The sequence below is a fragment of the Gopherus evgoodei genome, chromosome 1, assembly GCF_007399415.2.
Source record: "Gopherus evgoodei ecotype Sinaloan lineage chromosome 1, rGopEvg1_v1.p, whole genome shotgun sequence".
In the NCBI taxonomy this organism is placed as follows: domain Eukaryota; kingdom Metazoa; phylum Chordata; order Testudines; family Testudinidae; genus Gopherus; species Gopherus evgoodei.
This window is the reverse complement of record NC_044322.1, coordinates 262727122-262799210: the sequence shown is the minus strand read 5'-3', so window position 1 is coordinate 262799210 and position 72089 is coordinate 262727122. Positions and strand designations below refer to the sequence as shown.

Here is a 72089-nt window from a genome sequence, read left to right as displayed (position 1 = left end):
AAGGAGCTGCAAGGGGGGGCGCTGAGTTGGGAAAAGACCCAGAGGCTGGAGCAAGGGCTGATGGGCTGGGGGATGTAGGCAAGCCTCGGGGTTGGGGGCGCACAGAGGGGGGGAGGTCTTTCTGGGACCAGTCCCAAAGCCAAGCAGAAGGGGGGGGGGGCAGGCAGCTCGGGGAGCTCTCACCCAGCCCCGACAAGGTGCCCAAGCTGTGAGCTTGCACAGAGGCTTGTTCTGGCGAAGCAGGAGACGATTTGCCGTGCTTAAGCTCAGGGTTAAAGCGGTCGCTGCAGAATAAAGTAGGGCAGGAAAATGCATGGCAGATCTAGCAGCATCGGGGACCCATAAATAGAGACGTTTGGGGAGGGAGAGATGGGCGCGCTTTTGGATGGCACTGAACTATACTAGACTTTTGGGGAGAGGGGAGTTTGGAGAGGGAGGCGTGGGGGAAAGAAGAAAGGCAGGTGGAAAGTCCGATCCTGAGAGATGCTGAGTACCCATCTCTTTCCTGGAGCGCAGTGAAAGTCCAAGGTCGCTGAGCACCTCGGGGAGTGTGGAAACTTATCAATGTTTTGCTAAAGAAATAAGGAGAAACTGTTGGCGTGGATGTGTCCGTTGCTCTGCACAGAGATGCTGATAGTGTCCCTGCAGAAAAAAAGGATCTTGCAAGCAATATTAGAGAATTGCGGGGGGGATGGAAGAAGACCCCGGGGTGGGAGTGGGGGTGAATAGACACAAAGAGAGCTAACATTTCCCAGCCTGCTGGATTGGGAGGTGGTTGGCTCGTTTAAGTCTTCGGGTAAAGTCAAGGTGCCTGATCATATTTCCGTGATTTACTGGGTTGTGAGGCTTAAGTCAGTAAAGTTTGTCGAACACTTTGTTTATTTATTATTATCTGCATTACAGTAGCACTCTGACGCCCCAAACAAGATCTGGGTTCCGTGGTGTTATGTGCTGTACACATTGTCAGAGTGCCTGCCCTGAAGAACTTACAGTTTAAGACCCCTTTCAGAAAAGCATCACTGTTCAGGACAACATTTAATCCCATTCATAAATCCCATTAAAGTCCATGGGAGTTAAGCATGTGCTTAAAGTTAAACACATGCTTAAGTGCTTTCCTGAATTGGGGCATAAATAGACAAGAGAGACAAAGGACTGATGATAAAACTTTTTATTGGCTCTAATTTACAAATGAGGAACTGAAGCACAGAGAAATTAAATGGCTTGCAGAGAACCTGCCTATGCCAGAACCAGGGACTGCACCAGATCTCCTGTGTGCTAGTCCATGTGGTATGTACAAGACCATCCTTTCCCTCTGTTTTGAGATGGTTGGGTGGAAGGTGCTATAAGTGCTAAGTATTAATTCTTATTTTATGATGATAGTACAGAACCTACATATTTTTTTTTCATGTGCAACAATAAGATTTTCAGGTTCAAAAGTAGTTATCCCGTCTGAAGCAGAGTGTTTGCAGGTGGGAACCAGCCAGTGAAGGAGCATTAGCTCTGTCCAGCAAGGAGAGCACCTGAAAAATCACTCCCCAATAGTTACAGTATTGAAACTCCCATTGAAGTCAATGGGAGTTTTGATACTGACTTCACTGATAGCTAGAACACTGTTAATCATAGAAATATGACATGGAAAAAAATAATTAAATAATCCAGTCCATCTTCCCTTCCAGTGCAGGATTGTTCTCTACCATGGATTATCTATTGTTTTGTCCAGCCTAGTTTTAAAAGTGCAGGCATTAACAAATAGTACTGTGTTGATGATGGGGCTTTCCCATATAAGATTTATTTAAAAAAAATCAGTTTATGAATCAGACTAATCAGTTTGTGCAAATGAATGCTAAAGAGATTTCCTCATTCTGCTGGCAATGTTTGGTTAAATAATAAATAAAAGTAGCAATACTATGCTTTTCACTCATATAGTGTCTTTCCTATGCAGATCTCAAAATTGCTTTGCAAGATTCCATTAAGCTTCATAATACTCCTGTGAAGTTGGTATGACATTACCAGTTTGAGAAGGAGATAAGGAGACTTATCCAGACAGAATCAGTGTCCAGAAAGAAAATCCCAGGCCTGTCCTACACAGGGAAAATGTCCCTCAACATTGTAATTGGTTTTTAAAATGGTTCAGCTAAACCTATTCTAAAACCAGTTGGACACGTATCATTACCTGCTTTAAGCAGCCTGAATTGGTCTTAGTTGATCAAATACCATTTCAAAACTACATGGTTCAGATTACCTGGAGCCTGGTCTACTCTGTGGCTCCAATTGGATTTTAAATTGCTTAAAGCTGATGGAGATAGTTCAACTGACATTTCCTCAGTGTAGACCAGGTTCCTGTATCTTATCTGCTTGTTCCCTGCCCTCAACCATTGAAGCACACTCTGACTGGGTTGGATTCAGGAGAGTATAACCCCGGGCTAATGGTTTTCTGGTAGGACACTGCTACTGCGCTGGAGACTGGTTTGCTTTTGATCCAGGCTCAGACTCCAAATAAAAAGTGTTGCCTGCAGTTTTGACCTTTCACTGGAAGCACGGCTATGTTTATGAAGACATGGCCTGCCACTGATTTAACTGAAAATACCCAGCTAAACAGAAATCACTATGGATATTATTGAAAAAGCCATGTCTTTAATGGTCTTGAATTCTGATCCACTTTTGACTCTTACCACCTGTCCCGAGCAACATGAGGATAGTGGTTTTGTGGCTTTTATTGGACAAATTAGTTAGTGCCTTTGTGCCTACTACATGTTTACATGAAAGTATTGGTTTAGTTTCCTCCAGGTTTAAGGTTTTTATCTATGCTCTCTCAAAATAATGTTCTTTCTGTGTTATGTCTTCACCTCTCTTTGTAAATAGTCTATCTATTTAATTTGTGAAACCCTGATTGTACATCTGCTGCAAAAGCAAGCACTGGATATAGATGAAGGGCCTTTTTCTCCAGTCCCTTACACTGGTTTACCTCAGTGTGACTCCGCTAAAGTAAATGAGTGAAATTCTGGCTCCATTGAAGTCAGTAGCAAAACTCCCATTGACTTCAGTGGAGTCAGGGTATCAACCAATACACCCACACTAAAGCCAGTTAGCTGAATGCAGGAAATGGTTCAAAAAATTGAATTGGAAATAAATATTGTTCTGTTGTTTGAAAGACTCTGCTACACTCTGGCAGGCTTTTTATTAAAAACAAAACAAAACAAAAACTAAAAATTCAGCTCAGCTTCATGTACTTTTTAGTTATACTTTCCCATTGTTGCTGTTGAACAATGTATGGGTAAACACAGGAATTTTTACAGTGGGTTAGACTAGTCCAGTATCCTGCCTCAAACAGAGGTAAGCATCACATACTTCAGAGAAAGGTACAAGAAGTCCTATAATGGGACTATTATGTAAAAATCTGCCCATGAGGAAAGTTCTTCTGAACTCCCTGGTTAGCTTATGCAACAAAGCAGGAGGATTGATATCCCTTATATTTTTTTATCATTATGTGCTTGTTCATATTGTCCATACAAATCAATGGTTTTCAAAAATTGTTAATTTGTGGACCCCTAAAAAATTTTGAATGGAGGTGAAGACCCCTTTGGAAATGACTCCATGGGATCAGTGTGTAAGCTCTTCATGTCTTCCCGAAATGGGGCTGTTAGGCATTACCATGGTTACATCAATAAATTAATAATAGTAATAAATAATGAATACTGTCTCGTGGCAGTAAATTCCACATGTTAATTATGTATAGTGTAATAATCCTTTGATCAGTTTTGAATTTGTTGCCTTAAATTTAATTGTATGTCCCTTTGCCCTTATGAGAAAGATAAAAAGGTCTGCCCAAAAGATCTCCTGTATGTCATATTAATTATTTTATGTATCTTGGTCATGTATACTCTTATTTGTCTTTTCTCTGATTAGTCTTAATCTTTCATCCTCTCTAGATATGGAAGATGAAATAGGGTAACCAGACTTGGACCCTTTGTTCAAGCAGAGGATCTGCAAATGACCTATACAATGGCATTATATTCTTTTGGTTTTAATTTTTGTAGTTTTTGTCCTGCTTTAGATTTGTACTGACTGAGAGGGTGAAGTGGAGTTTAAATGCATATTGTCAGTGTATTTTATATCGATACAGATGTAGGCAGCTAGAAATCCTAGTGGTTGAACTACTGAGGCAATATAGGTGAATAAATAGGTGTGCAACAGTAGACTCTGGGAACTGGAGTTCCATTTCTGACATACTCTGTTAACATAGGGGAAACACGGTTTTTTGGTGTTACCAATATCGCTTCCCCAGGCTGCATATTTACAGTGCCAGGTTAACTAACTACCTGTTTTCTAAATAAAAACAAACAAAGAAATGATACAAAGTAATCTTGAAGGATCAGAGGGGAGAAAAAAAAACCATGAGTCCAGTGTTTATGGTTTTGAAAGGAGAGCTAGTGGGCCTTACACAAGTCTTTCTTCACTTTTAATTTTGCCTGTGAAAGGATTGCAGGAGTCTTAATATGGAACAGACTGTTGCAGCACAATGACATATATTAGCATGTTTCCCAGTATCATTTCCAGTTCACCTAGTTATATTAGGCCAAGGGCCCTATTGATGTCTCCTTGCTTTTCAGAGAGATGAAGGAATGTGCGAATTGCCCACAGTATCTCCAGGTAGTGAAAAAAAAAAATCCTCAAAAAGCTGTCCTAAATTCGTGCCAGGGCTGAGTCCCAATACCTCTAGATTGGGCAGTTCATAGCCCCGCCCCCCGGGATTGCTGCATCAGTTCTGAATGTAAAAACATTTCTTGAGCCCTGGCACCTTCTGTAATTGCTTGAGCCCTTGCACCTCTTTCTGTACAAATTAAGCACTGTCAAAAAACTTGTTGAAATATTGCAATCTAGCCCCCGGCTATCCAACTAACCTGATTTTAAAATAATAATAATAATAATAATAAGGCGCAGCCTCTTCTGTAAACCTCAGAATTAGTCCTAGCAGTCAGTTTTATAAGGATGGGAAAGTACCTGGAAAAGATGAGTAGTTTTTTGAAGAGCTACAATAGAAACCCCACTATTTCCATCTTGAAAAGGGTTCTGGACATAGTTAATAGCACACCTGACCCACAAGACAAACTTGCGCTTGCCATGGGAGAGTGGAAAAACCTCTTTACCAGAACACATCTCGTGACTACACCAGTCCCGGACTATCTCTGTGTTAAAAAAACCAAACCAAACCCGACTTTTAAAATACTATTTCAAACATTGGGCCGTATAGTAGTCTATTGTCTACTTTCCAATCAAGTCACTTAACAGCGTAAGTTATCTATTGATGTTAGATGTACAGATAATAAATATTTGTTCCAAGTTTTTTCCACCGTTATGCAGTCGCCCCGCACCTGCAGTTAAGAGTTCTTAATTCTAACATAATGATAAATATCCCTTTCCCTGTTCACTGTTTTTTTTAAAATCTTGAACTGTCATTATTTTGTTTCGCCTTTTTTTTGTGTGTAAATTGCAGCTACACTTAGGAGTTCTTTTGAAACCCCCTCCCTCTTTACTTTTCTAAGCTCTTCTTTTTTTTAAAAAAAAAAGGCCCATTTACTTTATGATTAAATACCGTCTTGGATAAGCATAACGAAAGTCGTTAATCTATATAGATCTTCAAAGAATCAATATATTCTGAACTTTTGTAGGATTTGTTACACTCCATTTTGTTACAGTAGGCGAGCTCGTCTGGGTCTGGGCACATGTGTTTCTCCCCCTCCCCCTAAGAGTGAAAATAAAGTAAAAGGTCTTTCATGGTAAACAAAACCAGCTTATTCTCCACATAGAACACATGAATAGCTGGAAAAAAACTTACAATAAATGGTGCATTTTTTTCTCTGCTGGGTATAGCATTCAAGATCAGTCCAGTATTCAAGAAGCAGTCCATTTTTTGCTCAGCAAGAGAGTTTAGAAAAGAAGCGTGGGGTCTATTCAAGGATCTTTTCCCCCTTCACAATTGCTGGGCTTTATGAAACCTATCTTCCATGCCTTGTCAGAGTATTTCTGGGGACCAATTAGTGCTTTGTTGCAAGGCTTCTTTGCTGAATCTTTGAGCAGCAAGAAAAAGCTCTCGAGTCTCCCCTTATTTTGACTATTTCAGTCATTACTCAGTGTAATAATTAATATGACAACTGGACGCTGAAGTTTGTATAGAAACACCTCGGCTGCGGGAGAGAGCGTGCGGTGGGTGGTAACAAGCTACACAGATCAAACCCAGAAGCCACACACACAAAAAAGAGAAAGGAATGAATGAAAAGAAAGAAAGAGAAGGAATAAAGATAAATAAATAGTTGGCACAACCCGAAGAAACATAAAACAGACTGGAAAGAAAAAACACAATCAGGAGGGAGGGGGGACAGAAAGAAGTTAACTTATTTTGAAACTGTTTTCTGGATCAGACACTATGTGCATCCAATTTCCAAATGTTGTTAGTCTCATAACACAGAAAAGAGAGATTTTTTATGATCGGTCATGTTTAAGGAGTATTTCAATACACGTTGGAGGTGTAGTTTAAGATTCCTTTTAGTAACAGTTTAACCCTATGGGAGGAGGTTTGCTGGCTTTGAGTTTTAAAGAACTGGCCATTCCCAACCGCGTTAGAGGCTAATGCCCCATACTGCGGGTTTGAATAGTCCTCTCCTGTAAAATCTGCCAGAAGAGGACTAAAGTGTATGCACTCTGCTCTTTTAAAGTACAGAACGACAAGGTTGTTTGAGTCTAGGGCCGTTACTGGGATCTTCGAGGAATATTTACTGGAATGGACCCTTCTCGACTTTAGAGACATTTCTTGGGCTGCCAATTCAAAAAAGTCTTCGTGTTTCTCGAACCATTAGGACATAATAAATAATTAGAGGTTTTAAAGCATATTAGATACAGCTCATGCTAACGAGCTACATCAGATATCATGCTAACCTGAAGTGACAGTTTGCATATAAGGCCTGAGGGGAGGGGCACGCTACAACTTTTTTCGAGTTTTCTCTGCTATGAAACCTCAAGCACTGTGGATGTCCGCACTGCAGTTTTTCAACAACCCTCCCTTTTATTTTATTTTTTTAATTTTTGCAGATTTTGGCGTGTTTTTAGTTCACAAAACCGTGTTATTACATCATAAACATCTAGCTCCCCACCACAATCACCATTTTTGGAATATAAGGATCTGAAGTGCAAGCTTGCTCACTGAAGGCGCCGAGGTGAGGATGAGACGTGCCATTAGATATTATTGCCTGTGCGTTTTCCTTTCCCCGGCTTGAAAATATTGCAACTTCTTCTTGATCCGTCAGTTTCCGGTCATGCTTGAAGTCACTGGCACAAAACAACTGTGGGTGGGGGGCTATATTCAGCCCCTGATTTCGTTGCCCTCCCACTACACACACACACTCACTTTCTCTCGCGATCCACATTTCTGAGGACATGGAAAAGGGTAGGGGCAGTTTGCCGAATTAGCTGAGGTCAGTCGTGTGTCTCCATTGTGTGGCCACGTGTCCCGTGTCCATCAGGAGCTCCCGAAGTCCAAAGCAGCCCGACTCCTTGCAGCACAGAACGGGAGCAGAAATAAATCCCCCAAGTTCTTCCTGTTATTCCCCAGATGTCAGCGGCTGATGCGGAAATATTTACTTTCCCTGCAGGTTGGAAGCAACTGTGCACACACTAACTCTTAACCTCTGTACCTTGGGCTTAGTTCAGTCCAGCTGAGAGCTCTTTAACCCTTCCCTTTGTGAAGGTCACGGTATACTCCCTTTCAGCACGATGTAGGTGAACAATGGGTGGAAGGGGTTTATTTCAGGATACAGGATTCTATTGGGTCTCGACCTGTACTCAGGTAAAACTGTTCTTGAAGTCAGTGGGAGGAGTTTTGTCTGGCCCCACTGTATGTATGTGTGCAAAATGGTTTGTGATGATGGCCTATTATACATTCATATAGAATAGGAGTTATATTGCTACGCTTAAACTTAGATATACCAGGCCAGCTCCATGCCCATCTATGGCACCGTCCCAGCAATCAGTAACGGGGTTAATGAGGAATAAATAATACATTTGCCCCTTGAGTGGGTCCGCTGACGCCAGTGGAATTGCACAATGAGTGACTTTGGCTCACTGGTGCTAATTCACTTTGAAAAGACTGATACTTTAGTTACGATGAAGCCCTATGCAAGCTCGAAGGAGGAAGGCAGGCAGGTTCCTGTAGCTCCTAGGGTACTGTGGTTGTCCAGGAGAGGGCATCTTCTCAGCATTTCAGATGCGCCGAAAGAGCATGTGTTTTATAACTTCCTCTATAGCTAATGATCTTTGCCTGCTCTGGGCATTGCATTGATTCGTCTTCTTAGTCGGGTTGTTTAAAACGATTACATCTCTTTAAAAGAGAGTCATCAGTAAGTGGTAAAGACAGAATAATGTGTGTATTGACCAAATGCCTGGAGAGAGACAGCGCTAAGGCGTTGCTACGCAGCAACTTCTCCTTTTATTGACTCAATAAACTGGAGTGGAGAGAGGGGCAGGTGCTGATCCAGGTGCTGAGGAACTGAAATTCCCTGTAGTAACTGCTAACCTTCCATTGATTAATTGAGTTGCTGGAGTTTGAGAGCCCCCGCCCTTTCTCTCCATGATTTTTAAATCTTGAATAAAAAATACAAATATGCAAAGTTAGTGATCTTATGAGGACAGAGCGCCACCTACCGACCAGCTGTAGAATTGTGAGAGGCAAAAGGGTACGTTGACAGAGAGCTACTCAGGCACTGCTTTTGCAGAGGGCTTATCTTGGGACTGAAACTTGATTCAGCTACATGATAGGTATTTCTTCAGGGTTTACTTAGTTTAAAGACTTGGTTTGGCTTGTTCCATCACGTAGTTACTGTAACAGAGGATGGGACATGCATGATGTAACAGTCTTAAGCTACACTAAATCGGCAAGTTTTCAAGTAAAGGCAGACCTATGATTTATGGTGGGAAATTAGGAGAGTTTGAACATTTTGGAGAGGAGTCAGCTAAGGAAAGGGGTGAAGTAGTTCTGTGAAGGGTGTCAGAAATTCAGCTGAGGGCCCTTCTCAGAGAACAGCAGAAAGATAGTGGTGTTACATCTCCAAGAAAGGGACTTAGTTTTCTTGGAAGATATTTTGATTTATCTTAATGGAAATTTCCAGAATTTTTTTTTTGCCACTCGGGGAATCTTTTTCTCCTTCACACTGATTATTCAAACTGTCTGGTATGTATTGAATAGGCATAGAAAGTGGTAGACTCTTGGAGAATATTATGGAACAGTCCAGATTTTGACAGGTATATCCCATGCCCTGCAAGTTGGAGTGATTCCTGGGTAAATTCCTGCCTCCACAAAGGCACTAGGAGGGATCTTTATCCCAAGATAAGGGGGGAATCTGAAATCAACTGCTGGCAAGGGGACCTCCCACGTGATAACTATTACCTGTTTTCTCCTATAAATTGTTTTTTGTGACCATACCACCTTTGAAGGTCCCAGCTGACTTAGCAGATAGATCCAGAAGGCTGGTGGCAACAGGCTGATGATACTAATATTATGACTTATATTATGGTAGGTACTAAAGGCCCCAAAGGACACAAAGGCCACTTTATACTAGGCAATAATGATAATTATTATTAATTATTAATCAATAAGTAATAAATAATATCTAGTTTTTATACAGTACTTTTCATCAGTTAATCTCAAAGGGTTTTACAAGGGAGGTCAGTATAATTTTCACCACATGGTATATATACATCTACAGCATCTCTGTTTCAAAGAGCTTAGGGTATACATATATAACATAGACAAAGAGTGAGAGGGAATACAAAAGTAATTACAAAGATTCTGAATGAATGATTTTTAGCCTTGTCAGTGCTGTATGGGTAGAATAAGAGGAAGGCCTAAGAAAGAAGAAAAGATAAGAGAATAGAATAGAAGTAGGACAAGACTGAAGCATACGGGAACACAAAAGAGAAGAAAAGGGACAGGACAAAAGAAGGCAAAGAATCATAGGGTCATAGGTGGCTGGTGAAATTATTCTATTTTGGGGCTGAATCTGCCCCTCACTCATCCTACACTGGTGGATTGTGTCCCACAGGCGAGGACTGACTCCCTGCTTGGGCCTGTTGGTTCTCAAGGCCTCAGAATATGCATGCATCCATTCACAGTCAGAGACTTCCCTCCTTGACACCCTCCCTTCCTGCTTCTGACACCACTGGAGGTGGTTCCTCAGGATACCCCCTTCTCAGGGACCCCTTCTTCTCCCAAACCCCTCAGGATCTCCCCTTTCCCCAGGATTCCCCATCTTCTCCCCACAATCCCCCCAAGATCTTTCCCCTTCCAGGGGACTCCCTTCCCCTAATCCCCTCAGGATCCTTCCTCCCTTGGGACCCTCCTTCTCCCCAATCTCTTTAGGATACTCTCTCCCCTAGGACTCTCCTTTCTCCAAATCACCTCAGGATTTCTCCCGACCCCCAGGATTCCCCTTTTCTTCCCTAACAGTCCCTTAAGCATTCCCCCTTCAGTGGGATTCTCCTACCCCAACCCAATCCCCTTGGAATCTTCTCCCTTCCATGGGAATCCCCTTCATCACAATCTCCTCAGGATCCATTCTCCTCTGGGACTCCCTTTCACTCTCCCACAATCCCCTTAGGATACCTGCTCTGCCAGGATTGCTCCTTTCCCTCCAAAATCACCTCAGGATCCCTCCTCCCCATGGCTTCCTCTTCTCCCTCAACAATCTCCTCAGGATCCCCCAGGATACATCTTTCCTCCCATCATCTCAGGATTTCCCCTGTGCCTGTGCTGACCACAGCTGTGGTGGTATCATATGGTGAGAGAGACACTCTATTCAATCCTGATCCTGCAGGTTGCTGCGCATTGGTGGAGTCCCACGGTCTTCCTTGAGGCTCTTTTTCAGGGCAGGGGCATGTAACAAATTGCAGGATCAGGGCCTCAGATCATGTAGGTATATAGGTCAAAATCAGCATAATCAAAATGCACCTGAATATTGCACCTGTTTTCTTGTATAGGGCCCTGGCTCTGCAGCATTCCCTCATCTCCCATTCTCGTTCTTTCCCAGCTTGGTTCTGTGCTGTTCTATGCAGATCCCATTACCAATCACAGCCCTCCTCCATGATTCTATGTCATATTGACCCATAGTCCCTTCTCAGTACTGCAACACCCTAGCACTCTGATACTCCTGTGCCCTTCACGTCAGCTTTCACAGTTCTCTTCGTATCTCCTCTCTTTGTGGCCTTTCTCTATGTTCAGGGTATCTCCCTAGACACACTTGCTTACTAATGTAGATCCATCTGTAAACAGAAAAGGCTGTAAATCCCGTATAATGTCAAACAGTGTCTAACGCTCACACAAGCCAGGGAACATCAATGTATGGATCAGAAACTGCTTAACAAAAGATGAAGCCCTTTGCACAACTAAAATGAACATAGCATGCAATATTAACCGAAAGGAAGGGATCTTAATTCAAACCATGCCATCTGTCCATGTTGGTCACAGATAGATACCATATGCTAGAGTGACTTAAAGGACACTCCTGGAGAGGCTTGAATTCTGCTGCTCTCGCTGCACACGTGAATTGTTTGAGATTCTGGTGCCAGAATTTGGCAGGGGGTGGAGAGGGGTGTGTAGGGAAGACGCCCCCTCTAACCACACACAGCTGGAGAAGAAGAGGGAGGAGGGAAGTGTTGGTGGGTGGGGTTGGACCTGCCTTTCATGCTGAACTTTAAATACCTTTGCACTGCACAGATCTGTCAAGCCTAGTAAGGTCAGAAGGGTTTCTCTACAGAGAGAAGAGTGTATTACAGCCTGAGTATTCCTAGCTTTGAAGCCTGAACACAGAGGTTTGCAAAATGAATGGAGACCCTTTTCAGGTAGGTAGTGTGGTATAAGCAGGTGTATCTGGTATGGCAGGTGAAATGATACTGGTCTTTGGGGAGGATGGATGGCTTTTGCTCCTCTGATCTTGTACTGTGTTTGTGAGACATGGCATGTTATTATTCACTTATGGTATATGAGGATACAAGGCTACTGTATCAATAGTTGTGGTGCCCAGTCTATTCCCTTTTGGACAGTTAATGCACTTTTCTGCTGTAAATTATATTTCTATGTGTGCAGCAGTGACAAAAATCAAACAGTAAAACAGAGATGGAGAACCATTATAGCAACATCATAAGACCACTGACAAAGTATTTATGTATATATGGCAAAATAGAATAAGGAAAGAAGTGACCAGAAAGAAATTGGAGATCTCAAAATGTGTGTTAGAAAATGACAGTGCCTATTATGATAGCCAATTTCTTTACTGGCTTTGAGGGATTATTTTGTTAAATTCTGGGTTTTTATTGTCTCTTGCTACTTTTTTTTAAAGTTCTGATTGTTGTAGCTATTTTGAATCTGTTGCTTCTGAAAGTAGATGACAATCTGCTGAAGCACATGCCATTAAGCTGTGGGCAATATTTTTACTGTAGGAACAAGTGAGAGAAGCAGTCCATGATCAGTGGTGTAGGTAAATTATTTGGGCTGAATTCTGTACTCATTTGCCCTAGTGCAACTGCATCAAGGTCAGAGTGGAACTGCAAAGAAAATGAAAAGGTACAGCAATTTAAAAATGGAAATTCACAGAAGATCAAGGCAGGGTACAATTTTCAATAGTACCCAAGTGACTTAGAAGTCTAACTCCTATTTTTCTTCAAAAGTGCTTGAGGAGCACAAGTGTGGGTCTACACTTCAATTAAACACTCCTGGCCACCCTGTGCCAACTGACTTGGGGTGGCAGGGTTGTAAAATTGCAGTGTAGACATTTGGGCTCTGCTGGAGCCTAGGCTCTGGAAACCTCTCCCTTTGTGGGATCTCAGAGCTCAGGCTGCAGCCTGAACTCAAATATCTACACTGCAACTTTTGCAGCCCCACGAGCCTAAGTCATCTGAGTTGGGCCAGCCATGGGTGTTTAGTTGCACTGTTGACAAACCTAAGTCTCCTTGAAAGTCAATGGGATTTAGGCTCATAAGTGCCTGAGTCACTTTTGAAAATGAAACTTAGACTCCTAAGTCACTTAGGTGTGTTTGAAAAATTGATCTTGTGTCATGTTTTGAAGTAGGAATATATTTCCATTTATAAATATTCCAACTCTGGAGTTTAGTAATGTTGGGTGAAATCCTGGCCCCTTTGAAGTCAAAGGCAAAACTTCAATTGTTTTCTCTAGGGCTGGGATTTTGCTCTTCATTCTTAATTTAATGAACTCTGCCATTCATTATCAGACACTTTAGATTTTGAAATGAGTCATATTTTTCCTCAGAGATGTGTTCCAAATTCTGGAACATCATGTATGCCTGAAAGTCCAACAGCAGCCTCTATGCAAAACATTCAACCTACTGATATTACACTTACTTGCAAAATACTTGGGTCCAAACAACCACCTGCTGTCTGCATTAGGGATGATGGCTTGTTCCAAAATGGTATTTAAACCAACTATCTTGTTTTTATTTTACTGTCTTAAAAGGACAGGCAGAATGAGGAGAAAAATGCTGAACTTAATTTATTCTAGAGCTCTTTTGGATTTTCCTTAGTCTCCACAGACACAAATTAATTAGGACTGGTTATCTGTGGGTTGTGTGTGTGGGTTTTTATTTTGTTTTTTTTACACAGCTAACAATAATTTAAGGCTCCAAATGCAAAATCTTCTCCCCAGGACCATCCTGTGCATTTGTGGCATGATCTTAGGGACTTGATCTCATAAGCCCATGAGGAATATAGGCAATATAGTCATTTGTGACAGGTTTAATATAATTCAACTATTATTCATATTAATTAAAGGAAAACAAAGTTGCTGTGCTTAGCTATCTGAGAATTAAAAAGATAGGAAATATTCTTTATCATGAATAAACTGTGCAAAATATAAGAAAACAAAGTGCTCATACTTACATTAATACATTTTTAGGAGCATCTTTCCTAATAGGACCCAGTGTTGAGAGAGCAATATGGAACATAATTGTTTCACACTTACACCTAGAATGAGGAAAAGCTTTCTAGTTTTCAATCTTTCAGACACTTAGGAATAAGCTTAACTTTATGTATGTGAGTGATTCCACTGAGGTCAGTGAGATGACTCGTGCATAGAGTTAAGCATGTATCAAACTGGGCAACAAAATGGCAGGTGAAAATCAGTGTTGATAAACAAAAATCAATAAACATTGGAAAACACAATCCCAACCATACATACAAAATGATGAGTCTAAATTAGCTGTTATCACTCAAGAAAGACATGTTGGAATCATTGTGGATACTTCTCTGAAAACATCCACTCAATGTGCAGCGGCTGTCAAAAAAAGCTAACAGAATGTTAGGAACCATGAGGAAAGGGATCGATAATAAGACAGGAAATATCATATTGCTGCTCTATAAATTCATGGTATGCCCACATCTTGAATACTGTGTACAAATCTGGTCTCCCCATATCAAAATAGATGTATCAGAATCGGAAAAGGTACAGAGAAGGGCCCCAAAAATCATTAAGGGTATGGAACAGCTTCCCTATGAGGAGAGATTAAGAAGACTGGAACATTCTGGGTTGGGTGGGTCTCCCTCTCTTTTTGATTTTAAAAACAAACCAAAACTTCAAAGGGTCTCCTCTTTCTTCTGAGAGCACAACGGGAAAACTTTTGAAATCACTAAAGGTTCCATGAAACAGGAAAACAGTTTCTCACCCAACTGTAATGAGGTTAGACTAAGGGCAGAGGAATAAGGACCAACTTTCCCCAACACCAATGGGTGCTCACACCCCCTGGCCCTGCCCCAACTCCACCCTTGCCCTGCCCCCATTCCAACCCCTTCTGCAAAGTCCCTGCCCCAATTCTTCCCCCTCCCTGCCCCCGTTGGACCCCTTCTCCAAATCCCCACCCTGGCCCTGCCTCTTCCCCAAGTGCGCTGCTTTCCCCTCCTGCCCCATCCCTTCCAGGGCTTGCCATGCAAATCAGCTGTTTCGTGGCACACATGCTGGGAGCCAGGGGGGAACATCGGGCACATGGTGCACCCAGGGGAGGAAGCAGAGGCAGAGGTGAGCTGGGATGGGGAGCTGCTGGTGGGTGCTTAGCAATTTTTCCCAGTGGGTGCTCCAGTCCCAGAGCACCCATGGAGTTGGCACCTATGGGTGGGGGTTTTGGCTGGGGTGCAGGTGTGTGTGTGTGAGAGAGATGTAAAAGAGTAGAGAAGGCTCAGAAAGGAGGAGAGAAGCCTTGACTACAAGTAGAGCACTCGGCAACTTCAGCTGAGCACCCAGCACCTTCAGCTCCAATTTACTCTTGTTCCAAGGCTTCAGTTTTCTGGTTCCCCACCACTTCTCTCTGAGCCAGGGAGCTCTGCCAATCTCTGACCTCACTAGTGAGGTCTTACCCACAGGTCTCCTCCTGGCCTGGTCTCTAGACTCACAACTTGTTCCTCTGGATTAAGGGAGTCCACAGCTGACCTGGGGCTGAGTTGTGATTTAAGCAGGTTTTTCCAACCCACCAGAATCCAGGACCTGAAAACAGCTACTACACCAGAATTTGCTAACAGCAGCAGCTTCTGATTCTATGCTCAGTTTTTGCTCCCCTATCAGTATGAGTGACCTTCAAGCTTTCTCCCATAGGTACCTCCTTCTAACAGATGGGGACCTCATCTGTCAGACTGAGCTACTCTTCTCTCCCCTCCCCCACACTTAACTTTAGCTAGACTCCATGCACACATTTTGTGCCATGGGTAGTTCATTCTGATGGATGGGGTATCTGAAATATGGATATATGTAACAGGATTTTTAAAAAGATAAGATATGGAATATATGCACAAGTATATTACTTCATATGTCAGCATTAAATATAAACAAGCATACTTTTCTATAAACAAGGGAACATAAGTTCATAGTTTGGGGATAACTGCACTTCTGACTCTTCCTCAATAATCTCCTTAAGGGCATCCTTTTTCATTTTTGGCCTCTTACTATTACCTCTCTGTGGGTGGAGCCCTCTTCCTTCTTTCTCTAGGCCGGATGTGTAGGCTTGCAGACCCCTGCAATTCATTGTGATTATCTCAGCAGGTCAGATCACTGGCCAACATTTGCACTCGGCCCTTCTCTGCACCTATTCCAGTCTGAATTCTTCTCACTTGAGCTTGGTTGACTAGAATTGTATATATTATTCCAGATGAGGTCTCACCAGTGCCTTCTACAACAGCATTTTTTTGAGTCTTTTCACATATGAACACTAAAATACAACTTCTGTACATAGAGTATCATTCCTATTTTTAAGTGTGCAATTTCTTCAGAACTGACATATTTACCTTTACAAAATCTGGCTTCATTAGGTATGTCTAACAAAGTAACTACCTGATTATTTCATTAAATGAGTCACTGTTTTTCTTCCATACTGCTAAGGTGTCTTCTGTGATTTCAACATTGCTACTATCGCCATCTTCCAAATACACTTCTAAAAACTAATAGTTTAACTTGCATTTGAAATATTAATTATACATAATTAAGAATGAACAATCAAAATTTGGCATTGCATACTTTGAGAATGAGTGGCCCCCAGTTATGTCCATCCTGCTGTCTCTTGTGTAGAGGAACTTTTGTTGTCCAGACTTCCAGTTTCTTTATAGAAGGATCTGAAATTCATAATGCACATTAACTATCCAACCTCTTATATTGGTTTCATTACTAAGATAACTCGCAAAGAATTCAAAGCCTTGCCCCTTTTCTTAAATGAAGGGTTGTCCAAGAAATAACAAAATATTTAATGTTAAACTTTATTACTTTTTTTGTTCTGCTAAAAATCAAACTTTCCAGAATGGAAAACCACAACTGAAATGGATCATATTAGAATTTTCTGGCAATTTTTTTAAAAATTCCTGGTGTTAATAACTGGTAAAAATTACAGTAGATGTTTGCCTCTAAGAGGGCAAGATAGATACAGTAGTGTCCTTAGTGAATATGTGGAAGTAAGATCTATGCATAAGTGATGAAATTAAAAAAATATAGACCAAAAGAACAGCTGAGAAAGGAACTTCTCATTGGAAAATCAAAGGAAACTGAAGACAGTGAATTTATCATATGGGGGAAAATTAAAACTTTAGAAATAAAAATTGAAAATTACAGAGTGCTATGCTAACGCTATGAGGTGTGATAATTTGAGAGAAATTCAATTTGGGCACACAGAACAAAGAGAACAAATTTGAGGAATATATAAAGCTATTTACAGACGTTGCACTTATGAAAACTGACAAGGAATTCTTTGAAACATTAAAAACATGTATGAAAATGATGAAAGTTGTGGGATGCGTGTGTGTAAGTAAACTATTCCACTGAATCAGTCTCCTAGAGCTCAAATCCTCAAGAGTCTGAGGGTCTGGGCTCCAGGCTACACCACGCCTTTAACACCATGGGGAGGGAGTGCTGATATTAGGGTGACCAGACAGCAAGTATGAAAAATCAGGACAGGGGTGGGGGGTAATAGGACCCTATATAAGAAAAAGCCCCAAATATCAGGACTATCCCTATAAAATTGGGACATCTGGTCACCCTAGCTCATATGGACCATCCAGAAAGCAACACAAGCCCCTCTGCCACTCACACCCTACTTTGCAACCACTGCAGGTGACTCACTCTATCTCCAGCAACCTTTAACCCCTCCCCCCATCACTCTCCCCGAGTTTTCCCTTCCCTGCCACTGTTTGGCAACGCAACTCCTCCTGCTTAAACATTGGCTCATTCATCCTGTCCCCAGTGTTGCCTCTTCCTCCACTCCCTCCATCCCCTTTACCCTCCTCTGTTTGTTTGGCTGCTGCACAAATTAAACCCATCCTTTCCCATCCAATTTGCCTCCTTCCCCTCCCTCCTGCTTCCACCCCAGTACCCTCGTTTTCAACAAGTAGCAAATTCTGAGGGCAGTTAAGGGCAAAATGAGTGCAAGGGATTCAGGAGATGTCACTGAGATGCTCAAACTGCTTGAGCAGTGACGTGCTCAGGAACATAAAGGTAGCTAATTCTGCTGGGTTAGCCAATGTAGTTAATTTTGACACAGTAGCTCCCTTGTAATTCTCTTCTCCAGGCAATCTCCCCTCTCTCTCTTGGAGTCACTTAACAGCTCAGTTTGATTAAGTTAAGACAGTAGCTACTCAATGACTGAGACTCCTCTGGCTAATTTAATGCTCCCTTGAATACCTGTTTCCTTAAAGGAGCCTGTCCAGTCTTCACTACCCCTAAAAGGGCACAGCCTACCCTGTTCACAGTATACTCCTTCCCACAAGCTCATGTACCACCAGTGTTACAGAAGCCACAGTTTGAGAACCCCTGGTCTATTGTAACATGTCTGAGGTATAAAGACCTGCACACTGCAAAACAATTTTACCAATTTCCAAGCATAGAAAAGCCTCTGCTCCTGGCTTAAAAAAAAAAAGACTTGATTCAACACATTAAAGTTAAGGTCAAAGGGAATTTATTAGGGTCTGAGTACACGGTTGAAGTCACATGATCTAAAAAGATCAGTTTTTATAGCTACTGTGCAGGTTTTGCACCTCTGATTATATGCCATGCCAACTCACAACATCCTCCTTTGTCAGCAGGGCTGCCCGAGGGCGGAGGGCGGCAAGTGGGGCAATTTGCCCTAGGCCCTGGGCCCTCCAGGGGCCCCGCGAGCCCTGATCCGGCAGCAGTCTGGGTCTTCGGTGGCATTTCGGTGGTGGGGGGCCCTTCAGTGCTGCTGAAGACGCGAAGCAACTGACGGGGCTCCCCCACCGCCAAAATGAGTGAGTATGAGCACCGCAGCTCCCCTGCTTTGCCCCAGGCCCCCTGAATCCCTCTGGGTGGCCCTGTTTGTCAGACATATTAATCTGAGCCTATTATGGAGATCTGTACAGGGTTCTAAATATTATTTTAATTGCACTGTTGTCTGGATTTGAAAATACTTTAGAACACAGCCTTTTAAAGTTAAATGCCCTCTCCACTTGCCTGACATTTGTGTAATGGATTTCGTTTTTCCCAAGAAAAACTGACTTGCATATGGAACATCAAACTCATCTGGTGCTAATATTTTAGAATTGTTTTCTCATTGTTAACATTTTTCCTCATTAAATCGCACAGAATATTGACCTTTTTCTTATACAAGTGCTTTTTGTGTGAATGGCTTTCATTAGGCTGCTGCCATACTGTCTACTACTGCTGTTTCCCTCAGGCTTCACAAGCTAAGTAGAGTTGAAAGGGGTCAGTATTTGTATGAGAAGCCTCCAGAAAAAACACATGTTGTGGGAAGTGGTGTTGATGATTCAATAGATGGCAATCTTTCCTTTACGCTGTAGTCTTTTACACATGGTTTTTACCCACCCCTCCCCAAACCATCCAGACCCAGACCCCTCAATCACATGCTTATTTGTGCTTTGATCCCATGCTCATTTGCGCAACTGGGGGGAAGAATTAAAGCTGGAACAGTTTCCCCCAGTACTGGTATTTTTCACATCCCATCCTAAACTATTACCTAATGTTGTTTGTGTGCTATGAAACAGCTGTTGGTTTACCCCCTAATGGCATGGTGAAGTGACCTCTCTACGACACTATTGCATGGTAAGTAAGGGATATAATCTAAAGTTAATGATTGCAAGGTGTTTTGAAATCCTCATCTGAAAGGTGCTAGATTATTTGTATTACTGTAGCACCTAGCAGCCCCAGTCCTGGACCAGGACCCCACTGTGCTGGGCGCTGTAGAAACACAGAACAAAAAGACGGTGCCTCCTCCAAATAGCTTACAATCTATACCAGCCCTTCGCTCTCTGGAGATTCCTCTTACTGAGAGAATCCTTTTTGTGCCATTTGAGCATCCCAAAGGGAGCGGCACCTGGCAGAAAATGTTCCCTCAGCCTCTGGTGATCAGTGCACAGTCTAACACAAGTACAAAAGCTGATCTGGAGAAGTAACAATTTTATTGTTAAAATGAATATTGTTCTGTGTATCACTGCACCAGAAAATATTGTCCCTCATGAGTCCTTCCCTTTTGACTTCAGGGGCAGCGTTGGAGGCACAAGGAAAGCCAGATTCCCTTGCTGAACCAAAGGTTGCAGACTCTCTACCTTGGCTATTAGCAAGGCCTCTATCCTGACATTGTTTTTCTCTTACACTGAACTCTCATTGATTTTAGAAGTTCTGCATGAGGAATAATCTCTGAAGATGACCCTGAAAATACAGTTCTGAAGACTATATTAGAGAAATGGAAGGGATGGTCTAGTGAATCAGGTGCTAGTCTGAGACTCCTGGGTTTATTTCCCTGCTCAGTCACAGGCTTCTTGTGTGTGCCCTTGGGCACATAACTTAGCGTCAGATTTTTCCAAAGGCATTTAGGCACCTAAATATACAGATAGGCACTTGGTTAGGTGCTTTCAAAAATCTCGCTGAGTTAAGTGCTGAACTCCTATTTGATTTAAATACCTGTGAGGATCTGGGCCTCTGTTTCAATTTCCCCTTCTGTAAAACCAGGATAATATTACTTTCCTACCTCAGGTCATTTTGTGAGGACAAATACATTAAAGATTGTGAGGTGCAATCTCCCCATGGTAATGGGGGCCTGGCACACCTTAGCTAGTGCATGGCAGAAATTGTGCTTAATTGTTTGAGGAAGAAAACTTAATATGTTATGAATGAATATAAATGAAAGCATATCTTATCATCCATCACTATTCATTCAGCCTTTCATTGACTTTTTACATTTGCTGCACCATGTCTTTAATTTCGGTACCCACCCTGGGTGAAAGTCATCTCTGAAGTGCTATTTTGAGGGTGTAAGTGGTGCCTAGTCCTTGTGATGGTTCTATGTATTGCATGTGCATGTGTGTATGTAGTTCTGCTGAGTCTTAAGGGGATGATTTAATGAAAGGAAAATCTAAAACAGTCTTCTTGCAATATATAAGAAAAAAAACGTTAAATCCTCAAGTGTGCATGAAGCGAGCTTTGTGTGTCTGAAAGGTGAAGTGGGACATTGTCGGAGGCTTAATGACACCAATCATGGTACTTCCTTGAAGGGGTGGCTCATCCCAGCTTATATCAGAGTGGCCATAATGCTGTTCTAATTTACACTAGCAGAAGCAGCTCCCTATGCTAACCCAGGATGGGAAGAGTGCACTTTTTTTGGCTCTGCCTTGGCACATCCCCTATGCTGGGGCAATGCTCAGATGTCTGCTTAAGGCAGCAGTAAATCCACTATGAGTCGCTGGAGGAGGGCAAAGGGGACTGACTGCAGAGCAGAATAGGGCCCTACCTGTATAGTTGAATTTAAAAGAGTTTGTTTTATCTTTCAGGAGACTATGTACATTGAAGAAAACACACATAAAAATGATATGATCTCTTTGATTTTCTCTCTGAAAGAAAAGGTTGGGGCGTTGGCTAAAGTTCTGCGCATATTTGAGGTAAATATTTTGCTTTTCTCTGTCTTTAAAATGTCAGGACTTTCAGTGCTACCCCTGTTTCACATGATCCTGACTTAAGGGCTGGGGGATGTTTCTTTTCTGGGCTCTAATTTTCCTTGTTTAGTTTCAGCCGAGAGATGACTTTTTAAAAAAAGACCCTCAAAACCAAATTTTCAATAGTTTTTTAACTTGTGCAAGGGTTAAAAAAATCTGATTTCCCCCCCCCCATTCTTAGAAAGTGATTTAGCAAATAAAATATACCCTAGAAGTGGTTGCATTTGACTAATTTGTGGACTGTGCCTGTGGATGTCGCCCTATATTTCATATCTATGAATATATACAGATTATAATAGGGCCTGATTCTTCCATTCTTCCTTGCACCTGTGTAGTCACTGACACTTGTACAAAGTGAGTGCAGACTCTATGTGTAAAGTGCTATCAGATCAGAATGGCAGCACTTTACACTCACTTTGCACAGGTGTTTCGAGCTACACAAGATGTGAGGTAGTTGAGAATTGGGCCCAGTATATGTAAAAGCACTTTGGGATCCTGCAGGAAGAAAGAAGCTGCATTGCTCTTAAAACGTCATCCACACACATTTCCCCAAATGTCGTGGATAATGTTTAAAAAAAGTCCATGGAATTCGTGACACCTTTGACAGGCTTAGTTGTGACACATAGGGCTGTGTACATAATCTCAAGCAAATCCACTGGTTTCTTTGGGTTTTAGAACTTTAATATTAAAACAATTGTTTAGGCAGATTACTGTAATGAACTGCAGGCTACATATTATTGATTAGAAAATTGAATTGACTGGTAAATGAAAGGATGCTGTAGTGGCATAATACAAATGGAAACAAAAATGTCCCAGGGTGTCTTCAATTCATTAAATGGAAGGGGAGCACATAGCTATCAGAGCTAGTGTCAGTCTGTGGATTGCAGTATGGCCCTTTGACAGTATTTCCACTTCTTAGCAACATGTATGTCTGAGGGGTTGTTTACACATAGTTAACTCCGTGTGGACATTTGCACAGAGATACAGTGACTCTGCGCTGCTCCCAGGTGCCCATCTCAGCACATTTTGCCATGCTCCTATTGATCCCTTCCATATCCCCATCCTGTGGTAAGAATGGGAACAAGAGAATGATCGGCATGATCTTAGGAAGAAAGACTTGTGAGTCTGGAAGGGGGTGAGGCTATAATCAGCACTCTTCCCTGTGACCCTCTTCCCACCAAGGCCATGATCGCAGAATACCAGAGAGACAGAGTCTGGACAGAGGGAATTTGACAATGTCCAAGATGGGGGACATGATGACATTTACACTCAGCCCACCCAGCCCCCGCTTTCAATAGAAGTTCAGCCAAAGGAGCAGGTTTCCCATTCTTTTCACCCCTTCCACCACATGAAGCAGAGGGGATGAAAATGGCTTTGGTATTCAGGTTAGAAATGGCTTTGTTGGTCACATTTGTTTGACTCAATTGAGGGTATACAGGGGACATATTTTCATACTGGGTAGCCTGTCTGCAGGCACCATGTCTGGCCTGGTGGTGGTCCCTGAGCCCTTCTCAAAGGAGACTGCACATGGAAGAAATCTATGGATTTCTGGTTGTCTATGGGCATGTTTAAGCCTCATTAATCTGTTCAAAACTACGCCACATTTGTGCATGAAATAGGGCGGGGGGGAAGCCACCACAAAGACTACAAAATGTGGTTCAAATGAAATTGTTCCATGGAATGGAGTCTGCATTCTGTGAGTCTGTTGCCTACTAAAGCCAAGCCCAGCCCCCCACAGAGTTCTTCATATTGTGGTTCGAGGACCAGTGTGACGCATTTGGAGCAGCTCTGTAATAATTTGACTACTGTGTGTTGACCTGGCTGTTGGCATGTTTTCTGTGTGGCTATAGTGGGTTAAATCAATAGGAGAGAATGTATGTGCGGAGGGAACAAACAGGAAAGAAAAGAATAGCTCCTGATAACTCCCAAGAGTTTGTGGAGAGTGATAGCTTTGACATTGACCCTTATCTATTAACTGTGGTGGGGGGTTTTTTGGTTTTTTTTTTTTTGGTCTCCTCTTCAGCCAACCTATAAAACCAGTTTGGAACAGGACAGGAGAAGGCCAGCTGTCACAGGCTGACTAGCCCATTTGAGAGGGAGCAGGGTTCAGTGCATCTCTGATTACCTGCTGCTCAGCTGGGCTTAAGGGAAGGCACTTGGGGGGCTGTAATACTTTGGTCTAATTTTGGTTGCTGTGGTTAGTGCGTGGGTGCTGGTGGCCTGTGATATACAGAAAGTCAGGCTAGATGATGTGGTCGTCCCTTCTGGCCTTAAATTTTGTTTCACCTGGGCCTTATAAAGGGAAAGACACCAGCAAGAAAAGGGCTGCCTGCTGACCCCTTCAGGCATAACATTAAAGAGACTGATTGGAGAGAAAAGGAAGAGAGTGAACATGGCAAGAGGTAGCCAGACTTCTGAGCTAGAGAAGCTTGTCTCCAGGTGAGTCCTGAAAAGGCAGCACCTGGGGACAGGCAGCAGGATGTATAATATTAAGAAATGTGTTTTTTAATCATAAAAAGTCATAGAACTGTAGGGCTAGAAGGGGCCTGGAGAGAGCATCTAGTCCCTTTCCCCTGCACTGAGACAGGATGAAATAAACCTAGACCATTCCTGACAGGTGTTTCTTCTAACCTGTTCTTAACTTCCAATAGTGGGGATTGCACAACCTCCCTTGGTAATCTGTTCCAGTGCTTATCTAGCCTTCTACAGTTTTTCTTAATAGCTAATCTAAGTCATCTTCTTGCTGCAGATTAAGCAAATTATTTCTTGGCCTGCTTTCATTGGACATGGAGAACTGATCACCATCCTCATTATAATAGCCCATAGCATGTTGGAAGACTTATCAGATCCCCCGCTCAAGACAAATAAAACTGGGCACATTGAAACCTTTCCTCATAGGTCAGGTTTTCTCAACCTTCTATCATTTCTGTTGCTTTCCTCTGGATTCTCACCAATTTGTTCACATTTCATAAACTGTGATGCCCAGAGCTGGACACAGTAGTCTAGCTGAGGCCTCACCAGTGTTGCCTCCTGTGGTCTACCCACGACATACCTGTTGATATACACCAGAATATTAACCAATGTTGCAATTGCTTCACATTGTTGGCTCATATTCCATGTGTGATCCATTATGACCACCAGATCCTTTTCTGCAGTACAACTATCTAGGCAGTTATTTCCCACTTTGTAGTTTGTGCATTTGATTTTTTTTCCACCTCCTAAGTGCAGTAATTTACACTTGTCTTTAGTGAATGTCATCTTGTTTATTTCTCCAGGTTACTTTGGAGTCTAATTCTGTCCTCTGAAATGCTTGCAAACCCTCCTAGTTGATGTCATCCACAAATTGTATGAGTATACTCTCTACTCCATTATCCAAGTCTTTAATGAAAATATTGACTAGTACTGGACAGAGGACAGATTCCTATAGGATCCAACTAGATATATCCTCCCAGTTTGACAGCAAACCATTAATAACTACATTGATTATGGTTTTTCAACCACTTGAGCATCCACTTGACCATAATTTCATCCAGACCACATGTCTCTCATTTAGAGAAGAAGCTTGTTCTAGGAAGAGGGAGCACTCAGCAGATACCATCTGGGGAAAGGTGGCAGGGAACATAATATGCTGAGACAAGTCACTTGTCTCCAGAAGGAGAATCTGAAGAGAGTTCACCTGGCCACAAAGATGGTGGGGGAAGTGGGATGTTTAAGCATTGAGCAATATGGCTTAAAACATTTTAAGGAAGAAGAGCTCAGAAATGGGTGGACTGGAAGCATTTTAAGGAGAGAGAGCTATTGTTGCTGGACATAAAAGTTTAGAATAGGGTAAATCTTTCTGTTTGGGGGGGAATGATAATATGTCATTGTATTAATAAACAAGGCTGGCTTGGGCACAAACACAGGTAAGCCTGTTGTAATTCTTATATGGAGTCTTTAGTGCCATGGCTGCCACCTGCCTCTACTTCCCCTTCATCAGGGCCTTTAAGAATTCACAAAGTTGCTAGTCATCTTCTCAGCCCCAAATTATTTAATTCACTCTCCACCAAGTTGGCAACAAACCTTGTCTAAAACAGAACAAAGTTCCAAAACAGTCATCCATTCCAGAGCCACACATCGCCTCTCTTGGGCTTCTGTAGCTTACCTGGCAGGCCTCCTACCTCTGGTAGTCTCAGATACTTCTCTTCCACTCTTCCCTTGTAGCTTCCTGCTGCCTTACAGTTTAACAACCTGATTTCTCTCAAGGTCATTGATCTTGTAATCAGGGCTGGTTTGGCCCCAGGCTTTCTAGCCCACAGGGCAAGCCACTGTGTTACAGAGTCCCTAATGGGGGGCAGGGAGAGGAAGGGACACTGCAGAGCCACACTTTGTCAGAAGGATGAATGTCACGGCAGGCATGTCCTATTGTAGCCACGAACACAGGATATAAAAAGATTTTTGGCATGTTTAAAAAGGAACATTGCCTCAAGAGACTGGAAAGTTGTTTGGGGGAACCAGACTGCAACCCAGGCACCTGCGGGAGGTGTCAGAGGAATTAGGCTTGACTAGGTTACTGGCAAGGGGTGGTAAGCCATTAGGTAACAAGCATTAGTGTAGATGTTTGTTTTAAAATCTGTTTTCTCAAAAAGCTTTGTTCCTACAGTTAAACAAATGAGACTTTGGTTTTAAGAAGGTGGCTTAGTCATTGTAAACTCCGCTGGTCAGACTCCTGAAGAGAAGAGCTGCAGAGGCGGTTCCTATTTGAACCTGCTCAGTAAGCATGGTTGATACACAGGGTACTGACGCCCATGGCCCAGTCTAGGAATGGGAATATTGCAGAATTTCACCCCAAGGAAGGTAAGGGGCATGAAGCCTGACAGCTGAGGGGATGTACTCGGAACAACCCAAAAGGGGCTAGAGGTGCATCTAGCCCTGCAACTGTGACACCAAGTTTAAGGGAATCTCAATGTGCTTTGAGGTGCACTGTATTTATTGTATACAAGAGCCATCAAGATCATGTCTGTGGCTGAGGGACTGTCCATAGGTGCTGTTGTGTAATTTGTGCTTTGAAACTGAGCTCTTGTTTTAGTACAATTTCTACTTGTATCCAGAAGTGCACTGCACCCATCCTATTGATAGGAATTGGTGTTTTATCTGCTAGAATGTTACCACCAGAGTTGAATCACTTCTTTGTAATTGCTTCTATGCGTCTGACTGCTTTAAATTCAAACCACGTTTGGGTAGATCTGTTTTTGTCTTATGTTTATTCCTGATTTATATTCTTTCAATCGGTTTTCAGAGTCGGGTCTGTGACTCTGAAGTGCAATCAGCTGATGTGGATAACCATTCTGGCCCACAACAAAGGATGGGATGCATGGGCAGGGTGACCATGTATCCCTTTAAACTAGGAATCTCTTGGTTTTCAGCAACAGGGGTAGAACCATGTTTTTAGAAGTGCTAAGCATGCACAACTGGGACCAGATTTTCCAAGAGTTTGCTCCCATTTAGGCAGCAAAATAAATGGCCACATTTTCAGAAGACCTCAGGAGATGGACTGCAAGTGGGATGCCGAACTTTCTTGAATATCTAGCCCTAGTGTTTTGTCCCATGCTTCGTAAGTTCTGGGACAAAACATCAGAGTCAGATGGAACACTAGAATAGTGACCTGAAGGAGTCATCGACCAGCTGAGCTGATGAACCAAGTAACAGGCTGGCTGAGTGCATGTGTTCCTCAAGCATCATTTAGTACCCAGCCCTGCCACCATTGCTACCCCGGCTCTACTTCCATCCCCAGAAGGTTTCCCAGTGAGCCCCCCACCCATCCTCCCCTGCAGGGTGAGCAAATCCTCATGGAGTCAGACACTCATTCTTAAACTGAGCTGTGAATCTAGCTCCATCGTTATAAGCAAGTGGTTACAAACCTAACCTGAGCCAGATTCGATGTATCCACCATCCCTATGCCAGAGGTGAGTACCAGGCCATGGTAGTCCATTTGAGGGATGAAAGGAAGCCTGTTTCCCAGCCCTTATTTACTACAGTCCAAATCTAGTCCCCATTAAAGTAAAAGGGAGTATTTCCCTTAACTTCAGTAAGCAGTAGATTGGTGATGACATTATGTCTGTAAGAACTGTTATTCACCAGAATGTTTGTGGAAAGAGAAGTGTTGCAAATATATATCTGTGTACAAATATGCATGCAAATCTTCTTAAGGAACTTTATATGGCTTTCATTAGTGTAACATCAGAGCAGCTCACAATCTTTAATGTCCTCACAACACCCCTGTCAGTTAGGGAAGTACTATATCCTTATTTTCCAGAAAGGGAAAGGAACTGACGCACAGAAAGAGAGACTAAGTGACTTGTCCAAGATCACACAGGAAGTCTCTGGCAGAGAACAGAATCCAGACTTCCTGTGTCCTAGGCTAACATCCTAACCACCGCACCATTCTTCTTCTGTGACACCCATGTGTCTGTTCTCAAGTACTCTCTCTCTCAGAAGTTGGGATCTGAAAGCTCTTTGTGGTTTGAGTCAATCAGTCACATAGCAGAAGTAGTACCTTGTGACCAATCACATACCATCAATAGCAGCTGATTCTGCCAGCCTTAGTCAAGGTGAATAGTATTCATCCTATCTTATTGATCTTAATGGGATTATGTGCAAAGCAGGTACTGCCCACTATAAGTAAGGGTGGCAGAAACGCTTTTATGCTGTAAAGAAACACGTAGGACGTCACTAGTGGCTTTGACCACAGGAATGATTTTACAGTATGGTACACACAAAAAACAAAACAAAACCCCCCTGTGCAGAAACCAGGGATGGATTAAACACTGCCATGTTGAGGTAAGGAAAATCCTGCTCAGAGCCAGATGGATTAAATGTTTACTAGTGTGTGTGTGTTTGGTTTTTTTGGGGAGTGGGGGAGGGAGGGGAAAAGAATAATATTGTTATGCTGACAGATCTGGTCGTCGGCAGGTTTGAACCTGGTGTTTCTGGACCTTAGTGCATGAGTCGCACTGCATGAGCTAAAAGCCACATGCCTGTTAACTAAGACTGGAAAGCAGACTCATTAATCTTTCTTTCTCTCTCTCGGTGGTCTTGGTGCCATTAGCTGAGACAGAACACCACACGCAGGAGATGTGTGGGTTACAATATGATGCAAATTGTTGCCTTGCTTTCAAATAGGAATCACTTTGCTTTTGTTGAGTAACGTTCTTTTCGAATAATAGAACTTTGCCCTAAGGCCAGGCTCTGATGCTTGCGCAGTGCAGCACTTCTTGATTTGCATGGCTGTTCTCCTGCAGTAATTTGTTATATCATGTGATTAAAGATACTTGAAACCTGCCCAGAAGTAAATGGTAACATTGAGTCAGACCCTTTGCCTTCTGAGCCACAAAGATGACACTGGTAATTTTTTTTTTTTCTGTTTAGGGAGCTAACTTTGTGTTCAGCAGATAATGACCACTTTGAAGTTTATCTCTTTGACCACTGGGCTTCTGTTGAATTTTGGATTGTTTGCTTTTCCTCTTGTTTTCATACAGGTTACGCAGGCACGGGCATGTTTGCAAAGCAATTCGTCCCTAGAATTTAACTCAGTACATTAGTGGGATAAATAAGACCTCTCCCCCTTCAGCGCTCACACAACTCCCTATGTATACCTAGTTCCACTACAAACATGTGCCACTATAACCCTTCCTTTGCTGCCCTGAGTTGGACACAAGCGGAGGGGGTCATTTAATAGCTTTTACTTCAGACAGAAAGCACGGTAATGTACTGGGATAGCACTAACGAGAGCTGTGGAAATTATTGAGGTTTTTTTCCCCCAATTTTTTTTTTTAAAAGGAGAGGGCATGTTTCTCGGTGATACAAAAGGGAAAAAAAAATTATTTCTTGTAAGATGAATGTTTCATTGTTGGGCATTTTAATTGCTTTTTTGTTTTATTAAAAGCAAAGGACATTTAGAAATACCATTCACAAAACGAGGAGGTAGGCTCAGTTGGGACCTTGCCCTAGGTCCTGAGCAAGTAGCAGTGGATAGTTTCTTTTTTCTCAGGAGCAGGCAAGGAACCAGACTGTGACTCAAAGTACTATCTGGTTCCTGAGTCTGCCTTGCTCCAGGGGGAGAGAAATCTGCACTGGCCTTACACAGAAGGCAGATTACTTCCTAGGGCATGCCGGCTCAGTTTAGCTGTCTGCTACATGAAGGGGCCGGGCAGTAGGGAGAAGGGGCAGAGCCCTGTGTGCTTTGTACAAGCTACTTTCATGGTCTTTTAATTTGTATTTATACATTCAGCAAACGATCTCATGGGCTTTGCCACTTAGACACTGCTAAGTGGCCTGAGAAGTGAGGGTCTCAAGATGGTTGTCACAATTCCAAGTGGTGTCAGAAGGTGGTGACCACACTGCCCTTCCCCAGTACTATGGAAAGGGGTCCTAGCTAGATCTCACTAGACAAGAGGAGTGTCATGGACAGGGAAAGAGGGGTTCATTATAGAGACAAGCGAGAATCCATGCCTAAACAAACAGAGCCTAAAAAAAAATCTCCCCAACCAAAAAGGAAGTCTCTCCATTGACTTTGAGGAAGATATTCAAAGACACTAGGCTCCTAACTCCCATTGACTTTCAGTGGGAATCACTGCTTAACTGTCATGTGTATTTTTTGAAAACCTTCCTTTTATGGGACTCAAATCTTGCTCACAGCTAGCCAGGGTGAAAACTGCAGACATAATGTATATAAAGTTGGTAAGAAAGAGCATGGAAATGTTCACTCTGGGAGTTTTTAACTCAGTGTTTGACTGAAAATTCAAGTTATGCAGCCACATTGTAGGGATGTCATGATGGTCTGAGGTTGCTTAGTGACAAAGGCCATGGAAACAAGCTACAGATGGATTTTTTTGTTTAATAACTGTTCTTGTTTTTAAGAATTGAGTACAAGGGTGTGTGATAGCTCACAGAGGGAAGAAACAATCGCACTGTTGAAACAGTAGCTTAGAACCCCATCCCCTCTGCTGTTTGTCCAGATCTGCCAGCTTTCCTTGGGCAGGTTTCACCAGGAAACATCTCTTTTGCCTTCTGGCAACTAGGTAACCCTAGACAAGGGCAGGGGAAACAAAGGAGGTAACTGACACAAACAACCTCAACGCAGAGGTGTTTTGGAGGAATGTAGTACTGAGTTCATGCAGGCACACTCCTTCTGGCTGCACACCCAGCAAGGGGGAGGGGAGGAGTGTTCAAGGTGGGAGAGTCCATCTATCCTTTTTAGCCTCTTAATATTATATATTCCCTGTTGTACTCAAGTCCCTGCTGCTGCTAGGGGTGCCGGTGGGTCCACGGGATGCTGAGGATCTCCCAGACATTCTCACAAAAGCATGGACGTTTGTCCCTGACCCAGAAATTCCATCCCCCTAATGCCACACAGCTGTGCCTGGCTCTGTGCCCTCCCCGCTGAGGTGGTAAGTGAAGTGATTGCTCTGTGAGAACTGTCACTAGGGAAGGTTTTGTATCCATAGCATCTGCCACATGGAGAGACGCTATTGAATTAATGGTGGGGTCATTTACAGGGTCTCAAAATAAAAAAAAATTAAGGGGGAGGGTATAGCTCAGTGGTTTGAGCATTGGCCTGCTAAACCCAGGTTGTGAGTTCAATCCTTGAGGGGGCCATTTAGGGAACTGGGTAAAATCTGGGGATTGATCCTGCTTGAGGCAGGGGGCTGCACTAGATGAGGTCCCTTTCAACCCTGATATTCTATGAACTATCACTCCTCCTTAAGGCTTCCTAATATATTTGTGAAAAAACATGTGAAAATATAAGTCTCCAATGATCTTTTGTTAAGACTTGTTAATGATGGGCCAACATCTGCCAGTGACACCTGCAGTATTGCCAATTCCAATCATTCAAAACTAATGAGACTGATTCCCCCCACCCCACCCCAAAATCATGAGTTTGTCTTAAAAATCATGAGACTTTTAAAAATCAATGTTGGGTTCTTTTCTTTGATGGTTTTGAACTCTTAGGCTACACCTGGGTCATGTTTCAGGCTTTTTCTGCTACTGTGAAGCTAGATGCTTACTATTTTTTTTTCCTCTGTAAGGAAGTTAAATTTAAGCTCCAGGAGTGAGGCCTATAAGCAAAACAATAACTGGTGAGACTTATGCTAAAATTATGGGAACTGGCAACCCCACTGAAGACTGGAGGGTTACATAGCATAAACTGAGAGCGATCATTGACCTTGATGGTGAAATCTGTGATAATTGGTTACCTCGTGATAATGATGAACTTATAATGGCAAGTGTAGTGCCTTTAAATAAATGCAAGGCAGATAGCTATATGCTTACAAGCATCTCTGCAACTGAGCAATTCTGACAGGGGAACTCACTCATGCTGAAGCTCTTTCAGTTGGTCAAATAGTCACAAAAGTGCTGCAAAAGAGCCATAAATCCCTCATAAGGAAGGCCCCCATGCAGCAGGTTTTCCACAGCAGGCTGAAGGCAGGAGTAGGGCCTGCTGAGGTAGGTGGGGGACTGGCCAGGATGTGCCCAGCCCCTGTGGATTCTGCACAGATGCAATAGGTGAGAGGACCAATTGCAGTAAGGGCACAAGTTAAAGAAATAAAACACATGAGGAGGTGTGGGTGTTTGGTTTTTTGCCTTCTAGTTTCTGAGCTTTTAGAGGATACTCATGTCAAGTTGACAAGCTTTCATCTGCAAGCAGGAGGGCTAAAAACATACTTAAAAAACAAACAAACCCTAAACCCCAAGTTCTCCTTTTGGCTCCAGGAGCTGGAGCTTTAAGTAAAACATCAAATATCATGAGACTAACAATAAAATTGCAAGAACTAGCAACACAGATTACATCATACTGAGTTCTGAATCATATAAAATATAATTACAGTACCACCAGTAGACACCAGGTGGAGAAGTTGTACCAAATGAAATTGGGTGCTGACTAGAAACTCAAGTAACAGAGGGGCTGTAAATATCTTGAAGTGAAGGTGTTTGTTTACCAATACAAAACATCTGAAAAACATAATTATGCAAAACTATCAATTGGGAGGGGGTCCAATTTCTGTGACTGAATTTCTGTTTCTAAAACAGTGATTGTAACTTACATTTATATGGCTCCAAAAGGATCCAAAGCCCTCTTTACAAATGACAACAATATATATTTATATAATACATGATTTTTTTTGCTCATTGCTGAGATGCAGGCATCTCTTGAATGAAAGGCAAAATTGTCTGAGAGCACATAAAACTACATCCTAGAGTCTGTTGTTTGCATTATACAAGATTTAGGACAGGAAGTGAAGAATGCCCTCCACAGAGCTCTTCAGACCTGAAGGAAGCTTGTCTCTTTCACTAACAGAAGTTGGTCCAATAAAAGATATTACCTCACCCAGCTCTTCTTACTCAAAATTAGGGCCAACATGGCTACAACAACTATGCAGGCAACTGTCTTGTAAGGACAATTTTTCTGTGTTGTGTTCCTCTGAGCAAACTACTGATTGTAAACAAAATGGATCTGTTATTGTAGTTAAGAGTATTGTTTTTAATGGAAATGAAAATAAAATCTTGTGTGTTTGTGTATATATTGCTAAGGATAGGTAAAGTTACATAATTTGTGATGGGATATATACAGTTCAAAAGCTACACGTTCAGTCATTGTTTTTTTTTTTTTCCAGATGATAGTTTGAAATAAAGGCATTGCTTTCTGCCATCAGTTTGTAATTCAGGGTGAATTTTGATCCTGATTAATTTAAGCACCATGTGCCTTTAATGCATCAGAATTTCAGATTGCTTGGACCGCATTCTGTCCCAGATTCTCTGCTATGCACAGTATCTGCTGGCCATGGAGCAGATCGGTGAGAGGGCTGCCAGACAGCTGGCTGCCCCTTTGTGTTTCTGAGGTTGGTTCATGGCTGGTCCTGTACAGTTTAGGGCATTGTAGAGCCTGATTACACTCTGCCAGGTAGCATAATTACTGTTTTCCCCCCTTCCATCACCTCTGTACAGATTGTATGTCAGGAACAGATGGGGAGTGGAGTAGGAGCTGGCTGTTCCAGATTTTCACAAGCTAAGGACTGAAGAATTATCAGATGGCCAAATATGACCAATTTCTGGCCTCTACTCCTGGATCAGTGGAGAAGGGGGAGAGAACCTGGTTTTGCTTATACAGATGCAAATTTAGAATAGCTTCTCTGATTTCAGTGGAGTTATTCCAGAATTACATTGGTGTAAAGGAGGTGGTCATTTGACGTAGTGAGTATACATCCTCTTTTAGTCTGATCAAAAGAAACCAGCATGAGTCTCTTCTGCCCCCCCTGGTAAACTAGAAACAATCTGCTGTACAACATGATAGCAAATCAGTAGATATTTCCTCTATTTGTGCATGAGTTGTGCAGTTGGATGAGTAGAACTTGAGAGGACAAGAAACTATAATAAGCAAAATAACTCCTTTGCTTTTACATCAGGCCAGCTTGCACCGGGACCAGTGTGGGTAGATAAAATAGGGAGAAGGTACAAAACAGCCCTCCCCCAAGTCCTGCATGTTGGCACCACGTCCCTTTGCATTTCAAGACCCTGCACTCCAGGCCCAAGACTTTCCAAAGAGAGTGAAGCAAGCATAGCAGAGCTGACCTGTCACAAGAATACAACACAGGCTGGCTGTCTGCCTGCTCCGTTGTTCGTTCTCCAAGGGCTCCTGGACAAATCATTGCTATATGGCCCCTGTTGTATTCATTTAGATTGGGGTTCTCAAACTGGGGGTCAGGACCCCTGAGGGGGTCAGAAGGTCATTACATGGAGGGGTCACGAGCTGTCAACCTCCACCCCAAACCCCGCTTGCCTCCAACATTTATATGGTATTAAATATATTAACATATGTTTAACTTATTGGCGGGGGGGGAGGGGGGTTGCACTCAGAGGCTTGCAATGTGAAAGGGATCATCAGAAAAAAGCTTGAGACCCACTGATTTAGATGAAACATACAGGCCAAAGGTGTTAATGCAACCCAGTCACTGTCTAACATTAAACAAGGTTCAGGGTTTGCTATGTAAAGACCTCAGTCTGCTTAGCACCATGGCAAACCCACCATTAAACATCCTTTTATTAATGATACAGAAAGGAAGGGGAAAACTGTTAAAGCATTTGAAATGTAAGGCTTTCATTTTAACAGCATCCCTTGTTGTTCCCTTCCTCTTTTTAGAAGGAACCCCCCCTGCGTTTGACAGTCTCTTAAATGATATCAAAGATGGTAATGACTATCCTCTTGGGGGGCGGAGGGGGGCATGGGAGAGAAGAAGCTAGTTAGCAGCAGCAGCTTTAGCTCATGTCAAAGTCTGATCCCATTTCATCTCAGGTGGTGTTTGGGATTTAGCTGGAGTTGGGACAGGTGGTGATGTCATCTGGGTGTCTCTCTCTCTCTGGCCCGGTTTGCTCAGGACATCTCTCAGGATCAGGATGATGAAGATCCTGAGTCCCAGAAACAGTGGGAGAGGCAGCCATGATCATGAAGCTTATTCGTAGCATTAATCTGTTCTTCTCTCTTCCCTCCAAAGTCTCTTTCTTTAAGGACCTATAAAGGCAATGGAGGGAATAGCCCATCCCTTCATTATTTTGTCTACCAGTCAGGCTTAATATCTGACACCAATTTTAATTCATTAATTTCCAGTTCCACATCTTCTATTTTTACCAAGCATGATTTTAACATAGTCCTTGAGTTTTAGCAGGAGGCTTTTTTTAGACTAATTCAGTTTTTCTTCTACCTTTTGCACCTGTTCCCATCAACATTTATTCCTATCGGCTATTGTGACATTTTATGAACTTTTATATACTTTTTTACAGTTGAGCCTACAATGAGGATACATTTGTAGCCCCAATTATTACAATAACCCTCTGTCCCTCCCCCCCCGCCAATCAGTACTGTCTGTGGGCTTCATTCTCCACTCCCTTGTTCGTTTTTTTGTTTATTACAGTAGTATCTAGGACCCCACCCCCCTAACATTGGCCTATTGTGCTAGATGCTGTGCAACCTCAGAACAACAAGTTCTTGTGCAATCAATTACACCTGTGCACAGTGAACATAAAATGTTACCGTCAGTGTGAATAGAGCATTCTGATTTGGAGGCATTTTACCACCATTTTGCACAGTTGTCTGTGACTATACAAGGTTCCAGGCAGTGAAGAACAAGGCCTAATGGTCCAGATTCTGCCCCTGGTGTAAATCCTCAGTAGTTGCATTGACCTCATTGGATTTATTGTGGATTTACAATGGCCCAGCTGACAGCAAACTACAGCCTACTATCTCTGTTCTCTGTCAAAAAAAAAATAGTTTCAAGTAATTTTAACTTCTAAGTCTTGAGCCCTGTAATGATCTCTTGCCATTCAGCTAAAAAGCAGATACAAAGTAAGGTCTGTGTGTTCCACAGAATTTTATGGCTCTAAAACAAATTAACTGTGCTAAGCCCTAGGGACAAACGCATTCTCTGCATTCAGACAGCACAACTGGGGAGTATCTTTCAGGAACAGGCGTCGGTGAATGTGCTTTTGAACTTTTCAACTTACTGTACTGGTATTTAGCAAAACAACTTAAGGTAATCAGCGGCTTGCAGACACAGACACAGAAGAGCACCATGCACACTTCTTCCTTTTCTACCAGATTCTGAACTGCCTTTTGTAGCAAGCTGAATGAGGTCATTTCTGTGTTGCTGATGGCCAGCTGCCTCGCTGCACTATGCAGCACAAAGAGGAGAGCAAAGGAAAGCAAAACCAAGGAGCAGACAGGCCCAAATCTGAATTTTCTCTGTCTTCATGGGTCTCAGCTTCCTTTTGGGAGGCAGAATTTCATTATGGGCCTCATCCTATAGCAACAATGGCTGCAGTGGGCATATGCCTGAAGAAGAAATGCAGGCCGAGATCCTACGTTTCGAGCTGGTTGACATTTTTTGTTCAAAGGTTTTCTCAGGTAAACATGGTGCTTTTTTTTTTTTTTAATCAAAATTTCATTGGGAGAGACCCTGCTTTTGACTACATTTTTCTGGTTTTCCTCAAGAAACCAAAACCCTGGGTTTTTGATGAAAACCAGAAGAGTTGTGGAGAAAAACGTGGTCCAAAACAAAAAATGTCTTCAAACTTTTTTCATGGGAGAGAACATTTTCTGACCAGCTCTACCTAAGATTCAGCCACATCTCAGAGAGAGACAACAGTCCTGCTCACTGAACGGAGACCCTGAAACACTATGAAGTGTTTCAAAAACACTTTGGAATGTGTATCTTAGATACAATATCTGATTGATAACATCCATTTAGCTTGTTAAGTCAGTAATTCCCGATGTGCATTTTGTTGTTGGTGCTCCCCTAGTGTTGGATTGGCAAATAGGGGCCTTTTCCTGTGCTGTTTCCTAGGCCAGTTGCTGTCTCTTCTCCTTTGTTTCCATTATTTTTTCTCTCTTGCGCTATTCTGTTTCCATTTTCTCTTTTCCTTCTCATCTGTTTTTTCTTCTGTGACTTTTTTTTAAATTTATGTATTTTTTTTGGTGGAAGTGGCTTCCTATTCTTTTACTCTTTCCTGTTCTCTCTTGAGTCTTATTACCCCCTCCAGTTTCCCCATTCACCTGAATGCTACCTGCTGTTCTGGGTGGCTTGCAATGGCACTTTGAAGCCATGCCACATGTGCTTCCATGGCTGAGCTGAGTGTTGCAGGAACAGAGAAAGCTGAGCTTGCAGCATCTGACACTTGAGCTGCTCCCCTGTCTGGCTGCAATGCAGGAGCAAAGAGAGTAGGTAGGCAGGTTGAAAGGAATTGTCCATTGCATATCCCTGCAGTCACAGCAGTAAACTTGCAGTAGGGTCTGAGGCAAGGAAACTGCACGCACAGAGTGAGGGCATATAATGGCTTTTCATTTTCAGCCCCTTGAGATTTGGATCACAAGATACCCTGCTTCTGGCTTTCCCAAACCTTCATTTCATTGTAATCGCAAATTATTATTGTGGTGTGGACCATTCACCAACAGGGGGATTTCAGCATGCTATGATTCCACGCATATAATATCAAATTTCAACCTATTATCCCTTTTTCATAGGAAAAAAGTATAAACCTGACCCATATTGAGTCCAGACCTTCCCGAGTCAACAAAGATGAGTATGAATTCTTCATAAACCTGGATAGGAGGAATACTCCTCTTCTCACGGATATCATCAAGACTTTGAGAAACGAAATTGGAGTGACTGTTCATGAGCTTTCACGTAAAAAGAAGAAAGATGCTGGTAAGAAAATATTGACTGTGATAATACTGACTATAAAATTGTGACATCTGCCTAAACCACTCAGCCTTTTGAACTTCTTTCTATTCTCTTCAATAAAGCAGTTTTCTGGGTTGACCTCTGTACCTGTGTTTCCCCTTCCACCCTTTATAGTCCTGTCTCCCATTACAAAAAGTTGTAGGCATGGTCATTTTCTGCAAATGAACAGTGCTCTTGCTGGTCAAATAGGCTATATTTTCATACACAGCTTTCAGCAATCTACCAAATTCATCTAGTGTTATCTTTTGCTCCTTACACACACAAACAATCTGAAGAGGCCACATGGGCACAGGTGAGTTCCAAATGACTGCATTTGCTAAAGATACACAAACATGCCAAGCCTAGCTACAGCACACTGCCGCTGTGACCAGGGCCGGCTCCAGGCACCAGCAAAGGAAGCAGGTGCCTGGGGCAGCCAACAGAAAGGGCCAACACTCTGTCCATTATTGGGACGGCACGTCTGTGTTTTCGGCAGCAATTTGGCAGCAGATCCCTCTCTTCCTCTTCGGCAGCCCTTCAGTGACAGCTCAATCGGTGCTTGGGGCAGCAAAAAAGCTGGAGCCGGCCCTGGCTGTGACTGATTTCCAGTGGCTTCTAGAACACGGCAAGCACCATTGGATAGCTCAAAACGTATTTAAAGGGAAATTACTCTATTCCAATAGACATTACCTAAATTCAAATGTATTTTTTTTAATGATGGCCTTTGCTTGACATGCACAATGCCTTTAGTCTTGCCAACCTCCAACAAGTTATGTAAAGCCCAGATTTAGCAAGTTACTAAAGCATATACCTAACTTTAAGTACATGAGTAATTCTATTGAAATCTATGGGACTATTCTTGTGTTAAGCACGTGAATCATTTTAAACTGCTTTGCTGGAGCAGTGCCAGAGTGCTCAGCACCTAATTAAATCAAGCCCTTCATGTGCATTTCTGGTAATTAATACTATCTGGAGAAAGATTCAGAGGGGTAGCCATGTTAGTCTGGATCTGTAAAAGCAGCAAAGAGTCCTGTGGCACCTTATAGAGTAACAGACATATTGGAGCATGAGCTTTCATGGGTGAATACTCACTTTGTCTGGTGCATCCGATGAAGTGGGTATAAGGTGCCACGGAACTCTCTGTTGCTTTTAGAGAAAGATTGTCTTTCACCTTCCTAAGGAGGGCTGGCTCCTGTAAGTCACTAAGGAGGGCTTTAGAACAGTGGCCTAGAGACATTTGAAACTGCATGCCCTCTATGGTCCCTTGCTGAAGAACTTGCATCACTTTCCAAAGCTGCCATGTCTTGATCACCCTTACGGGGAACAGTCAGATGAAGACAGGCAGTTTGTTAACATTGAAATAGGATAATGCAGATTGTTTGAATCCACAGTGGAGCCCTTCTTGGTCACCCTTCATAGTAAGGGTCCACTTAGAAATAGTTTATAAAGAGTTAATTACCATAAGCGGTGTTATGATTATCAGCATCTTACAGATATGAGTAGTTTGAGCTATGGATGGTTTATAAATCCATCAGTAGAAGTTATGACAGAAACTTATAAGCTACCAGTTGAAATGTTGGATTCTATAACAATAGATTTACCAGTTCTTAAAACATCTGCTGGTCATGTATTAATTCTTTGTTAAAGGGACCCTTCGTGCAAAGTGTGATCATATTCTCGATTGTGTTTAATGCATAAAAGTTGCTGATAAAGGACCAAGTAACAAAATAACAAATGAAGTGTTGATTGTCATGGCTAACGCCAACACCCCTCATTGCCACCCCCCAAACACCCTAAATCTTGGTTAATAACAAACCAGTCCTTACTAAGGACTAAGGCCAATGAGGCACAGTCCAGCACTATGCTTGGTGTGAAGCAATGTAACCCATGGGGAAGTAGAGGAAGAAATTCTGCTTCAAGGAAGTAGATTTCTTCTCTGACTTCCCTGGCAGGGATCTATTACTGCACCACTTCAGAGAGTGGAAATCATTCCCCCATCTCTTCCACACTGGTCCTTCTCTATAGGCTGATCAGCCTCCAATCTCTTTCCATCCCCTTCTGGAGCACTGTGCACCCCTTGGTGGATGGAGGGAGCAGGCTGTATCCTTCTTCAAGCTCAGGGGCAGCAGCTGTGTCTGACCCTTATGCAGGTTGGATGATGAGTGGAGAGGGGAGAAGAAGCCTTCTTGTGCACTTCCTCCCCCACAGTACACCTACGTAAGAGTCAGGCACAATCTCCCCCCTCATAGGCATAATCTTGCCCCCATAATCTCACTCAAATCTTTTGGGTCCAATCACACCCCTCTCCCAACCCATGAAATCAGGGAGTTTTTTCTACCTATTTCAGTGGGATCAGGCCCAACCCATCCTCACGCAGGCAAAACTCCCAGTGATTTTGATAGTAGTTTTGCCTTTTTAGGGAACTAGGGCATGATCCTGGGAGGTGCTGAGTATCATCCATTCAGGGCCAGCTTTAGGAAGTGCGGGGCCCAATTCGAACACTTTTGGCGGGGCCCTGGCAGGGATGACTTAAAAAGAAAAAAGTGTAAAAAAAAGCCTTCCATTTCTTCCATGTATTATTTACTTTCCATAACTATATAAATAATAAAATTGTATATTATGTACATTGCATCATATATGCTGTTGATTGGTTATTAATGACTGCCGTTTCACATGTGTGGGTCCCCGCCACTCCCTGGGGGCGTGCACATGTGTGGGTTCCCGCTGCTTCCTGCCCCCCTCGTTGAAGCAGGTGTGCAGGTTACTGGCCTGGGAACTGCAGGGCAGCAGTGGACATGGGGCTGGTTCGAGGCAGGGCAGGGGCTGACTGGAGGTAGGGTCTGGCTGCAGGCAGGGCAAGGAGTGCGGGGCTGGCTGGAGATAGGGGAGTGTGGGGCAGGCTGGCTTCAGGCAGGGCCACAGGGGGGTGCAGCAGGGGTTGGCAGGGCTGGAGACAGGAGTATGGGACTGGCTGGCTTCACGCAGGGGGTGCAGCAGGGGTTGGCTGGAGACAGGGCAGGGCGGGCAGTGCAGGGCTGGTGCAGGCAGGGGTGTGTGTCAGGGGTTGGCTGGAGACAGGGCAGGGGGTTTGGTAGGGGCTGGCTGTGGGCAGGGGGTGCAGAGCTGGCTGCAGGCAGCGGGGGGCGGGGCTGGTGCGGGCAGGGCAGGGGGTGCAGCAGAGGCAGCTGGATCCCCGGCCCTTTAAAAAGCCCTCAAGCCCCCCGCTATCCCAGGGCTCTAGGGGCTATTTAAAGGGCCCGGGACTCCCCTGCTTCTACTCTGCCCTGGACCTTTTAAATAGCCATGGGAGCCCTGGGGGATGCATGGGGGCGGCGGGGCTCCAGCAGCTATTTAAAGGACCGGGGTGGCAGAGGCAGCTGGAGCCCTGGCCCTTTAAATACCCCCAGAGCCCCCTGCTACCCCAGGGCTCTGGGGGCTATTTAAAGGGCCCAGAGCTCCAGCTGGGGGCACGGGGCTTGCTGCGCTCCAGCCAGAGCTCCAGCCAGGAGAGCGGGGCCACAGGGCTTGTCGCGCTCCAGCCAGAGCTCCAGCCGGGGCTGCGGGGCTTGCGGCGCTCTGGTCAGAGCTCCAGCTGAGAGAGAGGGGCTGCGGGGTAACCGCGCTCCCGCCGGCTCTTTGGTCAGGGGAGCGGGGCCATGGAAGACTCCGGAGCAGACCGCAGCCGGAGTAAGTAAAAAAATTTAAAAGGCGCCTAAAGCGCGGGGCCCTCTTAGGCGCTGGGCCCGATTCCCACGAATCGGGCGAATCGGCCGAAAGCCGGCCCTGCCTCTATTCTTCTTACTGAAGTCAGTGAGACTTGAGAGTGCTCAGCACCTCACAGGATTGGGGCCTGGGTAAAGACATGACCCAGAAGTGTCATGTGAAGAAACCACAACACCCACTTTATTAATACCTAAATACCTCTTCATATACCAGATGTGATTTTAATAGGATTTCAGCTAGGATTGTCTTCAAATGCTTTTGGTCTGGTTCTTCTTCTTCCTTCCTTGAAACAACATAAAAGGCCATTAATATCTGCCCAAGATAAATCCTGGTAATCCTTTTACCATCTCCTTTGTGCCTGACCCATGACATTACATTTGGGGGAAAGAAACCTCCAGCAAATACTCTCTGGGGTCAATTTCCTCCATTCAAGTGACAAGAGAGAAAGGGTTATGCCTGGGCAGGGAGCTATGAGCACTACTGCTGTGATTCCCTCCGAGACCTCTTTCCACTTGGCTTCCCAAGAACTCAGTTTGACTCCCACTTTTGTCATTCGAATATCTTTACTGGACACACAGCAGTGCTATGCTGAGTTGATCAGACTCGGATACAGGGTACATCACAGCTCCAAAGTTACCCAGAAACTTCCTCCCTTTCTATACATTACACATCTCATTGCATTTACTATACATTGCAGCACACATTTTTGGATCAGCTTGGTTACTTTGCAGGAACCAATCTCTGTGCAGTATGTGCTGTCCACATGCTGACCACCATTCGACTTCCTCTTTTCCTCCTCTCTCTATGCTTAATTTCCCTTGTTACCTAGTTCATAGTAAACAGTCCCTGTGTGTTTCCCCTCTTATCTTAGTTGTCTCGGATATTCTGTCTTCTTAGCCTACTGACCTATTTACTTACTTTATTTAGCACAAACATTCTGTCTTCAACCTAATGATTGATTTCCTTCCCTAATCTTCTCCTCCAAAAAAACGAGGCCTCCCTCCAGGAGTTAATTACTCCAGGCCAGGCCTCAGCTACACCTACTGTCACAGATGTTCTCTCTTTGTCATGCGTCCTCTTTCTGAATTATATTTTCAGGAGAAGGCTACAGACCCTGGCAAGTCTTTGCTGAGCAGCAGTGATTAAAGGTTTTGTAGACACTGATTCGAGCACAGAATAGAGCTCAAAATGTCAACAACAAAAAGACCACAGGAGAAATCATGGCTCCACTGAAGTCAATGGCAAAAATCCTATTGATTTAATCAGGGCTAGGATTTCACTTCATGTTTCCATGTTCATCAAAAGGTCTTCTTGAGCCAGATTAATCTCTATTGACTTGAGAGCAGCAGAGATTAATTCGATCCCTTCTGATTGAAGGAATGACTGTTTTTGTTTGTTAGTGGAAGCAATTTATCATCAGAGAGAGTAAAGAGCAAATGAATCATTTTATTTTTATTTCTTCTGTCCTTGATTCCCTTTTCAGTTTCAATAGTTGCCATTAGTGGAAGGGTCCACCATGAGCTTAAATCTCAGAAGGGCTGTGCTCTAAAAGTCAGACTAAGGCAGGGGTGCTGGAAAAATTTGTATAGTGGGAGTGCTGAGAGCCGTTGAATCAAACTGTAAACCCTGTATCCGATGGAAACCACTTCAAGCCAGGGGGTGTGGCAGCACCCCTAGTTCCAGCACCTACGGACTAAGGCTGCTTAGGGAGCAAAACATACACAGGTTCAGAGTGAAATGAGAGACTAAGCTGAAGACACGATGGCTGAATTTGTCCCTTAAACAAATATAACAGTGTTAATAAATAACTAACATTGTCATGATAATGTCTAAATTGACTTGCCCTTTAAAATCATCACTGATAGATCTTAACATTGAAATCTTAACATCAGAATCTGCTGATGTTCATTTTTTTAAAATATAAAACTAAACAATATATCACCCCCCCCACCACACACACACAAACACACTAGCAAGCCAACCTCCCCTGTGTTGTACATGGACACAGGCCTTTTTCATTGCCAAGGAAAATATTCTCCTTGTGAGACACATCTGTGTCAAGAAAGAAGCAACTTACTTAAGCTAGGGCAATAGTACCAATTCCTTATCCACCATCTATAGATGGGATTTGATTTTTCTTTGCTAAGGACTACGAGTTCAGTTCATCTATGAATCCAGTGCAGGGTTTTGTTATATTTCCCTATGTTGCTTCTTGGGGACCAATGTGCCATCTAGGCTAGTGAAATTCTCTTTCCTCAAGTAATCTAATTGTGACAATCTGGGCTTTTTTTGGCTTGCTCTTAAATAGTTTTTGTTCATTTTGCCTGAAGTTTGTTGAGTGCCCCTAGGACCTGGTCCAGCAAAGCACCTGAGCAATGAAGAGAAGGAAGAACCACAAGAATGATGTAAAGTTTGGAAAACATGTTGTACAGTGAGTGCTCTATCTATTTAGGCCAGGTCTACACTTAAAAATTAGATAAATTTAGCTACATCACTCAGGGCTGTGAAAAATTTTGTGCCCTGAGTACCGTAATTAGGTCAACCTAACTCACTGTATAGACATGGCTAGATTGATGGAAGGATTCTTATGTCAGCCTAACTACTGCCTCTCAGAGAGGTGGATTTATTATATTGGACTGAATTTAAAAACTCCTTCTGTCAATGTAGGAAGCATCCAGTGGCTGGACTATAGACATAAGAGCATATTGAAGAAAAGGCCAAGAGGTGAATTGATCATAGTCTGTAAGTACAGGAAGAAGACGCTGGATCTTTAGAGGGGTCTTTAATCTAGCAGTCAAAGGCATAACAAGATTGAATGGACGGAAGTTGAAACTAGGTGAATTCAAACTAGAAATAAGCTCACACTTTGAACAGTGAGGGTGATTATCAATTGGAATGTGTAGTGGATTGACCATCCCTTGAAATCTTTACATCAAGGCTGGATATATTTCTAAAAAAGTAAGTTCTAGTTCAACCACACATTATTGGGATTGATGCGTGAATCACTGAGTGAAATTCTATGGTCTGTGCTATGCCAGAGGTCACACTAGATGGTCACAATGGTCCCTTCTGGCCTTAAAATCTATGAACCCTGTGCATAACTTGAAGCATGTTTTGAGTGCTTTACTGGTCTGGGACTTTAGTGTACTGATGATTTTTCATTTAGGCTCAGTTATCATTTTTACTCTTTTTTTTTCTCCCAAGCGCTCTTAATTGTAGGACAAAAGATATTATATTTTCCCCTATTCAAGCAATGCATAAAAGATTTAGATCAATAATATAACTGTAGCTTAGCAAATGCTAGCAAAATGTCATCATTCTGAAGGTAACTTTAGCTCTTCACATAAGTGATGTGCTGAAGCGTTTCATCTGGTCAAATGCCTTTTGTGGAATTAGAGTTATTTGTTGCCAAAACACAGTGCATCTCTTCATGACTCTTTTGGGAAACAAGTTGAGTATTTGCAGACCCCTAGGAGCCCAAGAATAAAAGAATTAAATATTATTCTATTTCAGTGGCAGGAAACAGAGACAATTTATTGCATTTCTGAGACCGGCTGGAGGCTGAGGTTCTGTAAGAGCCTTGTTTGCTAAACCCTGGGGCAGGCCAAAGCATTTGGATCTGTTTAAAAAAGTCTAAACCTGTGCCTCGAACAGCTATAAATTTAATAGACCTGGCTTTGACCCTCCTCACAATGGTCAGAATGTAGGAGCTCTGCAGAAACTCCTAACGGCTTCCGTTTTGTTGCCCCACATAAAAATAGCTTATTAGCATCCTATTATGCATTTGACCCCATGTTAATTTGGTCACCACTTGGGTGTCCAGTACATGCCTATAAATGCTGCTGTTTCACTTACAGACAAATCAATATTTATTACTGATCAGCCCATGTTCTCTCTTGAAGTCTTCACAGACGCTCCCTGTTGCAACAGCTTGCTCTGGCAATTCATTAACCACAGTGCAGACAGCCGGCATGTCTGGTTAACTAGCCCTCACGAAAACATGTCAGCAAACAAAATATTTGACAAATCCATCGAGAGCCTAATTTGATTTGATATTTTCAAACTGTTGCTAGCATTGTTGGGGAAGGTCTTTCTGAACTGCATTGTCAGACAATATCACCCAGCAGCTCTTCCCCATCACTAATTGCTCTGATTCCTACTGTATGTATAGGGCAAAAGAGCTAAATCACATGCTGTGCTCAGCACTCTCGATTCCCATTGACTTGGATGCTGAGAATACTAAGCTCTCGACAGAAGACTCATAGGGCCCTGTTCAACCTTCTCCAGCTGCCCCTTTGTACCAGTGAGGTCGGTGCAAATGGACCATAGGGCAGGTATAAAGCCTCCCTCATCAGGGATTTCCCCTGCTACAGAGCCACTCCACTATCTCTGAACTGAATCCACATGAGCCCCAGGCTCAGAGGGTGTTCTCAGGTGGGGGTGGTGGTGATGGTGGTGGTGGTGGGAGGAAGGGGTGGGAGAACAGGAGGTGAGGTGAAGTTAGGCCAGAGAAGGGAGGAGAGTAGTGGAAGGTGGTGTGATTAGAGTTGACTTGTGCCCTGGTGATTCTGGGGCCACTGATGCAAGGGTACAAGTTTGGGGAGCCCTGAGGGCTGCTCTGATCTTCACAATGCTCCACACTGGCCACCCCAGCAGTTCAAATAAGGGAGAAACAAACCACCTCCCTTCTGTCCCTACGCTGGTGCCAGCCAAGGAATGAATCTGCCCCACGGTTTGTAAATCATCTATTTGTAGAACACTTTGGTAATAAAAGTTTATTGGATACTATGTTTTGTCTAATTCAGCCATATTTGGAACAGAAATTACTTGAACCAAAACCTTTCTAGTTCAGAGGAATACCTTTTCCTCTTCAAAATCCCTAACAGACCATCCTCTCAGCATATGCTGAAATCCATCATAGAGCATAGCAGGCTTCATAGTCACTAGTGGGCCTTCTGCTGTGTTCAGATCTGATGGGTTTTAGAGCTTCCTGGGAATGGCAATATGTTGTGGCAATAATTAATAATGTAAATGTAGCTTCACGGTAGCACTTTTCCTCCCAAAATCTCAAAGCGTTTTATAGAGTGTTGTCACCCCCATTTTACAGATGAGGAAATTGAGGCATGGCATGGTGATGTGATTCACATGAAAGGTCACTGACAGAACTGGGACCAGAACCCAGGTTTCCTGACCATAAAGTCACTAGCTTAGTTGCCTTGGCAATAGATGTAGAAGATGATGGCATCCTCCAGGGTTCTTGTATGAGGTTTGCCTTCTTTTAGTGTGTAGGCTGACAGTTACTTTTGTATCAAGTAAAAACAATATTTCATAACCAAGTCCCATTTGCTTACTTAATCTGAGAAGGTGGAGATTACTGACAGAAACTAGTCAAATATTTCTAAAGAAACAATGGAGCTATGGATAAAAAACAAATCTATCCAGTCATGAAAGTTTTTGATGCTACTTCTGCTGCCATCTAGTGACTAACTTCTTAGATCTGATTAAAGTTAGTAGCATGGGGCTACAGAGAACGTTTCTTTCTGCAATACAAAGCCACATTCACTTTCATTAAAGGAAAAAAAATGCTGCACTAAAAAGAGTCTGTTGGGATGTTTAGAAACTGTTTGCGGCAGGAATTCTAAAAGCACAAAGACAGTAGCACAACTCTCACATTAGTGTGCATAACACTGCCCTGGCACAGACGGACATGTCACGGAAGCATGCCACCCAGTAGTCATAAATGAAGACTGCTTTTCTGGGGCCTATGTGAAATGAGCTAGTGGTCTGACTCCAATTCTGATGTGCAGGTGTCCACATTACTTAAACCCTACCCCATAAATGCCTTCTTTATTGCTCAGCAGAGAGACTACGGGCTGAATAGGCCTGGAGAGGGAATGATCCTCTCATCTCTTAGGTGGTCTATGCGGCTCAGGTTTGGGGAACATGAGCAGGGCACTGTGGGAGGGATTGCACTGCAGCTGGCTTTGCACCCTGGAGGATTTATACAGGACTTCTCTTTCCAGAGCTGTTGGTGCAGAACTTTTTGAGCAGCTGAGATTAACTAAATACCAAAATGTTAAACAAAATAAAATTGATTCACTCAGCAGCAGTGTCCTTGTTAGGGCAGAAAGCAGGGCATGAGAAGCATTTTAAGGCACTCACTGGAGGAATGGTGCAGCTTTATGCAAGAAAGAGGCTAAATTCATATAAGTCACAGTGCAGTTCAGCTGAAAGAGAGAACACCCAGAGCACTTGGGTTTTTAAACTCTAGAGCCCTCTGGGATGAGTGACTCCCATTGATATCAATGGCAGTTACTTGTACCCTACATGAAGAGAGTAAGGCGCATGAATGCAGAGTGCGAACCCCATGTGACTTCCAAGGTGAGAGCAGTACTGTTGTCACCACAAGAGCTGTAATGACCCCTCTCCTGTTATAGTAATTGCTCTCAAGAGATCTGGGTTCCATTTTTCCCTCACTGATGCAAATAAAAAGAAATGGAGCTCGATCCTCTATTGCCCTGCACCTCATGTAGTTCTCACACTCATGCAGTGTGAGTACAAGCTGGATGCTAAAGACTCTGAAATCAGCGTTAGTAGCTTTTCATACCTACTGTGCACTGATGCAGATGCATATGTGAGTCCTGGGGCAATGGACAATCAGACCAGTTCCTGCTGTTTGAAATGGCTTCTTATGCATTATTTCAACCTGCTGCAGGGTTTCTTGCCCCTTCCCCTGAAGCAGCTGACTCTGGCTACTGTCAGAGACAGGATACTAGACTAGATGGAACTTCATTCTGATCCAGTCTGGTAATTCCCATGTTCTGATAATTCAAGAAGTATCAATAATCAAGCAATAAATAATAACCATCACAAGCAAATGTAATGCCAGGAGCTGGATTTACTCCAGCTGCTTTGCATTGCTCCAACAATGCAAAACAGCCATAAACCCAACTTAACTGGCTCATGAAGCTCGGTTTACTGTTGCATTGCATCACTGGTGCAGTGCAACACTTTCAAAAAGTACCAGTGAATCTAGCCTGATGTTTATCCTACTTTATATTTATATCAAAGAAATGTAAAGAGTTAGATGAGACCCCAAGATAAGCTAAAGTGAAAAGAGGCTAATTTGTATTTTCTTTTCTGTTTTGTAGTGCCGTGGTTCCCGAGAACTATCCAGGAGCTTGACAGATTTGCCAATCAGATCCTAAGCTATGGAGCTGAACTGGATGCAGACCATCCTGTAAGAAACAAGTCCTACCTTTAAACAAAGAACAACGTTATAGTAATTGGGATTCTCATGTACACATGTTTTATACCAGGGTAACTCTAGTGGTCCAGGGAGGCACAAAGGCAGTTCTCATAATTATGGTTGTTTGAGAACCAGTCCCTGACATAAATTAGATGAGTCTGGAGGCTGCTCTAACTTAGGCAAATGCCAGCATCACCAAGAATTATGGCAACTGGGGATCTCCAGATCACACAGTAATCACAGGCACACTCACTTTCTCCCAACTACACATATGCAAAGGATTCTGGGATGCGGTGTCTTGACGAACAATTTTTTGGCCACAGAAATTTGACAATCATCATATTCCAGCATGGGGATATTAAGAGCTTTTCTTCCTTTTATAATGAGCATATAGTTGACACCTACATATTATTTGTTGAATGCCAATATGGCATTTATGATGCAAGCTCCAATAAAAGAAGTGGTCCCTGCTCCAAGGGGCTTGCAATTTAAATAATGAAGTGCATTTGTTTGTGCTAGTGAGCACACGAATCCTTAAGTGTTTTTAAAGACTTTTCTTGATACAGAAATACTTTCCATCCCCACCCCCTCCCAAACAACAACTTATTTTCTTGTCAAAACACACAGAGTTACATGCAGCACAACAGAAATTGCTGCTATTAGTTTAATTGAGACATGCTGATTATAAATAAATTACACGCAGTGTAGCAAAAATTGCTGCTATTAGTTTAATTGAGATGGGGTGATTAGTCATTCACTGCCTATTGCTTAATTCAAAGTGCGTTGTGTATCATGTACAATGATTCATGATATTCAGTGCTGTCATATGAAAAACAGAGTGAAAGAAGATGCAATTGCTTCAGCAAACTGAATCAATAGCCTTCTCATCTGTGGCACTGGCATATGAGCATGTCATAAAATGAGGTTGTTCTTGAAGGCAAAAAAAAGAAATAAAACTCAGGTATTGAAATGAATGAAGCAGCTCAGTTGTAGCTGGTAGAACTAATTAGTTAGTGATCAGTTTCCTCTATGTTCTCATAAAATCAAAGCACAACCAGGCATATGGTATAGTAAGAAAGGATAGTAGAATTTAGGATGCAGCAAGGAGGAAAAACTAGGAGTCACTCAGTCGCTATCGTTTAGGTAGACGTGGGAGCTAAAAATAGGATAAACGTTCTATGATACCATTCTATTCTATGACATATAACTTTTCAAATCACCTGACCCCTTTTTGTTTATAATACTTTGATCTAATACAACTCTGTTGGATACCAGTTGTCCTCAGATCCAGTTTAATCTTGTACTGTGCTGGGGTTAACCAAATTATCATTATTATTTGTATATTGGAGTAGTAGTTAGAGGTCTCAACTGAAACAAGGGTCCCATTGTACTAAGCCCTGTACATACATCTAGTGCGAGACAGTCCCTGCCCTGAAGAACTCACAGTCTAAACAGACAAGACAGAGAAAGGACGGGAGTATGCAGCATTGTAGCTGTGTCAGTCCCAGGATATGAGGGAGTGAGGGAATCCCTTTTATTCAACCCACTTCTGCTGATGGGAGAGACAAGCTTTTGAGCTCCTGCAGAGTTCATCTTCAGGTGAGGTCTAATCCTCACTGGCTAGATGAACCTTGTGAGAAATAAGTGTGTTAAGAGATGAGATTTTTAGCTTGATTGTGTGGGCGAGCCATGCATCGGGGTGCACACTCCCAGTGTGGTAACGAGTGAAATTCTACTCTTTATGAGCCCCTGCTTGGCAGCATATAGAGAACGGGAGGAGACAGGACATGAGTAAGGCTGGGAAATTGCTGCTAAATGGATCCTCTTGTCTCTCTCCCCCACACCCTCTGGTGGGAGGATGTGAATAGCTTGCATGCACTATTTCAGCAAAGCAGTCATTCAGCCTGGGAAGAAGCAGTCTTCCCTGCTTGCTCTTGTGTGCTTGGTGTCCACACTGAGGGCTGGAATCTCAATTTTAGCCTAAGATAACTTTCCTGCTCCCTCTGAATTCAGTGTCAAAGTTCCCAGTGTCTTCAGGGGGAGCAGGATTAAGGCCTGAGCCCTGCATTGTTTCCACTAAGCAAGAGGAGTACATTTTAATTGTTTTTCCTAGGGTTTCAAAGATCCTGTTTACCGGGCCCGCAGGAAGGAGTTTGCTGACATCGCCTACAACTACAGACAGTGAGTGTGCACCACATGGACAGGAGATACGCCGGTCACACAAGTGAATGCTTCCCAACCTGTCACTGCCCTTTCATCACAAATTCTAGTCAGGGATTTCCTTTTTGCTGTTGGCCCCTTCTTTCTTGGCATGTGTTTAAATCTTCCTGTAAATGCATTTATCCAAAATTACAGCAAAACAAAAGTAAATTGCTCAAGGCGGACATTCAAATGAGGACATGTCCCCCCCACCACACTCCAGCACCGAGCTTTGTTGTCTAATTGTACAACAGTATCACATGCTACTACAAAGACCTGAGCACTGAATAATGCAGCTTCTGGTATTTTCCATATTAAACAGTGGAGAGGGGGAGAGTGTATATAATTTACATTAAAGGAGCTGCACACACTATTAAAATAATGAATAACGTATGGTCCTCTTGTTAATCCAGTGCTTATTACTCTACTTTTATCATGTCTGATCCAGCTGCATTGAGCAATTTAGGTTCTCGTTTCACAAGCAAAATAAACAAATGAAGCAGATCCACTTCTCTAGGATGGACTTTGTTTTGTTTTCTGCTTTTTATTTCTTTTTCTGTTCACGGTCAAATCTGAATGGCAATAGGAACTAAAACTGTTCCCTAAAGTCATTCACGCATTTATAGTATACCTAACGGGCTCAATCCTTGCAGTCAATGGTAAATCTCTCTTTGACTTCAAAGGATCAGATCATGGCTTTCATGATTTTTAAACTATTATTATTATTATTTTATTTTATTAATTTTACTTAGGGCCCCACTGTGCAGGCTGTTGTACAAGCACAGAACAGAAAGACAGTGCCTGCCCCAAATAGCTTACAATCTAAGTTACAAGGCAAAAGATCCAACCTGACTGTTTAATTGCTTGAAAGGAGTGAAAGAAATCAGTGAGGAACCTGCTTGCTGGCTAGAAAGTTTGGGTAAGCTTCTATGGCCAGGTTCTGGTCTTAGTTACAGAGGCGCATCCCCACTTACAGGAGTACATGGAATTGTAGCCTTTGTAACTGAGAGCAGAATTTGTCCCTCACTTTGCAGACTTCAGCCAAACTTTATATAAAAATAATAGAACAAGTATCAAAAATAGCCATTACCAAACCAGAAACAAGTTAAGAGGATGAGACACCGACCCCTCCTCCACAGTATTACTAAATTGTCCATATCGGGAGATAGACCAGACTGGGATTTTATGTGTTTATTTCGTATTCTATTCAGAGTTCATAAGCACCATGCTTTTAAATAATAGAATAAAAGAACAGTGACAAGCTGGCAAAGAAATTTGGCTTTTATGGATTCTTCACAAAGAGGAAGGGGTACCATGTAGAACCCTCTGGTGCCACCCTGGGCTATCCAGCCAGCCACCCAGTAGCCACACCCTCAGACTCTGAGCCCTGCAGAGATGCTCTGTTGCAGGTTCTGCAGAGGGGTGAGAAACAGTGCTATGGAGGCAGCTGAGTTCTCATCTGTGTAAAAAGGGGCAGATCCAGGCACAGAGGATCCCTGGTGAACTTGGAGCTTGTTGGGGAAGGTTGGGCTTTTGAAGGGTAACTATGAAATTCAGGTGCCATTACCTCTAAAAATCATCTACAAGAAGGGGGACAGCCATGTAATGAGCAGATTTACACTCTCTTGTCCTCTTTTCCTTTGATCTCTTCCCCCGCCCATCGCTTTCCCCTTGCACGTCTTTTCTGCCCATATCTGCTGCTTGTTTGACTCTCTTCTCTCCTTTTTCTTTTTTCATTTTACTCTTATCCCCAGCGTGAATTCCTCCTTTCTTGCCTTCTCTGTCCCTTGCTTTTGGCTCCCTTTTCTCTTGCCCCCTTCCCTCGTCCCTGCCCTCTTGATTTCTGGAACCTTTTGATTGATATTTGAAAGTGTGCTAAGCCTCAGCTTCCTTCTCCAGCCCTGTGAAAGTGGCCCAAAGATTAATTAGGACCAGTGAGTGCTATAGGATCAGCAGTGGTCCCCCAGCAATCTTAATAATTCAAGAGCATGTTTAAAGCTCCATAGATCAAGGAGGACTGATGCATGCAGGCAGAAAATTACGGCGTTACTGGGGAGCAGCCCCCAGGCTGAAGTTAAAATGAGAGAGTGGGAGGTGGTGGGGTATCACTGGAGTTTAACAATGAATCTCTGGGCTTGGAAAGCCTGAGCATTATTCCAGGAGTGCTGCTAACCCTATTAAGTTGCTTAAAACCCTTTGATTTTTAAAAGCTGGGGATTCACCTATGGCCCTTTTCTTTATTGCTAAGGAATCTTCCTCCCTCCGATTAATTCCAAGGGAACAGGGAATGCAGGGCCATAGTCATGGTTCATGGTGCCTACCTCTTGTTAACATCAGCATGGGCTGCATTAACACATGATTGAGGGGGAATTTGACCCGGGTGTTATTAATTTTTTAAAAAATCAAATTTACCAAAATCTGCATTTAGTGATAATTAGGAGCATCTCCACCATACTTAAACCAGTAAGAGCTGTGCATCTTGAGAACTGATGTTTTCCTGACCACAGTAGGAATGTCAAAACAAATCACTAGGCATGAAATGCAGCAACCTTCTGCACATCGATAAAGGAAAATCAATGAAATTCAGCAGCCAGTGCATTTTACTAGCAGATCATCATCAGCAGCAAAATAAACACAGTTTATTTTTGTGACAGTAGAACCAAGAGTCTGCAACTGAGATCAGGGCCCCATTGTGCCAGGCAGTGAACATATACAGGGTAAGAGACAGCCTCTGCCCTTAAGAGTGTACAATCTAAATGGCAGCGTAGCTCAACTGAATTCAGTAGAGTTATTCCAGATGTACACAAATGGGAGTGAGAGGATGATCAGGCCCCTTGTGCATCACATTGTTTTCTCTCTTGCTGTATATGGGAAGAGGGATTTTCGTCACCTGCACCAACTCCTGTCCAGCTCTAGGTGGGAGTACAAGCACAAATGCCAGTGACACAAGCCACTTCTTTATATTGCTGGTTTAAGGTGTATCTATTTCACTGTGGATTAAAAATGCTCTTTGCTTTACAGCGGGCAGCCTATTCCTGAAGTGACTTACACAGAGGAAGAAAAGAAAACGTGGGGCACAGTCTTCAGGGAGCTGAAGACTCTCTATCCAACTCATGCTTGCTACGAACACAACCACGTGTTCCCGCTACTGGAAAAATACTGTGGCTACCAGGAGGATAATATTCCACAACTTGAAGATGTTTCAAAATTCTTGCAAAGTATGTTTGTGTTAAAATAGCCCAATAGAGAAGAAGGATGGTCCAGCTGTTAGGGTGCTAGCCTGAGACTTGAGAGCCTGAGGTGAAATTTCCTGCTCTGCCACAGACTTTGTGTGACCTTAGTTACTCTCTGCCTCAGTGTCCCACCTGTGAAATAGGGATAATAGCATTTCCCTACCTTACAGGCATGTGTCGAGGATGAATATATTAAAGATTGTGAGGTGCAGAGATACTGTGGTGATGGTGGCCATGTAAGTACCTTAGGTAGATATGGAGTTCTCCACTATTTGGTACCCAAGCTTATAATTAAGGGAGAAAACTAATGCAAAGTTCTGTCCAGTTCCCAGGACCCAAAGGAGAGGCATAAACCAAGTCCAAAAGACATTTTAAAATGGAACCTTTTTCTCTCTGAAGGTTGCACTGGATTCCGCTTACGCCCTGTCGCTGGCCTGCTGTCTTCTCGGGATTTCCTGGCTGGTTTGGCATTCAGAGTGTTTCACTCTACACAATACATCCGCCATGGATCTAAACCAATGTACACACCAGAACCGTAAGTACTTTGGCACTGAAGGTAGACAGGGCTGCATAAGCTGCAGAGGTTAACTATGCAGTAGGGTTAGTAAATAATAACTGCAATAAATACTATTATTAAAAATTAGAGTTCTACCAAGTTCACAGTCCATTTTGGTCAATTTCACTCTCATAGGATTTAAAAAATCAAAAATTTCATGGTTCCAGCTATTTAAATCTGAAATTCCACAGTGTTGTAATTGTAGGGGTCCTGACCCTAAAAGGAGTTGTGGTGAGGTTGCAAGGTTATAGTAGAGAGGATTGCGGTACTGCTACCCTTACTTCTACGCTGCTGCTGGCAGCGCCACTGCCTTCAGAGCTGGGCACCTGGCCAACAGCTGCTGCTCTCCGGCCACCCAGCTCTGAAGGCAGTACAGAAGTAAGGGTGGCAAAACCATGATCCTTACAACTCCCTTTTGGGTCAGGACCCCCCAATTTAAGAAACGCTGGTCTCCCCTGTGAAATCTGTATAGTATGGGGTAAAAGCACACAAAAGACCAGATTTCACTGCCCATGACGTATTTTTCATTGCCACGAATTTGGTAGGGCCCTATTAAATATACCCATCCTCATGGTAAAGCACTACACTGTGCCATACTGAGGTATCCCCATTATATTGTTGCTCCCATCTGAACATTTTAGAAGGGATTTCTTGTCTCCTTAGTGAAAGAGTGTAGCTCTGTCTCTTCAAACTGCCCCTTCCTCTACTAGCCCTTCTTGAACTGAACAGCTTCACTGACTGGCTGTCATAGATCTCTTATTCTTCCTTCTTGCCACATGTACATTCCTTTATGCCTTTCTCTCCTCCTTTCATTTTCATCTTTAATTCTCTCTCTCTCCATTTTTCCTTTGATCTTGTTAACTCTACCTTGTGTTTATTTTCTTTCTCCTCTTTCTCTTTTTCTTTAAAAATAATCTGTTCTTTTTTCCATTTCTCCTTTCTCCCTTATTTCTTTACTTCCTACTCTTCTCTTCACTTCCTCCTTTCCCTCCATTTTCCCCTCACATCATTCTTCTTTCTTCCCTCTCTCTCTTTTCTTCTCATTCTAGGTGAAATTTGTTAGACCATTTTGTGCAGTGGGTGTTATCCTCCCACACAACCCCACCTGCAAATTGAAGGCAAATTCACAGTCCCTCAAGAGCCATTACTCCAGTCCCTGGTCTGCAATAGTGGATGTAAACCTTGTGCTCCCCTTTCACAAGGGCTTGGGGCCACTGACACATCATAACTGCAGACCCACTGGCCACCTCCCTGTTCCTAGCCTGCACTAGCCCACTTCATTCCATGATGATCTATGTGGAGCTCTGCTCTGCTGCGCACAACTTACCATGTTCCCCTGCATGTCCATTCTGTAGCTGCCCACCCTGTGCACAGCAGAGTTGTACTGAGTGTCTTCCGCAGCCCCTGTGCTGCCTGGAGAATCTCATCCTCCTCTCTCTTTCCTTGTTCCTTCCTATTCTGGGACAAAGTCTCTGCACTTATTTTGTGGGACTTAAGTGGTGCATAGGTCTTGAGCTGCTTCTCTTTGCAGGGCTGAATATACAGGGGTATATTTTACTGAGGGCCAAGATTTGCTTTACTGTTCTCTTCTTCAGCTGTTAGCAGTGATTATTGTTAACAAAATGAAAAGGGAGAAGGGTCCGGTGGTTAGGGCACTAGCCTAGGATTTGGGAGATCTGCTCCCAATTCCCTGCTTGGCCACAAAGTGCCTTTGTGATCTTGGGCAAGTCACTTAGTTTCCCTGGGCGTTAGCGCCTCTTCTGTGAAATATGGGAAACAGCACTTCCCTTCCTCACAGGGCTGTTATGAGAGTAAATTTGTTATAAATTGTGAGAGACCCAGATGGCACAGCAGTGTGGGCTCCAGAATTCCCCGAGATAGAAATTCCTTTCCCTCTTGATCTTGGGCATTTCTCTCAAATGTGATTTCTCCTCCGTACACATGGAGAGACTCTGACACTAGGGTGTCTACTCATTTTTCTGAAATAAAGTTAATTCATACAGCTTATTTTCTCTAGTGATGTTTGCCATGAGCTCCTAGGACATGTACCTCTGTTTGCTGACATTAGCTTTGCTCAATTTTCCCAGGTAAGTGCATACATTACTCTATCATTGTAACTTAAGATGCCAGAAACTGGATAATTCAGAAAATTAGTAAAGGGTTATGGAGCTTTCAACTTCTAGCTTATTGATCAAATCTAGTTGAGGTCAGGTAAGTCAGTTTCACATGTAAAAACAAGTATTTATTATCTGTCTGCTGTTGAGCAATCTTTGTGAAAAGGTCTAGTTCTTTATGGACAGGTAAACATAATATTAATTGGCAGCTCCACTGGCAGATTCAACAAAGTTGCTAAGAACTGAATGGGCATAGAAAACACACTCTCTCGTCTCCTAGAAGTGATCCCATCAGTCAGAGTTGAAGCACATTGGCCAATCTGTTATGCAAAGTATGCAAAGTGATTTAAAATTTTGCTGTACATACATTTAAGTAGGACCTGTTTTATTTATTTGTTTAAAAAATTAGGATCAGTTCACATAAAAAACCCTAGTGTGTACAAAATATAGATTTCATTTTTGTATAGTTTTGGTTTTTTAATCCATATCCCTTGTAGCAGGCTGATAGTGTTTGCCTAACACCTTTTAGCAGGTGTTAATCCTGTTTAGAAAGGATTAAATAATATCTGAGTCAGATGACTTGTTACCTCAGTCTGATATACAGGAGCTGGAGTGACGTGGGTGGAGAGTAGCTGAGGTGAGGTAAGACTGGAACCCTCAGAGGTGTCAAACCTGGTGGAGAAAATTTTAGCTGCTACTTTGGATTGTATGTTGTTAATTTTTAATTTCTCTGTTAATCACACCAAACCTCAGGAAGGGATTGAGCTTTGGGCTATGTCTTCACTGCAAGAAAGGGTGTGTTTGTACATCAAGATAGCTAATTCAGTGTAAATCCTAGTTGACACAAGGCACAGATCGTCTTTACCTTGGTGTAGTAAGTGGAGGTCAACCCTGTTATCCCCAACCCCCCGCAAGTGCACACCACCACACCCCCCCAGGGTTTACCTCAACTAGCTACATTGAGGCAAAAGCAACCTCTGACTTGTCTCCAGCTAGGATTTTGCATCAAGATAGCCCTCTTTTTTGCAATGAGAACATAGCCTTTGACTCTGCAGCGTGCAGTCTGTGTTTTACAGCAAGTTAGCTATACACAGTCTTGAGTTAGGCTTGTATTTTTTCTGCATTTTGGGTATTTTACACCCATATGGATGGCTCTGTAACTCATACTCACATTTAGCTCCTGAGATAAGAGTAGGTTCTTTTCACACTGTGTCCCTAGCTTCTGGAACCATTTCATATGAGCTTATGGGGAAGCACATTTTAGGTGACAAATCTGAGGAACTGCCCCAGACTGAGGTGTTATTAGAGAAGGTTTTGGAACAGATTGATAAGATAAAGCAGTAGTAAGTCACCAGGACTAGATGGTATTCATCAGAGAGTTCTGAAGGAATTCAAATGTGAAATTGCAGAACTACTGACTGTAGTCTGTAACCTATCATTTTAAATCAGCTTCTGTACCAAATGGCTGGAGAATAGCTAATGTGACGCCAATTTTTTAAAAGGGCTCCAAAGGTGACGCCAGGCACATTGAAGCCTGACTTCAGTACTGGGCAAACTGGTTGAAAGTATAGTAAAGAACAAAATTGTCAGACACATGGATGAACATAATTTGTTGGGGAATAGTCAACATGGTTTTTGTAAAGGGAAATCACGCCTCACCAATTTCTACAATTCTTTGAGGGGATCAACAAGCACATTGACAAGAGGGATCCAGTGGATATAGTGTATTTAGATTTTCAGAAAGCCTTTGACAAGGTCCCTCACCGAAGGCTCTTAAGCAAAGTAAGCAGTCATGGGATAAGAGGGAAGGTGCTCTCATGGATTGGTTACTGGTTAAAAGATAGGAAACAAATGGTAGGAATAAATGGTCAGTTTTCAGTATGGAGAGAGACAAATAGTGGTATCTCCAAGGGGTCTGTACTTGGCCCAGTCCTATTTAGCATATTCATAAATGATCTGGAAAAAGAGGTAAAGAGTGTGGTGGCAAAATTTTCAGATGATACAAAACTACGCAAGATAGTTAAGTCCCAGGCAGACTGTGAAGAGCTACAAAAGGATCTGTCAAAACTGGGTGACTGGGTAACAAAGTGGCAGATGAAATTCACTGTTGATAAATGCAAAGCAATGCACATTGGAAAACCATAATCCCAACTATACATATAAAATGATGGGGTCTAAATTAGCTGCTACCACTCAAGAAAGAGATCTTGGAGTCATTGTGGATAGTTCTCTGAAAACATCCACTGTATGTGCAACAGCAGTCAAAAAAGCAAACATAATGTTCGGAATCATTAAGAAAGGGATAGATAACGCTGGTCTACAATTTTTGAGAAGTCATCTGCTTCAGAGATAAAATGTGCTATTTATTATGTATTTTGATGAGCTGAATTCAAATATGACAATTAAAACAACTGATTGGCTACTATTTCTAAGATATTTAAGTTTTTACATTTTATGTCTATGTCTATTGTGTAGATAGTAGAGTTTTAATCATAATTTGTAAACCTAGGTCTTTTCATGTGTTTATGGTTGCTTTACATGATAATATTTCACCTGTCCTGTTTATGTAACACTTTAAAAATCAGCAAAAGGGTTATAGAAATAAAATTTATTATGAAACAAAAGGCAAAAAACTATTATGTACATAGTTTAGTCCTATTCAGTGTCTACTCGGCGCTTCTTGGTTTGTCTCTTGTATTCATTAAATGGAGCATTTCTTGTCACTGTCCAGCAATAGTCTGCAAGCATTGATGGGCTCCATTTGCCCTGATAGCCTGCCAGGAGATTCCACTGCTATAGTCTGGAGCCCAACAGCTCTGCCTTACTCTTGGGTAGTTCCAAATCCCTGACAAGGTCATTCAGTTCACCTTGTGTTAGGAGGTGTGGTTCAGAGGAGGAGGATGGGAGAAAATGTGGGTCCTGTGACATTGATGGTTCAGGACCAGAAGGTTCATCCTCTTCCTCTTCCTCGTCTGACTCAAGTGAGAATGATTCTGGTGCATCAGGAACCAGCAGTCCTTCTCAGTGGGGTACTGGGCCTATAGCTGATGGAATGTTTTAATAATGCACAGTCCACTTTTTCTTCTTTGACACACCTTTCCCAACTGGAGGCACCATGCAGAAGTAACAATTGCTGGTATGATCTGTTGGCTCTCTCCAAATCATTGGCACTATAAAAGGCATAGATTTCCTTTTCCTGTTCAACCACTGGCGAAGATTTGTTGCACAAGCATTGCAGCATATGTTGGGGCCCTCCTCTTGTCCTGATCTCCAATTTTTCAGCCCAAAGAAAGGTGATAGGCTTTCTTAACCATCGTGGCTATACTGCACTTTTGTGATGCAAAAGTCACTTCACCACAAACATAGCAGAAGTTATCTGCACTGTTCACACAAGTACGAGGCATCTCTGCTCACTTTGGCTAAACAGAAATGTGTCCCTTTGCAAAATCAAACACTGACAAATAAGAGAGCACGACATTGTATGATTTCTAGAGCTGATATAGGGCAATTTGTTCAGCAGAGTGATGTAAGCTTCGTTATGATTGCATCATCCATGACGTCTAGAAATAACGTGATGCAATTCATATCATGTATGATGCAATACCAGCTTCAGATTGCATCATTCATTGTTTTGCCTAAAAAGCAAGTACTGTCCAAACCCACTCATAGATTTATTCATAGATCCAGTCAAAGATGTATTTTAGTCATTTCTGGTTTAATTTGAGATCCTTTCCCTTTATAACTCACTTATCCTCCACCATTACCAAGTCAAGGGTCGTATATACTGACCCAATAGCATATCTTGAAAACTAGAGCCAATCAACAATTTTAAGCATCATTTTCGTTCTCAGTGACCCAGAATTAGTAAAGTTGGACTACATTTATTTCAGAAGCATTTTGGCTGTAGAGCAGTGTAATAAGACAGAAAATATCATATTGCCTCTATATAAATCCACGGTACACCCACATCTTGAATGTTGCGTGTAGATGTGGTCACCCCATCTCAAAAAAGATATATTGGTATTGGAAAAGGTTCAGAAAAGGGCAACAAAAATGATTGAGTATGGAACAACTGTTCTATACGAAGAAATTAATAAGACTGGGACTTTTCAGCTTAGAAAAGAAACGACTAAGGGGGGATATAATAGAGGTCTATAAAATCATGACTAGTGTGGAGAAAGTAAATAAGGAAGTGTTATTTACTCCTTCTCATAACACAAGAACTAGGGGCCACCAAATGAAATTAATAGGCAGCAGGTCTAAAACAAATAAAAGGAATTATTTTTTCACACAATGCACAGTCAACCTGTGGAATTCCTTGCCAGAGTATATTGTGAAGGCCAAGACTATAACAGGGTTTGAAAAAGAACTAGATAAATTTATGGAGGATAGGTCCATCAATAGCTATTAGCCAGGATGGGCAGAGATGGTGTCCATAGCCTCTGTTTGCCAGAAGCTGGGAATGGGTGACAGGGGATGGATCACTTGATGATTACCTGTTCTGTTCATTCCCTCTGGGACACCTGGCATTGTCCACTGTTGGAAGACAGGATACTGGGCTAGATGAACCTTTAGTCAGCACTAGGGTATGGTGCTCTGTTAACATTTGTGTGTGGTGGTGATAGATGGTAATTAAAAAGTGAACAATGAAAAAAGGCATATAAGAAGCAATGTTTGCACTAAACAGCTTGAAGAACAATGATTTATTGTTGTAGGAAATTGGACTCGCATCCTTGGGAGCGCCGGATGAATATATTGAGAAACTTGCTACGGTAATTGAATACATTAGGATGGGATTTTACAAAGCTCTCAGGTCCGGATCTTCAAAAATTATTTAGGCACCTGATTCCCATGAATTACAATGAGTGAAGTGCCTCAGTACATCCAATGAAGTGGGTATTCACCCACGAAAGCTCATGCTCCACTACGTCTGTTAGTCTATAAGGTGCCACAGGACTCTTTGCTGCTTTTACAGATCCAGACTAACACAGCTCCCCCTCTGATACTCAACACCTTTTGAAGATTTGGGGTGGAGGGCTGGCCTAATTCTGCTTCCACTGAAGTCAGTGGTGGAATTCCCATTTACTTTAATGGAAGCAGAATTAGGCCAGTGATAAGCACTTTGGAAAATCCTGCCTGTAAACACTTGCCTTAATGGATAATAAGAATGCTTATCCTATCAGAGCATTATTGACTTTACAGTTGTGATTAAACATGAAGGGCCAGAGTATAGTTGCTCTAGCTGGACCCTTTCTGGTAAGGAGATACTGCAGTTACTTCATTTCTCCTGCAAATGTGCAGGAGGAGGCAGTTTTGACAGCCATTCTACCTGCCAAGGACTCTGCTCTTCCACCCTATGATACAAATAACTCCCTCTGACGTCAGTGGGAGTTACTCATATCCTACTGTGGGAGAGTTGAGATGCAGAGCTGTATGAACTCCAGACGGAAGTCAAGCTGTGTTCTTTCTAGCTCAAGTAGCATAAATAGGTTTGGCAGAATTCCATTTTTATTTATTTTTTTATAAATTTGACTGCTAATGTTGATGTTTGTTTTTAAGAATTTTAGACATTAAAATTTTCACAGTTGCACAAAATTTTGGTTTTTAGACTTTTTTGTTTTTTATCTATTTAAATTTTCACAGATGTGGGAAATAATGGGGGGAGACAATATTTATGTAATGACAGTAGTAGACATTAAGACTGAAAAAATTAAAGCTTCAGAACTGCTACAACACAAATTGTTAACATCACATGTCAAAATATACAAAGTAAATATTCTTAAATCAAACTCTAGTAAGCTCTCAGGCCCCATTTTTCTTTCTTCACCATTCTGTAAATTTCAATGGTTATCTTTGAACATTTTTTTCTTTGCTTTATGCATGTACATTGAAATTGATGTTTACCAACATTTACTGATAAAAATCTACTCCTTCCAAGCCTAACCATAAGCAATCGTCAGGGTTCTGCTAACAATTTAGTCTCTTTTGTTTTCTCCTGCCTCTGTAATAGCTTGGTGCCCTACATGTGGAGCAGGAAACATAATCTGTGTCACTAAGGGAATAAAACTCAACATCTGTCAATGACTGACAACCTGTATTACAATCTATTTCTCTCTCATGTAGCTTTATTGGCTCTGTTCTGCCAACAAATATAAAGGCTGTAAAAAATAACTTACTCTGTCAGGAAAGTAAGCAGATCTGAACACACATGGGTCTTTTGATGGCTTAAGTAGGATGTAAGTGAAACATAGACCTAGTGCTGGCTCTCTTCAAAGGGGTGAATTTCATTGAAAGAGCAGATCTGTTCAGTAAAAAGGAACCCTTTTTAAACAGTCACTATTTAAACCATAGCTACACTTTAAATAAACACGTTCTCTAGCAAATGTAAGTTTCAAATACTTAAAAATCAGTGCCACATGGTCAGATGTTTTTTGCCTAGAGAATTATCTATTTCTGTCTAATTTTGATGTTAGGTCTATTGGTTTACGGTGGAATTTGGACTCTGTAAAGAAGGTGATGCAATAAAGGCCTATGGTGCTGGGCTGCTGTCTTCATTTGGCGAGTTGCAGGTTTGTTCCCAATAACACGTCATAATAGCTACATGATTCACGTTCTTTTTTTTTATTACATGTTTCTTATATAAATGTTACTGTATCTTCACCTAGTACTGTGCATCCAGATTGAATTAAATGGAGTACTATAATTCAATGCAGCCAAAGGTTAAGACATAGACCTAGAAAGAAAGAATGCAGGCCATATTTACAGGGTAAAGGAGTGGGAAATGACTCTGAAAAAGACTTGTGGGTCATGGTGGACAATCAGCTGAACATGAGCTCCCAGTGTGATGCTGTGGACAAAAAGGCTAAAGTGATGCTTGGAATCTTGAATAGGAGTAAGGAGGTTATATTACCTCTGTGTTGGGCACTGGTGAAACTGTTACTGAAATGCTGTATTCAATTCAATTCAAGAAGGATGTTGATAAATTGGGGAGGGTTCAGAGAACTGTCACGAGAATGACTAAAGTATTGTAAAACATGCTTTATAGCAGAGGGTCCCAAAGTTGGGGGCACACCTGTCCAGGCGGGCATGGAGGAATGGCTGGGGGTGCAGCAGGGCCTGGGCAACCCCCCATGGGAGGGAGTGCCACTCAGGCCCTCCCTGCCCCTGGCTCGGCTCTGGTCCTATCCCCAGCCACATCCCTGGCTCCTGGCTTTGCGTTTGGCCCCATCCTCAACCTCACTCTGGTTCTGCTCCAGGTCCCACACCAGCCCCCAGTGTGAGCCTTTGGGCATGGCTCCATTCCTGGTCTGGGGCCAAGGCTGGGAGCAAGGCCAGGAGTGGAGCTGTACCTTGCTGCCGGCCTGGCTGCAGGCCCCCACCACAGCCCGACTGCAGTTCTGTTCCCGCCCCAGCCTTGATCCCTGTCCACGGCCCCACTCCCAGCCCCAGACCCACCCCCAACTTGGACCCAGCCTTGGCCCTCTTACCCCATCTGTATCTCCCCCCTCCTGGAGCTGTGGCCCACTCCTGGCCCCGGCAGAGGTGTGGGGGTGCAGACAGGGGCAAAGGGGGACATGACTCTGAAAGTTTGGGGACCACTGCTTTACAGTGATAGACTCAAGAAACTCAATCTATTTAGCTTATCAAAGAGATGGTTAAGGTGTGAGTTGACAGTCTTTACATATTTACAGGGAGAATAAATATTTGCTTGTGGGCTGCTCTATCTAGCAGAGAAAGGTGTAACACAATCCAATGCCTGAAACTGAAGTTAGACAAATTCAGACTGGAAATACAGCACAAAATTGAACAGTGAAGGTAGTTAACCATTGGAACAACTCACCAAGGACAGTCATGGATTCACCGTCATTAGCAATTAGTATATCAAGGTTGGATGTTTTTACTTAAAAATCAGTGCTAGTTCAAACAGATTTGGGCAAGTTCCATGGCCTGTGTTAAACGGGAGGGCTGGCCTTAGAATCTGTGAATCTGTTATTTTGCATAGAAGTCATATTTCATAAACGTATCATTATATCCATTTAGGGCCCTGCTTCTTCTCACTTTGAACTCAATGGTCAAATTCCTTTTGACTTCAATGGGAAGAAGAGCAGGTCCTGAATAACTGAATGTGTGCGTGTCTAAGTAACATCCGTTATTCAAACAAAACCACTTTTTAACTGAAAGAAATCTCTCACTCTTTCCATGCAGTACTGTTTATCAGATAAGCCTGAAATTCAATCCCTTAACCTGGAGAAGACTTCAGTCCAGAAATACCCTGTCACTGAGTTCCAGCCTGTTTACTATGTTGCTGAAAGTTTTAAAAATGCAAAGGAAAAAGTAAGGTAAAATAATCGTCTCCATTATAGGCAATATCTTACACACACACATACCTCCCTGAGGCCTTTGTGGACCCCTGTAGCTGAGGAACATGTTCTCTGAATTCTTGAAGTTTAAGACTTCTAGTCTGGCTTTTGAAAGCTTCTTTGAGCTTTTGCTCTGCATAAGGGAACTGTTTGAATGAGTTCTGTAGTCATCTTGTTAGCCCTGAAGTCGTCAGTTTTTCTCAGAAGTGATGCTACTCTACTAATCACATCCTGGGAAAATCCCTTCTAGGGATGAGAGAGTAGTTCAATCTCTATGCCTAGTCAAGCCTTGGCTTCTTGTAGTTGATGGTAATGACAAAATCCTTGGGATATGTTCTCCTTTCATAACAACTATTTTCTGGTTCTGTTCAGTAGCTTCATCTGCTGTTCAAATCTTTTCCCCTTTTATTCCACAATGTAAAGCCTTAATAATAAAAATAACTATTATTATTTATGTTACACCTCATGTATATATTTCCAACTTGGGCTTTACATAGAAATAAGATAATTGCCTATTTCCCTCATGGGACTATATAACATGCTGGGGTACAACCCAGACCAGAGAGGTTGTGTCACTGCCTGCCTGGTAACCATGGGTTCCTTACAATGCTTTACTGTTATAATTTCCAAACTGGGCCACTCACAAAGAGCTACCAGCATGAAGGTCACACCCTGAGTGTGTGCACTTATCTACAGCCTTGATCCAACAGCTCTGACCCCAGCAACCTGGCAGCAACACCCCAGTGACCCTCTGGCTTCCACCAGTCTTGGTTACTACTTTCAGGGTGACCTCAACACACTTCCAGGTCCAAATTTTCCCAAAAGCATGTATTCTGCACTGTCCAGCCCTCTCCTGGACAGTTCAGATATTAGAGAGCCATTTTCCCTGTAAAGGGTCAGTATTCAACAGTTTGCTACTTTAACTGGAGTTACCAAACAGTTCAATTTAAACACAGCACTGAATTGGTTCAGATTAAAAATAAAACAAGTTTATTAACAAAACAAGATAGGATTTTGAGTGAATTCAAGTATCAGGTACTATGGTTACAAGAGAAATAAAAATAAACTCTCTTCACTTGATAATAAATAAAATAAAACTTAACAAGCGAGACTTGGTTCAAGGTAAAATCTTCACACACATTCGCAAAAATATGGCTGACCAAATTCTCAGGTTGGGATCTCCTCTCAAAGTGAATGGTCTGGTTCTTTTGTCATCTTGGATGAGAAAGATAGAGATGCTTTGGGGTTTCCTGCTCCTTACTTTTATAGCCCTGTTAACCTTTGAAGTAGATTCTTCTGAGGATTACCCCTCAAGACAAAATTTATTCAAATAGTAAAGGTGACATGAAGTCTGGTGGTGAAGGAGGCTCCATGTTCTTTCTTCTTACCCGTGTTTGCTGAAATGCTAATTTGTTTTGTCTTCTGCCATCTCCTCTCCCTGCTGTCTTCAGGACCTTGTTTAATACTTATATGTATTACTGAGGTAAACACACATTTCTTTGTTCAGAATCCTTCTGCCTGGGCATAACTGTGTTTTTGAGCATGTGCCAATAATATTATACAGGGGAATTCATAACTTTACATATGATGTTGCTAAATGCGTTTCACCATGATATTATTGATCAGTGAGTTATTAGTTTTCAAATGACACCTCACAAAGCATATTTTGTACAAAAATTATTAGAACAGTGTGTAGGATGTGAATACGAGGGAGATTTTGGTCACAGACTGCCTTAGTTATTTTAGTCATCATTCTGTGTCTGAGCTAAGGTTTCCTACTTCTAGTGAAGCCCTTGGGGCTCTTGCTGAGATCTAGGAGGAACATTTTTTTCCCCTAGAATACTGACACTTGCCCAAAAGAACCTGGACTAATACCAGCAACCTTTGTCATATAGACCACTGACTGACCATCACACAATAATATGTTTAGGCCAAGATTCTGTGTGGAGCTCCACATGAACACGAGGGCAGGCCATAAAGAGTTTCAGGTGGGATTGTGACTTCAGTCATTACTAACATGGCCTGAATTCAATCTGGAGCTGCTGCTTCTTCTTTCATGTGGCTTGGATAGATAGCAATGACTACACATTTATGTCTAGATTTGATTGCCAGCACATTGCCACAGCAGTGAGCTGGTGAATGTCTTCAGCCCCCAGCAAAAGAACAAAGGGGACATTCAGATATGATGTGCTCCATTGTTTGTGCCTGTTGACCACAGCTGCATGTAGGTGTTTGCCTTTGGAGCTGGGTTGCCTGGACAGCATTGCGGAAACCATGGCCCTGGGAGTGGAGGTGGTCACCTGGAAAGGATAGAGGAAAACACCTATGCCCAGAAATATGCATGGCTGAACATAATCATCAACAAATTTTGTGTCAATATTCAACTATGAGCCATAACCATGTGCATTTGTGGGGGAATGAAGGACTTTCAGGGTGATAGAATAAATTTAACACAGGAGTTTCTTCTGTGGAATTTGGTCCAGCTGTACAGCAGAGTACAAGAGGCCCTTGGTCTTGGTAGCCTATTACCTAGCCCTTGAGTCTCCCACTCTTCTTCTCTCTCAAACTTTTGAAGTAACCAGAACTGTAGGTGACTTGAGAAGCACAGACATTTTCCAAGGCAAGTTAATAATCTGGTATAACTTCAGTGACAGAGCTTTGGCAAATGATAGGTGTTGTGCCACAATTATGGGACCAGATCTTCAGCTCAGGTATATAAGTGCCAGTCCAAGAGGCTGTAAAACAACCCTAATCCCTCAGCTGAGGACTCCCCTGGCAAGGCTGAGGAAAAGGTGTGGCCAGAATGAAACTGCACTCCAGTGATCCCTGACTGGCTTTCCAGCACCTTGGAGGCTGCTCCCAGCTATCAGAAGTTAGATGAGCCCTGAAGCTGCTCTAATGCATGTCAGGGTCTGCAACCCCAGGGATTGCAAAAGTGGATCAGGGGATACATTCTGCATTACTAATAGGAAAATGGGAATTTAAAGGCTGGGAAATTCTGACACCTGTTCACTGGGTTAAATCAGTAGAAGCCAGTATTACTCCTACAATAGCATGGTAAATACTGCATAACAGGGTCTCTTTGAAAAACTGAAAGGTGGTTAATAAATGACGCACCTATCGGAAAGACTCTCAGGTCAGCCTCAAGGATATTGCTAAAGCACTGGAAAATACTGTAGTTGCCTACTCACGGAGTAGGTCTTCAGTTACTTTACCACATTGGTTTCACTATCCTTAACATCAATAAAAGCACCTTCCAACTTAAAGGAGCAGGTTACTTAAAAAGAAACAGTAGTTTTCATAAAAGTTTTTGTCTTTTCTCCTTCAGGAGATTTGCTTCAACAATCCCTCGACCTTTCTCTGTTCGCTACAATCCATACACCCAGAGAATTGAAGTCTTGGACAACGCAAAGCAGTTGAAGAATTTAGCTGAGTCCATCAGCAGTAAGCAATTGCAGTTTTGTTATATTAGTTCCTCAAAAGCTAGGACTTGAATGAGGAGAAGTGTTTTTCTCCTGCCTCTGTTAAAAACCTGATTCTCACTCCAGTGGGAATTTGATCAGCTCCTAAATGTTTCCTTTATGGTGTATAAAATCTGCTTCCTAATTTCACCCATCCCCCAAAGTAGTTTGCCCACTTTATTGTTTGCTTTTTACAATGGAAATATCACATCTTGATGTTCTTCCTTTTGCTGGAGGACTTTGGCAAATTTTGGAGACTGGTTGGTGATATTACAGGAGGATGAAACCAGAGTTGTGGCTCTCTCTGCTCCCAATAAGGAAAAGGGGATATTCACAGCCTTAGGCCGTCTGGATTTTCTTTTGTCATTTCAGGATGAGCAGTTCTTTCCAATTGACTGACTGGCCTGCTCAGAGCCAGCATCCCTGATCTTGCACAGCATCTATTGCTGATATAACTCCAGATATAAGGGCTGATCCTGCTGTCCGTACTCAGGCAAAACTTCCATTGAAGTTAATGTGCCCAGTCTATCACTCGCCTCTTTGGTCTCATTCTTTCAGGCCATGAAAATATGGCTGTGCTGTAGTTCCATTGAAATGTATTAAACAGGCTGTAAGACTAACAGGACAAACACTGATTTTTGCTATTTCATATGCAGGTGAGATGGGAACTCTTTGCAGTGCCCTCAAGAAGATAGAATGAAGGTTTTCTCAGCGTCCTCTCTTCCAAGAGCTACTGGCTGAAGTGACTATATGCAAATGCCAATAATATTCTAGCTGCTTCACATTATCACTCTATTGAATGTGTGAATGTTTATGATATATATATACACACAGACACACATATATATTAATTAATTACTATAGCTTAGCAACAAAAGTGGCTTCTGTGGGTGACTCTGTGCTCTCTTTGGTTGCATATCATAATTCTGTTTAAAATTCACCCCAGCCCAGGTGACTATCCATGTCCCGCACATCTTTTCTGTCTGAATCCTGGAGGCTGGCAGAAGAGGGAATCCTTCTCCATTCACTAGCCTGTGGAGTTACTGCAGCCCTGGTACTGCATTGCCCCCATGTCCCAGTGACAACGTGGCAATGGCTAGCAGCAGATTCACCTACCCTGCCACATCCCTCCTACACTCCCATCCCCCCCAGCCTGCAGCCATGCCAGGTTCCCCTGGAGAGCTAAGCTCTGTATCCCTAGCTAGTACACAGGCTATACATGTCCTCACAAACCATGTCCCCTACTTAGCAAATCTGCACCTCTTCCACCACACCTCTTCCACCACACACGGGGCACGCTGCACAGAGAAGAGGCCAGTTTGCCACCTTAATATGGGGCTTAAGTGGTACCTTGTGTGGGTCCTCTGCACTGGGATGAATTTTGCTGTAAAAGTTTTTGTTCTTCAAAAGTGACTTCAGATTTAGTCAAAAAGTAGACGTTCTGCTCTTACTAGTGGAGAATGTGTTTTCAATATGTTTCTGACTCATTAGTAAAGATTTCTCTTCCAGTGTTAAAATATTGTGTTCACACCATGTGCAATGTGTTCTCACAGCTCATAGTCCAAGGACTAAATTTGCTAGGTCACAAATTGGATATTTGAACCATCCTGAGCTAAGCAGAGCAAATTAGTGTTTCCCGTTAACAGTTTTTCCCATTAACAATTTTCCCATACAGAAGTTTCAACCTGTGATGACAGCTTTTGGAGTGGTAGCCATGTTAGTCTGTATCAGCAAAAAGAACAAGGAGTCCTTGTGGCACCTTAGAGACTAACAAATTTATTTGAGCATAAGCTTGGTTTTTAGCCCACGAAAGCTTATGCTCAAATAAATTTGTTAGTCTCTAACATGTGATGAGAGGTTCTAAAGCTGTGGTGGGCTTTACAAAAGTGATTTAAAAGTCCACTCTGGCTCCAAGTTTTTTGCCGCCCCAAGCACATGCTTGGAAGGCAGGTGCCTAGATCCAGCCTTGTAAGGATACCAGCTGGGACCTTTTTGAATAGAAGTATATATATACAGAATGGCATCATTTTGGTGCTTTGAAGTATGACTTTTTATCACTGAGCTTTTTATTGTGTGGTAATGTCTGTGCAAACCTTTAATCCCTGGCACTTATTTCAAAAGTGAAAGTAGCCCATGTTTCTTCCCTTCTAGTATAGTGATACCTCTAAGGTGATTGTGTTCACAGAAGGATGATTCCACCACAAATTTGAAGTCTTTCAAAATAATCTGCTGCTGGCTTTCAAATCTTGTTGTGACTGCTACTGTGAATAACAGTAGAACAGCATCCATGGTGCTGTTGGAAACACAGGATATATGGTTTCCTTTATACTTAAGTGGAATTATTAAACAACTTTCACATTTAGGGTCTGATTTTGTCTCATTTACACAGGTGTAGGCTGCAGTGTCTCCAGTTAAGTCAATGGCATTACACTGGTGCCAAACTAGTGTTAAGTGAGGGGAGAGAACTGGCCCCCTCAGCATTTTAGAAATGGATGAAACAAACTGAAACTAGATTTTCTTACTAAAAATAAGCATATGCATTTATTTTTAAATATTTTAAGTTAGTTGCATTTAGAATACTAGTTTTAGTGGATAGCTCAAGAAAGAAATTAAAATTTGTAAAAAATCTTTTAATTTCTTTTCTCTCTGGTAAATATATCATTCTGCTTTGTAAACTAAATGCATGTAAATGTTTAGTAAGCCAGTATTAAAGCAAATATTTACATATATAGAGAGTTCTTTTTAAACGGTGTGTCAGAAAGACTAAATAAAAAAAAATACCCAATAGGATTTTACACTTTTGCAGTATCATTCATGCAAGAACATCAAAATGCTTTAAAACCATTAACTCAGACGTCTCAGATCCATGAAGCATTACCTGTATTTTACAGTCAGGGAAATCGAGGCACAGAAGTTTATTGGCATGTCCAGGGTCTCGAGCCTGAGATAAAAATTCTGGATCGCCGCTGTCAATTTAGGCTATTATAGTCTTCCCATTATCATGCTATCCAAGTACTTAGGGACTCAACTATGACTAAACTTCTGACCCCCAGTCCCATGCTATAACCTCTTCCTCCATGCTTCTTCCTCCAGTGCTTCTTGTAGAATAAGCTAAAATATCCATGGTGCTTTCATTCCTGACTACGGTGATCAAAAAGTTATGGTGAGACAGTTTTTGCAGTATCCAGTTGCCTCAGATCTCCTGGACCCTTTTCAGCTTGGATACCAACCCGGTTACGAAACAGAGTCTACTTTAGTTGCATTGATAGAAGATCAGCTGTCCATGCTGATATTATTACAGTAGGTAGCTGCCTTTAATAGAGTTGATCATGATGGTGTTATTGTAAGATGGGGAAATAGAGTGGGAGGGAGACTTGAGATTTTATCTTGCTTGCTGCTGATGGTTTAATCTTAAAGTATACTGCTGCACTTAGCATGGACTGTATTTTTAAGTTATGTC

The 72089-nt window shown here is 42.5% G+C and overlaps 1 protein-coding gene across 1 annotated transcript; it reads left to right on the top strand.

The window, feature by feature from the left end:
- The first annotated feature begins 11798 nt into the window (after positions 1-11798).
- Positions 11799-70355, top strand: PAH (phenylalanine hydroxylase). Its single transcript, XM_030544446.1, has 13 exons — positions 11799-11886; positions 21323-21430; positions 37536-37719; positions 48609-48697; positions 50820-50887; positions 53927-54123; positions 54538-54673; positions 56712-56781; positions 61524-61580; positions 63282-63377; positions 65014-65147; positions 68497-68612; positions 69286-70355. The coding sequence occupies exons 1-13, from the start codon at positions 11866-11868 to the stop codon at positions 69327-69329; spliced, it is 1320 nt and encodes a 439-aa protein (XP_030400306.1). The 5' UTR covers positions 11799-11865; the 3' UTR covers positions 69330-70355.
- Positions 70356-72089: the final 1734 nt, after the last annotated feature.

Coding starts and splice junctions, on each gene's coding strand:
- PAH (XM_030544446.1), top strand. CDS start 11,866: ATGAATGGAGACCCTTTTCAG. Junction 37,720..48,608: donor TAAAAAGAAGAAAGATGCTG/GTAAGAAAATAT, acceptor TCTGTTTTGTAG/TGCCGTGGTTCCCGAGAACT. Junction 54,674..56,711: donor CCAATGTACACACCAGAACC/GTAAGTACTTTG, acceptor TATTTTCTCTAG/TGATGTTTGCCATGAGCTCC.